Source organism: Limanda limanda, chromosome 14, assembly GCF_963576545.1.
Source record: "Limanda limanda chromosome 14, fLimLim1.1, whole genome shotgun sequence".
In the NCBI taxonomy this organism is placed as follows: Eukaryota; Metazoa; Chordata; class Actinopteri; order Pleuronectiformes; family Pleuronectidae; genus Limanda; species Limanda limanda.
The window spans coordinates 19618752-19690840 of record NC_083649.1 but is presented as its reverse complement, the minus strand read 5'-3'; the positions used below and the strand labels follow the sequence as shown (position 1 = coordinate 19690840).

The window sequence follows — 72089 nt, the reverse complement described above, 5'->3', positions numbered from 1 at the left end:
GTAACAGTGATGGGTTTAGTGGAAAAAGCAGGAATTGTATACATAATGGAGAAGGGGACATTTTGGCACTTTTTAGCTGTCAGTAGTGGTGCACTAATGGAGCAGCAAGCCAGTCCACAGGAACGCATATGAATTCAGAGGTTCATATGGACCTGAACTTCAGCTTTGATCAAAATGAAGATTGAAGGCTATAAAATAACTCAAGCAACATGATAAGTTACATATTTAGGCTCCTGAGATGATAATTGAGATCTTGTGGAATTTTTCCAAGTAGATCCAGCAGGCAATCACATTTACCTGCCTATATCTTATACTAAAAATTTTAAGAATTACAAAAAGGGTTTCTTTGCTACAGAACCTCTATGCACCTCTGCAGTGGTTACCTTCTAAAGCTGCAGCTCTAAAACTTGGCTCTTTTTACAGAAGCTGGTAAGTGTGTCAACTGGAGTGGACATGTTGACAGCATTGGGCACGCTGACAGATTGGCTGTAATCGGCTGTTTGGGTCTGGGTGAGGGTCTAAAGGTCAGCAAACAGCTGTGTCTGAAGACACGACCTGAAGCATGTAACACCTCTACCTCACTTTTACTACCTCACTTTTAAAGGGTTTAAACGAGTTAATGGAACGGACAATATTAAACAAGATCAATCCGTCTCTTCTAGTTCAGTGATTTAGTATAATTATCCACAAATCCACATTCATCTTACTTACTTATGTATTTTTCTTGAAAATAGATTTAAATGGCAGGCGATGGGATCTATATGCATGAGAACAAATGAGTTAATACAAATAAGGGAATAAAGAATAACAAAAAAGAAAAATCTGGCAGACGTTTTTCAGTGAGGGCTTTAGAGTTGTTGATTCAAACTGATTCACATGCAGTGTACTGTAAGTGAAGTGCACTTTGTTCTATTTGGGATCGTCTCGTCTCCAACACGAATAGAAAAGCTCAGTGTGGCTTGTACGTTTTCAAGTGCAATCTTTCACTCATTGTGATGCATCAAGCCATAATGGGCTATTATTATCCTCTGAGGTCAGGAAGCCAAAAATACTCTCGAGTATTTGTCGAAGTTGTTGTGGGTCTGTTTTCATCCTCAAACACCAAAAAACAAACTGCAACAAGTGGCACAAAGGTGAGATTTACTCTTTATTGTAAGTATTTTTAAACGGTATTTTTCAGTTTAAGTGGAACTTCACCCCAAATTCCTAGTTAACCAGTCTCTCCCTGGAATTCAGAAAATGCCTTGAGAATCCAGCGCTGGGAGGCAGGGCTAAGACACGCCCACCTACCCCTCAACACCCCAACACACGACATGCCATGTAGCTTGCTAACGCTAAGATATGGAGGTTAGCTAGCTAAGAGCAATGACCCAAAAAACAGACACACTTCAACAGACTTATCAAATATATATAAATATCATGACTTAGAGATGTCGTAACAGTTGACATGAGCATTGGTTATATGTCCAAGACAGATTTAATTTAAATAATTTGGTAATAAACGTGATTTCAAAAATGGCATTAGCTTATTTCATCAGAAATAACATAGCTTCATATAATTTAGTTAACAGCTCAAAAAACGTTTGAATGTGCAGTATCTCTTTAAATTCAAGAAAATTCTTCAAGAATGAAGACAAACTGGTACATCTGTCTAACTTCTCCACATTCATCTTCTTCAATGTGCTTTGCCTGGGAAATCCCAAGATGATCCAATGTGCTGTATTGCACTGTATGAATTTATTATTTAATAATGTACATACTAACTCCACAAAGTATTGTTCACACACACATTTATTAGAGGAATCCTTTAAACACAATAAATATACTGACTGTTTCACTAGGTTCACATTCAAAACCCTGAAGACAGCACTTTTCCTTCCATTTGCTGCTGACCAGCTTTATAAAAAAATTGTAGATAGCTTTTACAACCCATACATTTCAGTGCCATTTCACTTCAGTGGAACATTTATACTCTTTATCTGTATTCATTTTTGAGAATACAAGCTTTGTAGAAAAGTTAAATGCATTTTAACTTGTTTTCTTTCGGGATTGTATGCTACACATGCAGATATTCATAAAAATGTGTGGTGATAACACAGCGGCTCAGTTTACAACCACAGCTGATTCAAAGCTGAATATCAGGCTAAATAATGTCTGCGATAAATAACAGCTCCACATTACTGTAAAGGGGTAATAAGTAAGGTTTTACTGCCCCACCGCAAAAAATGAATATAATATATCTGCGGTAGGCTGACAGGATTATTGATCAATACCAGTGAATCAACACAACTCACCAGACGCTGAGATTTCATCTGAGGCCCTAAATGATTAATCATAGCTATTGTTTCAGTGATGAATATGGGGAGTTTGATTTGTGTTTTTCCTTTTAGATGCAGATAAATAAACAGAATATCATATAATTCATGCATCTTAAGCATTTTAATTGAGATTGGAAAGTTCCAGTCAGTTTAGAGAAAATGTAAAGCACACTGCAAGGGTGATAAATGTGAATTGTATGTTTTGGCAACTTCTTCAATGTCCAGTGTAATAATTTCCAAGAGAGCAATGTCCTCCATAGAAAGCCATCTGCAGCACAGCTGGAATTCAGGTCATGGATTAGAGAAGATATTCAAACATGCAAGATCTTCAAGTCAGAGGTAAATATGTTGGACAATTTACAAATCATTGATCAAACCATTAGTTTGCTGATCAAGTTTCTGACGATAGTGTTGTTAAAATGTATTGACTTTCAACTGCTACCAGCAACCTTTGAGATGGAATTCATGTAAGCTGCACCAAATTGCACACACTTCTAGAAATCAGTCCCCTAAATATGCCTGATTTTAAAAGTCAAGATCCATGAATTATTCTTGTTTCTTCATTGACACATACCGCACATTCTTCCAAGTTTCTTAGAATTCCTTTCATCGTATTTGTGTCATCTTGTTAATTAACAGAGAGACAAACACACCTAAGATCAATTTGGACATGTCTGTCTGAAACTAAGCCTAAATTTATAGTTTATAAATTTAGATCACATTTTCACTGCATTGTCCATCTTCTTTAGTGACCTTTTCATGTATTAGAAAGAAATATACATACAAAATTAATATCTTCATTATGCTTACGGAAAACGTTATCCTGTTTCCTACACAACATATTTATTGTTGCCATTTATTTATATAGCTTTGCCGAAACATGATTTGTATGAGACATGGTTGCAACACTCATAACATAATATATACAGTGTGATCCAGATGTCTGAGAAAGGGATCCTGGTGTATTTTGTAGATTTCTCTCAAATAAAAAATTGAGTTTCCGCACACTGTCCGCACTGATTGTATTAGAGACATGACATTCTGGTCACAGACCTCTGAATTTGATTTCTTGGAAATATTAATAATTTAGACTGAAGGCCTAAGAAATGTGCCTTTAATGTCTCGTCTGCGTGTCACTATAAAAGCTTGCCGTGTAACATCTAGCTATAAAAAAATGATGGTGTCCATCCACAGCTCATTTAGCAAATCGGATAATATCTTTACCTGCCTGACAAAGTCACAGAGCCTCCCACTAATTTGCGTTATGACTTACTTCTCTCTGCCCGTGTGATGAGCTATGATAGTCACCTAATCTTGTAACTCCTGGCAGCTGTGAGCTATCTGGTCAATTAAAAATTCCCAGTGGAGAATTGGATCCCAAAAGGAATTGCTAAAAAAATGATTATCCAGTTATGATCTGCTTTCAGCGGTGTAATTACACTTGACCACAGTTCGTCCTGCTGTGCGACGAGGGGATTGGTGAAGTCCGTCTCTTTTTAATAAGCCCGGGTGAGCGTGGCTGGAAAACTTAACACAATAGGCTGATGCACACGTCTGAGCTGAAATTATGAACTGACTGATCCTGCGTTAGCCGCGACCTGTGACATTTTCTGCCTAATTATAGCCGAGGTTTGTTGATTCCTGAAAATAGCTCAGACTCCTTTTTTGTCAAGTGCATGTGAACACTTGGTGTCATTGGGTTCGTCTGTGGCCGTTTGATTTCATTCTCGTGTTTAGTTTTTATTCTCATTTTATCAAATGCAATATCACAGACAGAAGAAGCATCACTCTGATCCTTTCAAAGCAAACTCCCTTTTATGCAGAGACATTTAACACAGTGCCATGACACTGGAACATGAAAAAAACAAATCCCTCGAAAGATCTGTTTTTCTCACACCTGCACAACAGAATCTGCTTTTAACACAAAGCACGAAGATTATTGTTGTTACAATATTGTGCAGTTGTCTAAAAAATTGGAGCTTGCTACATACTCAACATCCAGCGCAATGGACAGGACACACGCTGATGGAATATGGTTCAGTTCCTGGGAGAGCTCCCTGCTCTTGTTTCTGATTGGAGCAGGAAAAAAGAAAACAACAAGCTTGAGTGCATGACAGCCTTTTAGTCCAACATGGAGAGAAAGCACCACGTACCGTAATTTCCTGCAAGTCACGAGACGTGTTTAGCTGTGTTTTTTAATGTCTCTGCTTGTCCCTGTTTATCTCCCCTAGTTGTTTGTTTACCGAACACCCCTCGCTCGGCGCCCCTACACTTCCTTGCATCACGTGCCGGCTCCTCTGTATGGACTTCAAAAGCTTTTTCAATGCATCTCAAAATATTTATGAATGTAAATACAGTTATTTTGCTCCGGCAACTGAGTGCAGACAGTGAATGCAGCAGGAACCAACCTATAGACTCATATTTGCAGACTCAAGCATAAAGCAGTGGGAGTGTGAGGCTATTGACTTGCTATTGGGAGGACGGCTAGGGGCACTGAAAGTCTGAATGTTTTTTTGTGTCGAGATGGAATGGGTTATCCCGCAATTGCTGCATCACCTGTTTTGAAACAAAGCAACAAATGATTATTGCATGTTGTGTGTATGTGTGTGTGGGAAGCCATGTGTGGTTTTGTGTATCTGTACATATCTGTATTTGAGAGTGTAAGCTCCATCACGTCCCTTAATCTATTCCCTCTTTTTCAGCTCAACCGTAAGGCACATCGCCTCAGGTCTGTATCATATTGTGAATTAATTATTCTCTGCTGGAAATTGTGTTAGAGCGTGTGTGTATTTTCGTGTGTGTATATTCATGTCTGTGTTTGTGGGTATTTTGTTATTCCAAAGGAAATGACAGAGCAGAGTATTATTTCCCATCCAACACATCCAGACCTTATATTTTTTGAATGCAATAACTCCGTGGTGATTTCAAATGCATCTCCAATGCCAATCACAATTTGAGAGACGGAGAGAGAGAGAGAGAGAGAGAGAGAGAGAGAGAGAGAGAGAGAGGGAAGGAGGAGGACATGGGGTGAAGGAGCAAGGTGGCCACTCCTCACTCTTTGTGGTTCTGTGCTTGTTAAAAAAAAAAGGAAAAAAAAAATCTTAAATGCAGCTATGTGGACTGGAAAGCCTCTGCTCACTGAATTTTAAAATACCTTTGGCACCATTGTTTTTTTTCCCTGTGTGTATACAAGCTGCAAGCAGTCACGCAGCTGTTTCCATGGCAATATCTATCTGTGTGAGGAATTCATTAACCCTTTCTCGTAGGAGTTCCGTGTAGAAATCCCACGTAGAATACAGATAGGAAAAGAGGAAGGGATGCTACGGTGCTATTTTTGACAAGATGCTACTATTTATGAAACAATACACGTTTTCTGAGGCATACTGGGGAATCTGTGTTTGTGTTGTGGTGTTGACATCCATTGTCTGTGCTATCAAGGCAATCCGGGCTGTTGCATCGGTCTCTGACATTTGAATGTAAGGAAAACTGAATTGAGGACACTGAATGCAAATAAGGGCATCACACGAGTCACCCCATTGCCAGGGGAACTACAGAATGACCAAATGGCGCCTCCGCCTCACAGCCTCAAGTCGTGATATGATAAATCAACGGCGCACTCAAATCAAGCATAAATGAAATATAAAACATGCCAAAAGCAAAGAGGAATATATGACACACGTGCAGACAGGATGCACTTACACACTTACATGCACTCAGTCCCGAGAGGGAGGAAGAGGTAATGCTGTTACTAAGTGAAGACTTTGCTGGACGACACACGCACACAGATGTGCTGTTTTGATATTGATAAACCATTGGTAAGATTAACCTCATGCCAGACCTTTACAAATGCCTAATTATTCACATGGATTGTATCAATAAAAAGCCACGGGGAGGCGGGAGGGGCCTGGTTAAATATGCACCACGCCAAATGTCCCATACATGAAACGCACCGAGAGCTGCAGAGGGACACGGTTGAAGTAAGGGCCGGAATTACAGATTCTAATTTGTGTTTGTCCTTCATCAGTAGCGAACCTATTTAGCATTAAGTGTTGCGCTTCATCCATGTTAATTCAGGAGGCGGCAAACCATGTGCCATGTTTGTGAACATTTCTCTGGTAGGGAGGACGAGTGTTTCACGTCAGTTGGTTGTGCGTTTGCCTGCGGAATGTCAAAGCTAGTTTTCTAAGCACCTTGAGGCATGAACAGGCAAACTCTGTGTTAAGTTCCTCGCTGTATATAGACTCTGTATAGGACATTACGGTTACCACCCACTTTAAGAACAGGTCTGGTTCCAGGAGTAAATTTCCAATTTATTTGCTCCATTGAAATTTCGGTAAATCCTTATGAAAGCAGTTGAAAACATGGAACCAGTACGCCAAGTCACGAGATGAATTGTGACCATGAAACAGTTGATTCAGCGCAAAAAAATCGAACAAAATTGAGAAAAAAAAGTCATCATGCTTGGGGGTCTAAAACCAATCAAAGACATTACTATTACACATGGGGATTGTGGGTAGTATAGTACTTCTCCTTGACATTGTGAATAAAACATACTTCTCTTAAGCCATAGTTGATATCATTCAGACTTGTGGCTTTTAGAACATTGCTCCACAATCTCGCAGCTTGTTGTAAGTCTACCTCGGGTTGGTTATTACAGTACAGCAGATAATCAAAATCTCTATTTAGAAAATGTTAAACAAAAATGTGTCTTTTTTTTTTTTTACACACTGACAAGCTCTATTAAAGATAATTGCACAAAAATAAATAAGAATAATTTCACCAGGGGTAAACTGACATATCTCATTGCTCAGGCTGATTATTTGGATCCCCTGTGGATAAGCACCTCGTGTTGACATTATTGATCTTTGTAAATATATATACAACTTCCCCTGAATTCCACCAAGGGCCATGGTTTTTCTTGTTTATGGCCAATCAGCACGTGTTCATTAATTTTCCATTATACCTGAACATTTGATTCGTTGCTGTGAGCGTTCCGACATGAGAACAACCAAGCATGAACTTGCAGCAGTAAATGTTGAAGTCGAATGTCTTTGAATGACAATGTTAAATAATCATGAATGCATGTCCAGTCTGATGTCATAAATCGAAAAGGGATTTCCATCTACCCTCCTGTGGCATATATACTTGATCGCATACAGTATTGTGATCAATAGTGGATATAATTCATGTGCTGTAGTATCGCTCTGGCTTGTTTACATTGTTATTTCCCCTGCAGAAACCTGAGGTGAAGCAAAGTGGCGGCATTCGCCTGCACTCTCCTCATGTCTTGTGTGCCATCTGTGGCTTTGAGTAGAAACAGCGCTCCTCACAAGTATGTGGAACAAGCCTCGACGAGCAACACGTTGCACTTTGATTGGGCTTGCTGCGGTAGCATAGCAACAATTGCCTGGGCGCCTGCGTCGAGGTGGTGCTTCAGATCCGTGTGTTTTCAAAGCCTCCAATCTCATCACTGCGGTGAGTGAGTGGCGTAATGTGCATTGAAGTTGAACCTTCATTTTCTCAAAGCTCGTCGGCTGCACTGTCACACAGTGGGGAAGTGAGCTCTCAGGCGGCGCTGCTTTGACTTGCCGGTGTGATCACATTGTAAGATACCACGCTGAACAGCGGGTTACCATGCCACTAAGTCCCACAGCACATACATGCTCCATACATATATCCTGCTGTCAAACTGGTCAATGCCAGTGGGGGCCAGTAACGAAGTACAAGTAATGTGTAACTGTTCAGGTATGTATTTGTTATCTGTACTTTCTATTCCTGACACTTTTAAAACATGTATTACATTTGACGGAAGTTAACCTTAACCTCATTAATTTGAGCCTTATCAAGAAGAAAGAGACAAGAGAAGAGATTAAACAGTCATGAAATGGCGCAGTGCATGTGTCACAATTCTTGTCCAGTTTTAACCCCTGTTTTAGGTAAATTGTTAATTTTAGGTTAAATTGTGTTTGAACTTTATTAATGTGACATGACTCCTGAGTTTCTAAGGCTTTTACAAGTCAGTCTGAATGAATCCATGAGTCTGATGGCAGATTATGTGCCTCACTGCCTATGTTTTGGGTTTCTTCTGAGATATTTTTTTAATTATTCATCATTATTTCTTCCAGCTATCTTCATCTACCCTCAAGAGAAGACGTTTACCTATTAATTGAATCCTGCATCCGAAGGAGTGGGGCAGTCTTGCCTTAGAAGCAGTATGCCAGAGGCCCTGAATGGTTTACATTGTATTGGTGACGTCACCCACGCCTCCCACCGTCTGAGTCTGTATAAGTAAAAAAGGAAATACAGTCGGAGACAGAGATCAGACATGGATCAGACCAACATTTCCATCACGGCCTCTCCAGGGAGTTCTCCTGATCTGTTTCTCCACAAACTGTGAGGCAGTGGTGAAACCAATGGGATCCAACTGAACTAGTAAAGAAGAGCAACCTCTCCCAGTGGGACTGACCAAACGTGAACTTAACCTGTCACCTTATCTCATCGTTTCAGACCATGCTGCTGTAAATGAACCTGAACGTCTTCATGAGAAGCCTTGATAGTGTTCTGTAATCAGAGGGAGCGCATGAAATCCCACAGCACATTAATGTTAAGTGAACGCTCATTAAATCAACATCCCCCTTTTTAAAACAAAAAAAACACACACTGTAAATGCACTGAAGTTAGAGATTGATAGTGAAGTTCCATGAAAAAAGGATAAAAAAGATTGAAAAATCTCAGTTCAATCTGTTAAACGTGTCATCTGTTACTTCGAGCCGAGGGGTATTTGACAGATATGAACAGCAAGAGAGTGACTGGAAGGCACCAATGCATTAACCATGTGATACTATTTATATCAGAGGAGCAAGGGTGACCCAGTAACTCACATGTGTTATGCAACATATGAATGGAGCATAAGAAAAAAAAAGAGCATGGTACATGTACATCTCTGGGGCTTGGATCTCCTTGTCATAGATGCCAATTAGATTTAATTGCAGTAATCAGGGAATCCTGTGAATGGGAACAGTATTGCGAGTGCATCCAACCATATAGAGGAAACTGGAGACTGAGCGTGCTTAGGATCATCGTAGCATGCCATCAAACAGGTTGCACCTCCATAATACATACGGAGACTTTGTGACTCTCACCAACATTACCTAGGGAGATGAACTGCTTTCAAAGAATACATTCATGGACTGTTCTGTTTTTTTTTCTCCTGCACACACTTACTTTTGCCTCGTCACCAACACCGGGATAGACTGATGAGAAAATAAGAACACGTTAAAACACCAGTGTGTAGGATTTAGTGATATCTAAAGTTGCAGATTGCAACCGACTGAATACCTCCTTCCTTTCCAAGCGTGCAGGAGAACCTACAGCAGCCTTCAGGTTATTGAAGGCTTAGGCTAAAAGACCCTCTCAAGAGCCAGTTTTTAGTTTTTCCCTTGTGGGCACCTGTAGAAACATGGCCGTGCAGCATGGTGGACTAACTGAAACAGGGGAGGCTTCCTATGTAGAAAAGAAGGGCTCATATGAACAAAAACGCTGAATAATTCTTAATTTCATATGATTCATGAAACTGAGTATTCCATTTAATTTATTCCAATAGATCCCAAATGGATCTGCATCTAAATCACTAGATCACAGATGTACCCGAGAGTGTTAATCCGCCGTCTGGAAAATTCTGCGTCCCGAAAATCATTCAGATGTCAGTAAGGTCACACACCTGTAGGCTGTCAAGTCTATTCAGCATCCCAGAACTGCTGAATTAACATTATTTTATTAGGTAATCTTATGTAATATTTTCACTTTCTCTTTTTAGTGGAACAGGTTGAGTAGTACCGAACATGTATTGTAGTGTGCTAATGTTTCATGATACTTTAAGTATACTGTGGGTCTGTTATATTTCACAGTGAAGGCAACTTTTGTCCTAAGTGAAAAGAAGACACCTCAGCTGTTTGTAAATACTGACATTATGCCTTGTAATGCAATGATGTTGTCCCATGTATCCGGAAAAATACACCTTAATGATCCTTAGTACTAAGAAACGACTCTTTTTATTGTCAACTATTTCTTATTTTTATAGTAGGAAAGGATTAAACAAAAACATTTTGACAATTATATCATCAAAAGTTGAAGACCAAGACAGTTCTTTCGTGGCAGAGAAAAATTTCCTCGTGTTCACTTTGAACTGTGGAAGCCAAGTGGACTTTCTTTTCTTTCTTTTTTTTCATTTCTTTTCTCAAACTAGCGTTTCCAAGGTCAGAAATAAACTCTCACACTCAAATTGATGATGAGGTCCTAAAACTTTTTCACGTATTTAAAATCATCAGCCACTCAAATGTAGGGGACGTATAACTGTTCTCTCCTGTGATGCAACAAGTAGAAAGTGTGTGGGCCTGTCTGACTGTTACAAGTCATGTGATGTTAAGTGCTCACCCTTGGGTGCCAGGTCACGTCTAGACCTGGTGTTGCCCTTTGACGGACAGCATGTGACCGCAATTATTGCACACAAAAAACAGCACTGTTAATGGGATCATGAGCCCCGTGTCGCCCCAAGCCACAACACAATAATAGGATTAATCTCCTTTTTGTGTGATATTGACATTAAGGTGAAAAAAAAAAAAAATCTGAGATGTGTTTTTGCTGTTTTGCCATTTCCTAGTTTTGTTAGGTGCTGTGACATTACCTCTATGGGAGGGACACACAGAGTTTTTATTTCTGGGTTTATACGGAGGGCAGAAGAGAATATCCTATAGCAACAAATGTCTGTTGGGCTCAACATAAAGTGAGGCTATAGACTGATTGACTCTGTGGTGTGTCACAGCGCTTGTGGCCCTGACAATGATGGTGATGATGATGATAAGGAGGATGAGGAGGAGGAGAACAATGATGATGAAGCAGAAAGAAGAGAGTGTGATGCCCCCTGACAGGCGCCATTTCTTTTTTTTTTAACACGTATTATTGTAAAGCCATCATAGCAGAAATGGTTGTGTGGTGCCTTGGCTGCATGTCTGCTTTTGTCCCACTGACACCAAGGCGGTGACAGCATCGGGTCTACTCCTTTAAATGAGCCTTTGCGCATAGCCTTCGAATCACCACAACTGCATCAGTGCTGGCTGGGGTTGCTTAGCAACTGGACAGCACAGAGATCCCTGAAGAAAACCTCCTCCTCTGTATAAAACACAGGGCTCGTGTGATTCTTGAATTGTGTGACGTGCGGGTGTTTGCAATATTCCAGTAAGGATGCTTATGGTTTACAAGGAAAGGCATTGAAATATGTGTTTACACTTTATTTTTTGACATTTGAACGGCTAAAATATCGTGCGTAAAATGCGTGCGTAAAAAAGATGTGCCAAAGTGGATGAGAACGCACCGACACACACTCGCAGCATGCTAATGTGTGTGTTCATGGAGAATAGACACACAATTGAGCGCATGGACAGGCTGTCGCTAAGGAATTCACCTTAGGTGTCCCCCCCCCCCCCCCGTCCCCCCCCCATACACAAACCACCACTACCCCGTCTCCCCCAAAACTGAACATCAGCCTATTTTAATTCCCACTAACAATCAGGAAGGGGGGAAAAAACAGGAGGAGGAGGAGGAGGAGGAGAGAAATAGAGAGAGAGATTCCCCCGATCATGTCTCTTTGGACAATGTTCGGAGCAGCGGAGGAGCGGAGAGCATTAAACGCCCTTTAGATGCCGGACCCCTCCAGACGGGCTGAGCATCTCTGATATGAAACCTGTGATACATGCGTCCTGCGTATCAGAGGGGGCCATCCATATTTCTTTGGCATCTCCTTTTTTTTCCTCTCTCTCCACCAGAGGAGTGATATAGCCTGCGCTGACGTCTGCATCAGATATTACCCAGTGCTTTTTCCAATGTGCATTTTCCCCTCAGTGACTTTGCGCTGATCTACATCATCATCAGCAGCAGCGGCGGCAGCGGCAGCGGCAGCAAGCAAGCAAGCAAGCAGCAGCATCGGTGGAGGTGGGGGGGAGAAGAAGAGGAAAACAAAGGCAGAAGGGAATGAAGATTTCATTTTTCTTTTTTTTTTAAACCCACCGCTCCCCTTCTTCCTCTTCTTCTTCTTCTTCTTCTTCTTCTTCTTCTTCTTCTTCTTCTTCTTCTTCTTCTTCTTCTTCTTCTTCTTCTTCTTCTTCTTCTTCTTCTTCTTCTTCTTCTTCTTCTTCTTCTTCTTCTTCTTCTTCTTCTTCTTCTTCTTCTTCTTCTTCGTCTTCAGCCGAACCAGCGTTCCCAGTTTCAACCACGTATCTGTGAACGGCATCGCGTTGTGGAACAGACTGGCGCCGCGGCACCGCTGGAACCATGCCTCTCCTGCAGATTTGGACCGGCAAATTTCACCCGCCGATCTGATCCACCGGGAGGCTGCTGCTCACTCACTCATTCATGCTCGTGTTTTCTGTTTCAAAGAAGAGAGAAGACTTGTCATCACTTTTTAAAACTATTGCGCGAGCTGCTTTTTTTTCCCCCTCTGTGAGCAAGATGTCTGATCTTCTGGTGTTGGTCGAGGGGCTCTGTGACCTGCACGGATTTCCATAGCTGGGAAAAAAACAGCGGGGGACAGTTTACCAGAATATTTCTTTTTTCTTTTTCTAACACAATAAAAACAAACACACCGAGAAGCGTATTTCAATGAAGACACCGCATGCGTATAGAAGTAGGGTAGTTGGACATTTTTTTAAATAGGCAATTATCCTTTTTTTTTTTTGATTGCCAGTTTTTACTTTGGGGGCATTTTTTCTGGGAGGAACCACGGGACTGGTTGGATTATAGAAACTATATCTGAAGGATTAGTGGAGATGTTGGGTCGTCAAGAAGATCAATTATGTGGAATTTTCTCTGCTCTGGCGGCTTTGTCCTTCGTTTGCTTTGTTCAAAGGTAAGAAAAACGTTGCTGGGGAGGAGAACTGGAGAAAAAAACCTGTCACACCAATAGACGTGATTACCGCTCCATGAGAGGCTGAGATCGGGCAAATCGCATTAACGGGGTACCCGGGCCTTCTTATTAGGGGCATCACTGCCGATATCTGCCCCATTAGACCGAGCTGTGGCGCGCGCGAGCGTAAAAACATGCGCGTGCACGCCATCGAGCCCTATTGTGAATCGTAGCCCACTCGCGATATCAAAAATGCATGCATGTGGTGGTCAGTGAGATCCTGCTTTGATGACAGCCCCCAGACAGGCGACATGACGAGATGATTCAATCAATCATTCGATTATCGATTGATTGGGCTGGAGCCAACCCACATATGTGCCATCACGTGTAAACTGCACGGTAACAATCGTATCTATGAAATCATCTCGACTTCCCGTTCTATAGATTAACCAAATCAAATGATCAAAATCAAAAAAATCCTCCCAGCATGCCACCATCATCACCATCATCACCATCATCATCATCATCATCATCATCATCATCATCATCATCATCACCATCATCATCACCATCATCATCATCATCATCAGACAAGCTGGGTATCAACATGTAACCTTTTCACAGTAAGCTCTCTCCCCGGCACAGGCCCCCTGTGATGTTTACAGTGTGATTTACAACACGAGCCTTTGTGATCATCATCCCAGTCACAATCTCCTGATCAATCCCTTTTATTGTTTGCCTGATGAAGCCACTGATAAGCGTACGAATGCCCCAGTGGCCTGCTCATCCCCGCCTGCAGTAACCTACAGCGTCGGTGATGAGACTTAAGTGCTCGCCGAGGACTGGGTCGCACTCTTTTTTTGACATTTCGATCCCATTATCAGACTAAGACCCTTCCCCAATAGCAGATCAAAGAGGAGGACTGGGGGTGTAATCTCGTGGTGTGTTTCAGGTGTCAGTGGTGTTCTCTCGTAATGATGCTCTCAGGTGTCAGGGCCCACAAGTCCTATAGGGCTGGCCAGCTTGATGAACAGCTGCACGGCCTGTGAGCTAATTGAACAGTGCTTCCCTGGCGGAGCCGAGGGCCAGCGCTCCTATCAGGGGAGCAATTCTAACCCACTTCTTCCCCCTTACTCTCATCCCACCACCCTCCCTGTAACTAGGAACCTCAGCTGTGGAGCTGCACCCGGTCAGGTGACGCAGGTCATGGCACCGATGTTATAGGCGTCAGTCAGACTATTGAGGGCTATACGCTCCTCCTGGGGATAGTCTGCCTCCGCGCTCAGACCGGCCAGGGCCTCCGCTGTGACCCTGAGCTTATTTAAATATATGCACGTGTCAGGGGGTCGACATCTATAATAAGCTGGACAGGTGTATTATCATTAAACCTCCTCGATTGATTATCTGGATGTACTGTAGGTGGGGCCACGGGAGAAAAAATTTATGTTTTTTAAACCTTTTTCTTGGCAACGCAAGAGTCAGTGTGCTTTTAAAACGATGTCCAACCCGAACTAAAAATGTTCTATCGTTGTCAGGTGGGGAAAAAAAAAACCTAGAGTGCAAGATTAAAACTGAAGCTGACAAAGGCTGAGAGGGAGATTTGTCAAATTGGTGCAAGCTTTGACAAAACTGCTTGTTTTACATGAGCTGGAAAGCGTGGAGGCACATGTCCTCTTCCCCTTTGTCAAAGCCTCACCATGTTGACGTAAGGGCTTCCTCTGCAATGTGCCATACTAGTGTTCTTTCAAGCATTAATCATTACAGTAGGTGTGCAGCAGAGAAAACAAAATGACTATGTGTTTAAAATGGCTCTTACACTTGTGCTCCCCCCCCCCCAGCTCCTCCACTGGAAGCACCGGAATGTCTCTGGCCAAGGCCACCGTGGACAAATTGCTGAAGGGATATGACATCCGTTTGAGGCCTGATTTCGGAGGTATGTGTTGTCAGCGCATCTGTTATTTTGTGGTGGGTGGGTGGGAGGGGGGACTGTTGTCGAGGGTGTTTACAAGTCAAGGTTTGTTCACAACGATACAGTATTTATGAGTCACTGGAAAAATATTGGGAGTAGGTTTGAAGTTATTGCAACCGGGTCCTTGCCACGCGTCTCTTCACATGTTGGAGATAGCTGCTCCTTGGGAATCAGGAGGAGAAGAGCAGTCAAACATTCAAATCGGAGGTTGCAGTTGTATTGATTTTCAGGAAAAGGGAATGGATTTTTGCCCCATTAACTTTTATTGGAAATTGTGCATCTTTTACATCCGCTCATTAGAATACTGGTATCTTGATAATTGCAAAAAAAAAGAAAAGAAAAGGAAGGCGTGGGGGAGACGTCATTAGTTTATATCATCTGGGTTGATTGTTTTACTGATGCTAGTCACTAGGGACCAATTATGTGCTATATTTACATATGCACTGGTCCGATAAGGCTTTTACAAATTTTCTCTAAAAAAAATAATTTTACCAGCAACTTTAGCTTTTGCACTTTCTCCAGCAAAACGACCCAAAACAACCAGGTACTGGGCATAATTTTAGCCGAACAAAGACATCATGCTGTAATTTTTGTTGCTGTGGATGTTCGTTCTTACCCTCTCCTCTTACATACTTGATCAGATCTGGGCTCAAACATGAGATGTTGCGGTTTCCAATCAGTTACGTTTTTTTAATTAGTTACCAATTCTTATAACTTAGTTTTAGAGTTTGCTCTCAGAACCTCCGCATGCTCACAAGCCCCTCGGCAGGTTTCTGGATGTTCTCCCAGTCAGAGAATAGTACACTTAATAGGACGCCTGAGCTAATATTACTTGTCTTGAATCATGCAAAGCTTCTCAAGAGATGTTATTGAAAATATTAGGTTTCATTTAACCACAATACATATTAAGCAGAATAGAAATATAAAAAATGTTTATGACTTAGGTACTTACAGGGATACTGATGTTAAATCTAACATTGGGAAAAAAATTAAGTTTTATAACTGTATAACATATAGGATCAGTAGAAATAGGATAATTCCGTTTTATGGTTTTGATTTACAGCCTCTGAGGTTTGACCTGTGCAAGGCCACGCAGTGATAACGTCATAACATTCACTGACACCCAGAGTGACGGCTCTAATCCAGTACTGTACACAAGGTTGTACCTATTAATTTCAGCACCAGCTTTATTGTTCCTGCTTTGCACGTGCGTTCAAAATCTTTGCACTCAGAAAAGCTTATGGCCACATATACAGTTGCTGACTGAAAAAGAAGAACAAAGGAGGTTTTTCGCTACAGAGGCACGTTAACAAAGGGTGATGTTAATTTCACAAGAGTAAACAACAGAATAAAATGTCGCCATTTAACTTTGCTCCTGCTGTTGTACTGCATGGCCAAAAATCTACAGTATTTGAAAACATACCGACACGCTGAAAAACCCCATGCTGGCAAATTAACGATCCTCCCATGGTTTTGCCACTAAAATTGCTCAATATGTGGTTTGAGAAACATTTGTTTTGATTTGATTAAATGTAAAGACTAGCAAAGAAAATTCAACTTATTGAGGATACAAACTGGAATGAATGGTTAATAGGGACGATGCAGCATGACTCACTTCCAAAATATCTGAATATGCTTTGCAGCCGGGTTATGTGTTCACAGCCTGGACAACATTAAACAAAATCATGTTGTTATTACTTGTTGCATCAAGAACTTCACCCGTCTTTATTCTCACTGGCACTTCGCATTATCTCTGCTAACCAACACGGTATGTTTAAATATGAATTGTGCTGATTTAGTTCTTAACGTAGAAGTACATACATTTACACTGTGTAGAAATAATCTGATCACTATTAAAACTGACACATTTAAAGTAAACGTTGCTTATAAACCAGTATCTTTGTAAATCGTCTGCAGGCAGCAGCCTGTCAGTCCTCACTCTTCACTATTCTTGATGAGGATGAGAGCAAGCATTGAAAAACATATAGCAGGTGCGCCTCCTCATATAACCTTCCACTGGTTGGATGCTCTGCCAAAAAAAGATGCTCTGATGAAGGCTGATGTGTCAAAACACGTTAGCTTGACGTTTGCCATTGTAAAAAAAATAGGTTGTGGTTGAGGTTACTTCGTCGTTCTGGGTTTTGGAGTGCTGCCATTCCGGAGTCGTTTCAAGATTCAGTGGGAGGAAATGAGAGCTAGCAGAGGAATGTCTTACGAGGTAGCGGTTCGGTGTATAGAGATCGATTGCGTGTGTCTGTTCTGTCTGTCTGATTGTCACAGCGATAACTTGGGTTGTTTAAATCCATTTTAGATTAAACTTGATTAAATTGGTTGGGATCAGGGTCAGGACCTGTGCTATCGATTCTCTTTCAAATCTGTCAAAGTTCAAGGTCACATCATGGGTTCAGAGCTTAAGTCTGATGCTATAAATTAGTTTACAATACAAGATAAACATATATGAAAGAAGATATACATCCATACATTCATTCAGTTCCAGATTGTATTAATAAATAGTTACACATGTTCTTCAGTGACATTGAGCAATCTATAAGGTGTGAGTAATAAAGTGGGAAACTGGGGAATACAGGGAATTAGCATATTTCTAATTCCTTCAAAGACATATGTGCTGGAATGATGGAGCAATGAGGCACATATGAGAATTTACGAGCACATACAGTGTGGGAGTAGCATCGCGCTGAGTGCATCTATAGTTCACTGTGTTTCTGAAATGAGCTGTTTGTTTGCTGAAACAAGCCTAATGCTCAAACAGTGCTTTTGAAGATTTCACATTGAAGACATTTCTATTTACAGACTTGTCAAATGGAGAGATATCAGCTTGTTAGACTGTCTTTTCAAAAAGTATGAAATATACTGTAACTCAAATGCAGAACAAACAAGTCAATGTTGCAACATTATTTTAGCCCCATTAATGTAGCTATATGTAGCCCCAAATTCTGCAACTGCAAAATTGTTTGTGTGTCTTTTTTATGTTTAGAGTTATGCCTTCATTCAGAAAACGGCATCCAAATAACTTTAAATAGAGAATGGACGGTGCTTATAATGTTTTTATTTTTCAGTTTTATTGACTTGTCAAAGCGCCTTACACTCCAACTCACATTCACCCAGTCACACACATACATTCATACAACGCCTCTATATAAATGCTCTTTATACCATGTCAGCACAGCGGTTAGGGGCGATTTGGGTTGAGTATCTCGCCTTACACTTTAGGATGCAGACCGGAGGATTTGGTGATCGAACCAATGACATTCTGGTTAGTGGATGACCCTATCTTATAAAACTTATAATTGCTTTACAGTGTCAGTGTATATATAATAACGCAGTAAAAAACATACATCTTGCTCACAATTTATTAAAGTATGGATTAATTATATATATATAAACTTGGGTAAAGGATGCCTATATAGTGTATATTTGTGAATATGGAGACAAGGACATTTATTTATAACAAGGGTTTTATAACCATTTAACTGCAACAGAGAAAGACACAGAATTGTAGGTATCACAGCAAACAACGGATGGAAAAAAAACATCTTCTACATTCTCTAAATTGACTTATTTGATATCTGGTACTTAATCAAATTTGTATTAATATGTAAAATGCTGTATATGCCACTGTTGTGTAGCAGCCTTTGAATGCACCGGAGTGGGTAGAGCAAGTTTTATAGAGTGAGTGTCCCAGGCAGAGAGTAGCTGTGCTTTACCCTCAGGCCAGAGAGCTGTAGTCCATCATGCCTTGATATTTCCTACATCAGTCAGCTACTTCTGTCGTGACACAACTGCTGACGACCTTCAGCTCTCCAGATTCAACAAAGAGGGTTTTAATTTACCACAATGCTGGACTCTGACTGCGCTCCCATAACCGGCTGGCCAGCACCCCACATTTGTCAGTGGTGTACACCAGTGGGAAAATCCTGTGGTTGAAATGGAATGGTGAGAAAAAAGTGGCCACTAATGTGTGGTGGCCTTACCATCAGTGTTGTGTAAAAAAAAAAAAAAAATACAGAGAAACTTGTGGCTTTGTGAATTTTGTTCTCAATTAATGCAACACTAATGAATGGTGGATCTATTTTTTCCCTTTTCCTAGATTATAACCATGGGTTGAATCCTAGTAACAAGTTGCTCATGGTCATTGAGCTGATTCATACACCACAACCCCCACATGACCTGAATGATGCATTACGTAAATTTAGATTCAGCAAGGTAACCAGAGCATTGCAAAACTGGTAAAGAGAGGATTTAATATAGTAGGCTACTCTGTACCTACAGTCATTTTTGATGTGGGAGTCATTTGATATGAAAGTTTGAAATTTAAACTGATTCTACTTCTGTTTCTAATACTCAATTAAGTACCTCAAATGAAAGATGTGCTGTGATAGGAGGAAAGAAACCTACCGGGACATGCTTCCAATATTTTCAGTTGGCCTGTGCCGAGTGAAAGATAAAATCAGAGCAATCAAAAGAGGCCACCTGTCCAAAGCCTCCTGTCTTTTTTGAGCTTCATTTTAATGCATTATTTCACGGGTAGTACTACCTACTTCACTTTGGGATGTAGTACTACAGCCAATGTGAAGTGTGAGGGGAATTTAAAGTAACGATGGTCTTCAAGTCAACTCAGCTGCCCGTTAATTATGACGCCAACATGGAGATAGGCTATTACTGCAATGCTTTCTACAATGATGTCAATGCAGCTCTTTCAAAAAGGATGGCTGGCACGGAAAACCCATTAGGTCTGCCTCATGAGCTCTGTCAGAAACTGAACATGGTTAGACGGTGGATGGAGAAGAATTGTATCCGGTTTTATGTGTCCTCTGTTGCCACAAAGATGGTCTGAAACATGTAAGAGACCAGAATGGTTGTGTCTTCTTCCACCTAATCCCAGATCGTGGAGTAAATGCATGATAATCATCTGGGTACCTCTCTGATGAAAACCCTTGCCTGTCTGTCGGTCCGTGTCTGGTGGCCTGACGCAGAAAAATAAAACAGTAGAATCCTGCTCTCAAACACAAATCAGAGAAATTCTCCAGAACCACCTTTACATGCTTTGAAAGTGCTCAACTGCCTCTGGACTGAGATAGATTTTGCATCTTCCTTCATTAGGCAGATATTCCTCATCTGTAGGACTTGTAGCTGTTCACACAAAGTGGTTTGATGGCCCCGTGACAACAAGCCATAACATATCCGTATTTCATTACGTGCACATTGCTCCTTTTTACCAATGCACCTGATGTTTTAGAAATGAGCTCAAATAGTGAAAGAGGGCGTAAGAATGTGAAGGTCTTTCCAGGAGACCAGAGGCAGATAGGTCATGCTCATAAGAAATTTTATAAAATCGACACCAATCATTTCAGCCTCCAGCATCTGCTGTTGAGTTAACCATGTCTCATACCTCTTTGACACCAACAATAATGGGGAAAAGTAGCTTATTTTAAAAACAAAGGCGATAGAATCCTTTACCATTGGCAGAAGAGGAGTTTTCCTTTCTATATCCCACTACCAATGATTCATGTTTGACATCAAAAACATGCCGGAAACCAAGACTTCGGGATTGGCATGCATCTTGCATGATAGGTGAAAGCTGTTAAACGCTCGAGACTCGATCTTCCAAAATACAGATGAAGCACAAATCAGCACATTCACCAGGGTGGCTTGTTTCCATCACTGCTAATCGTAACCGGAGCCAATAAAAAGCCATGTGTACTGCTGAGTCATTTGACTTGGGAGTGAATGCCGATTGTATCTATTCCCATTACAGACAAGCGCTGGGTGTTCGTTGGTGTTAGTTGTTTTTTTGACCCTAGGAAAAGGGGCATTATTGTTTATTTATGTCTGGTGTTTGTTGGTGGCTTTTTCTGTCACAACAGATTCTCACAGCACAACTTGTCATGTCCGGATAAATGGTCAGGTCCTCTCAGTTTCACCTTTCAACACTGGGTATCCATTTTGCATCATTTTTCAACATGCAGAGTCAAAGTATTTTTGGAGTGCCACATTTATTAATGATAGCAGAGTTGTGAGGTTGTGGTGCATGGTGGATGTACAAACCACACTGGTGTCCCACCAGAGACCAGGGTTCACATCCGGAGTTGTGTCTGTGGTCAGGCTTAGGCATCAAGAGCACTTGGTTAAGGTTTGGAAAGGATTGTGGTAAGTTTCAGCATAAGTACACTGTGATTTCAAAATCATAATGCTGCCACACCCCATGCCAGCAGACTCTGGGGGCAAATATGGCTGAAATGTCATCATGAATGTGTTTTTTTCTGATATGCACATATATTACTTAAGTAGGGCTTTTGTTTTTACATTAATAAATCAGAAATACCAGAAATAGAACTGTGTATTTTCCATGATCTCACATAAACCTAGTTTGGCAGTATGTTACACAAACAAGTCCTCAACCTGCTTATAAGTTATATATATTTTGGAGCCATATGATGAATTTGCACCAGCTCCTATCAGAGAATATTCAGAGAATTGAATCCCCTGATTCATCTCGAACCAGAAGTCTTACAGATAATGTTCTCTCCTTCAAAAGAACACAAAGGCAACAACCAGGTACAAAAGTATGAGGTATAAGGGGATATTTACAAGGATAACAAAGGCAATATGCAAAATGAAATAAATGAACCATGGAACCATTTCTAAAAATAAGTTTGGGTTAGTACTTTTTATGGTTAGGTGGCGTCTTGGTTACAGGGAGAGGAATACACCATTTTGGCTTGTTTGTTATCAGAATAACTCCCATTTATCCGTAACATGTCCCTACATACATACATACATGATACTCTGCTGTATGATGGAGTAGCTCACATGAAAGTGATGACCCATTAAATGTAGCTGGATCATTTAATTAGGTAGAGTAATGAAGTTTATGACTTGGCTAAATCAGTTTCACAAGATGACCATTTAATTAATAATTATTCTCAATATAATTGCAAATATCCCACTTACAAGCAACAACTTGTGTGATTATTAGGTAATTTTGTTTGAGACGGATGTGCTGCTTTGGCACCCAACAACAAACCTATTCCACTTTAAGTGTTATCTGTAACATAATATTTAAAGTTCTTGGTCGGAAACATTATAATTGTATTCTCTGCTCATTATCTGTTGGCCTGTCCACACGTTTTTGCAGATTTCTAAAACCTCTGTTTCAGTGTATCCGTGTGCAAATGTCAAAATGTGTATTTTGGGAAACGATCACAATTGATGTAAAACAAAAGATTTTTTGGCAGGGAGGGGAAATGATCCGTTCCAAAAAACATAAACAGTAGTGTATAAAAGGCATGTGTACTGGGAAAGACTTTTTCCAGAATCAACAAATGCGGCCCATGATACAGATGCCAGTCACCAGATAGCCTGTTTAACACAACAGTGGTGACATATTTTAGTTTTGCCAATTACTGTAGGTATGACAATTTATGATTGATCAAATATCTGTTTCTACATGTGATCTAGGAAGGGATTATTTACTTTATATTCCCACCAGAGGGTTGGACTGAGCTGAGTAGGGTTGTGCTGTCGGTCTGGAAAAGGGAAGGGAGGTCTGACACCACTGGTGTCACCTTTACTGATCTGTACACGCAAACTGCAGACATGTTGTATAGTGAATCACCATTGTGCCGACTGGCTCAGGATTCTAGCCAAAAAAACTAACCGAGATGTCCAGTTAGTTGGAAGAGATTAAATGACCCAGCTCAGCTCTCACCTCAATCACACGTTTGTCCTTCTGGAGGACATATTTCAAATCAAGCTGTCATCATCACAGGGATAGGTTTTCTGGTCTCAGCTTCCCCCATTAAAAAAGCAAGAAGGGTGACATATTACAAATGCTGTGAACATGCCAGTCTCCCCGCTGAGCCCCCGAGTGCAGGGACCACTAATGTGTTAAAGTCGGCTTTGTGCACACTCTGCACTGCAGATTGTTATGAATACTTACACAATACATGTGCCGGGCTGGGAACTATTTACGCAATTTTATGCAAGTAAATAGCACGTGCTTGGTTCCTAGCACTACAAAATATGTGTAATAAGGGGTGGTAATGGAGAGAGTCGAGTTAAGTCCAGGGGGTATTCTGAGGCAAGCACTTCAAATTAGGACTCTTGGATGAGCTTGTAGAGATAGAGAGAATCTTTTTTTTAAATAACCAACCCAGTGCATTTCATATTCTTAAATCAGACAAGGATTAATAGACAATTGATGCACATGCAATGAAATTTGTACACAATTTGAGAAACAGTTTATTAGTAGTCTGAGTATTAGGGAGATAGATATTTTCCATTTCTGTAATTTTATAAGAATAATGTTGAAATACTGAGTTTTACTCCTTCTAGATCCAAAATCGTGAACCAATCTCGTTTTGAATCTATGAAACTCTTTTGAATATACTTATGATAATGTGGTGCTGATGTGCCAAACTTTTAAGTATCAGGGCTTTCGTGAAACATATTCAAATGTATAACTTAAAAAGACGCTCATTCCTCATTCTAAGGCAGGCGACAGGCTCATCTTTTGATGTTCCCCTTCTGAAATGACACCTCGCCTAAAATTACTTTTTACACATTATGTTACAACTTTACTCTCGTTATCTCAGTAAAAAGTTTCAAAAGCATCAAAAACTGTTTTTTTGATATGTATGTATTCTCACAAGACAAATTGAAAGATTAAGTGAACTGAAGTGATTTACTACTTATTAATATGCAGTCAATGATAATGTTCTATACAGGAGGTTTTGTATATCATAGTGTTTTCACACACTGCAGTAGCTGCATCTGTATTGGTCCGTTTCATGCTATTCAGCTTTTTTGCAGTGGTTGTTGATTATCTCAGCATTTACTTTGTCTTTCTCTCCTTCCTACACTGCACATGGAGCATAATTTAGATTATCAGCAGAAATACAGTTCTGTGATGCCTTCCTCAGCTACTCTCATTCCCTATTTTTTCCTTGTCTGATGTAATAAACAGTGATACGGGCTTAGTGTGTCTTAAATGGTATATTGTCAATTGTGCAGTGGGGAGAAAATTTCTTTTGCTGAGCTCGCTGTATATGTACATAAACAGGACGGCAGAGAAACTGGAGAGCCTGGAAAGGTCTAAGAGAAGGTGCTGCACTGTAAACATATGAAGTGTTGCCTATCGCTGTAGCTGGCCCTGCAGAAGTTACAAACCCGTGTGACTGTTCAGAATTACGTGTGATAATCTCAGTGATTATTTTGGATAACTTCAAATGAGATGCATGTGGATACAGAGGATGTTTCTCTACAAGCTGTAATGATGAACGTTCACCTGCGTAACCTTGTTTAGAGAAAGGACAGAGAAGAACACGTCCTTTCCTGGAACCGTAACGCCACAGCAATGTGACATTGCAGTTGTAACGGTCAACTAAGAATAAAACAAAAAAGATTGACGAGGTGAGCGTTAGAGTCCTGGGGTTGATGGATAGATTATTTTGTTTCACCCCTATTATTTTGGTCACAAAAGTTTAATGTAAATATCCTCTATGTCCCTGAAGTCCGGTCTATTGTTAGTTGTTGTAGATCAAGATCAGTTTGGTTTTAGGCTAAAAAAAGAGGCTCTTGGATAACCCAACTTCCCTCCTCATGTAGCTGTCGTGCTACATTGTACCCAACAGTAAAACTTAACTATGGGTCGTTAATAAGCCGCTTGCACAGGCAGCCGTTGAGCTCATCTCCTTTAGAAATATGTTGGTTTTGATGTCATTACACTGTCAAAATACTGTGTTTGATTGTTTAGCCCCAAAAACAAAGACAAATTAAACATGGCACTATCCCAAGTCAAATTTGAATTATACATTTAATGATTAAGTGAGAAAAAAGTAATTAACCTCCAGAAAATTCTGTTTAGGGGATCTACATTAATGTTGTGCGTTCGAATGAAGAACATAGGTTCCCACTGTGAAATAAAAGAAAATATGATATACCTAGAATGACACTAGATTGCATACCTCCACCAAGGTCCAATAGTCCCAAATTGCACACACTCATGTATATCAGTTCCCTAAAAGTCAAGTTTCAATCAATTATTCTTTGAGAAATCAAGGAAAATGTGCATTCTTGCTTACAAACAAACAAGCGGACATGGACGAGAACATAAATTCCTTTGTAATAAGGCAAGGCAAGTTTATTGTTTGTATTGTACCTTTCAGCAACTTTCGAGAATATACTAAATATTAAAATGTCCATCTATATGCATTGGTAACCACAGCTAATGTGCAGATAGTGGGGCAGTATGTCAAAAGTCATCGACCTCTGTCTTTCAAAGCCCAGTCATGGCCGGGCTTGAGCCGTCGGTGATTCCAACTGAAGGAGCGTTACTGTACATTTAGCTTTTTAACAATGCCAACCACTACAAGAGCCAAATCTGTGCCAGGACCACAAGAACGCGAGTCAGACTCTATCTCAATCACCTGATTTCATGGCTCCCGGTTGCATCACATTCACCAGTCTGATGCAGCTCGGTGCCAGTTCAGCCTGCAGCCATGTCATCAAAGGGTGGTCACCTGTCTCTGTCTGCTGTTTACACCGCCTGCGTTCAACTGATCTCATTTTCCATTGACCCAAACGAGTCCCAGCTGCAGCCTGATCTTGTTTGTAACGGAAAAGCAGTAAATGCAGCCGCGAAAACTGCAGATCAGCTGCGGTGAGACTGGTGAGCAGAATAGATACTTAATTGACCGAATATGAACGAGTGGGGGAGCATGCGAGCGAACGCAGGCGCCGCAGCACTTTATATCCAGTTTCCGATGTATTACACTGTATGTAACGTAAGTGTAATTGATCCTATAATATCGTTTGCGTCCTGTGAGATAACGGAGACTGGATGCTGTACACGCGCCGCTCGTCTGCAGCTGTTCGCGGAGCCCTCTTCCTTCGCGCGGCACTTTTACCCTCTGTGAACATGACTGCTGATTGATGGGCGCAAGAGATCGGCTGCAGCCTGCGTTTGCCAGCCGCAGCTATTCAATGATATATGAAGGCAGTTCTATCACGGCCGGTGGACACTTTTGCAACACGGAGGACAATCTCTTAGTCCGTGTGCTGCCACATGTCAAATGGCGGGCTGCTTTGCATAGGGGCTGATAGTGCAGGCCGTCGTAATTCAGTCTCAAAGTAATGCCCATTCAGCACAAGCAGGAGTGTGTTGTCAGAATCCCGGGATGGATGTTGGGGCATGTACAAGTGATATCTATCCTGATGAAGAGAGAACGCCCAGTGATTTATTACGGAGCAAACACAGGGAAAAATGCCCGAAGTGCGCGCTTCCCCCCCTCCCCTCCCTTCCCTTCACTTAGATTTTCTATTTGAATTAAATGAGGTGTGCATGTAGGCAGACAGAGGAGGGGGCAAGGGTGCTGAGAGATAGCATGCAGCAGAAGGGACATACTTCATCTTCCCATTCAAAGTGTTGTTTTCAGCAACTTTGAAATGAAGGAGAGAAATGCTGAGAGAATTGCAGCAGGATGCATCGCAGTGAACTGAAAAGCATAGGAACCCCAGGTCAGATGCTGGTGAGGCGTCCCGCACACGGCGCTTTTTTCTTTCTCCCCCCCAATTTCGTCTCCTTCTCCTCTTAAACATCCCCAGTGCCTCACTTTTTGAACCTGCGGTGATTGATGGGAGGCGTGTCCTTGACAGGGCCGGGAGTGGCTGGCCAAGGGCAAAATGCAGCGGCTATCCAATTGTTTCACATAGATAAACAAGGAAAGAAATGTCACTTACAGAATCAGGAGATATATGCGGCCACCCCTCGCTGCCGGGAGGTGGGCTTGAAAGCCCATCTCATTACCAAACACCAACAGTCAGCTATATGAAAACACGTTTCCACACAAAGACGATGTGAGCATCATATTGGGCCAAAGGAAAAAACTAAAACAAGTTGGTATAGTGTAGATATTGTAATCAACAGTATGAGACAAACAATAAAACGATAATATCTATTCTAGGCTTACGCTGTAGTTATATATTTAAAATCAGAGCTTTTTTATTAGTATTATTTATTATTTTATTATAGTAACTGATCTTGAATATTATGTCTGTAAAAGCTGTAGCACATCAGATGGCCCTCCATTAACAAGATTGTGCATATTAGGAAAAGATGCTTTCCGTCATTTTAATACTTAAGTCATGTCAAAAATATACAGTAACGTTTAAGTTTTTTTTTTTTACCTTGATAATTTAACCCGGTCTTTGTGGATGTAAAAAAGATCTGGAAGATATCCACAGATATCCATTCGAGTCAGACCAACGGTTGTGTCTATGTTCTTGTCAGCAGTGAAGTTACTCCTTGAGAACAGGTTACCATGACAACTGCACTTTGGCATCTGTATAAGCCGTGATAAGATTATGATACTGCACTCCAAGGGTGATCTGGGTTAGAAAATAACCTGAAAACCATTTTGTGTTTTTATCACTTTCATGCAACTGTTGCATCTTCATTAAAGTACATTAACCTAATAACTAACTAAATCAATAACTAACCAACTTAATAACTTAACTCAGTGCACAGTGTGTCAGTGCAGGAAATCAGTGGTGTTCAAGTCGAAGTGGTTTCATTAGTAAAACTTCAGTCAAACTTTAGTTGTTTGATATATAAGAGACCTTCCATTAATCATATTGTATAGCCTTGTATTCCACATGCGACTGGAGGGAGCAACCAAAAGGTTAGGAGAAAATGCCCCTTCCTCCAGGATCCCATGTTTTTTTCAAACCATCAGTTTTGGAGTTTTCGATCTGAGCTGCAAGACAACGCTGCCAAAATTCATGTGACTCGCAGGCTGGCAAATGTGTGGGCAAATCTCTGAAAAGTGGGTTGCTGTAAACTCAACTCTGAAATATAATCCACAATGTTTCTAAATAACTATTGGCCATTTCAAAACTCAAGTTTTGACATTTTAGAACTTAGTTTTTTCATCGTACGTGCACCAAACAGATGAGAAACACTATGAAAAGACTTCTGAAGGTTTTATAAAGGAAAACTCAAAGAACTTTTCTTTTCAGCCAGCCAAAACAATTTTCAAGTCTTCAAAACTTAGTTTAAATCATGCAAAACCTTTTTATTGCATTAAAACATTTCAGTTTCAGAATATAACCTCATACTTATCGCAGAGTACGGGTCAGGAACCAATGTATTGTGCACTTATTATCTATTCCCGGTATCCACTGTACATTGAATTAACAGATGGTCTAGATGTTAACTTACAAATTGCACAAAGCTTAAACTACTTATCCCAACAAGTAAAGAAGGTGGCTGTCTGTAGTTGTTCTCTTATTGAGTTATGAAGTGGTTCATAATCAGATCATCTCCAAATATTCAGACATTCTATCCGTTTGACAGTATACCTGTAGTGTATATTCATTTAGGAACTGGAAGGTCTACTGGACTTCCTTCATTTGCAGCCTGCAAAGTGCTCATTTATACTGTCTGCTCTCCATTAAAACAAGTCCATGAAACAGATCCGTCCATTTTGTCTCAAAGGTCTCAAACTTCTACAGTTCAAATACAGACGTCCGTATAACTCACAGATGTCTTCCTGTAGGAGCACACGCACCTCTATGTCTCTCCATCTCCATCCTTCTTCTTTTCAGTCTTTGAACCCACACTTTCACATTTCTGTCTGTTTTTTTCTCTCATTGGCTCAAGCATGTGTTTTCTTTTCCTAACTTTACATTTGTACGTTTTGTTTTTGATATGCTATTTTCCCCCTGTTTTTGAGTCTGTCATTTATGACTTTTGTTTGTCTCGCTGCCTTTGCTTAGTTCCGTTTGAGGTGAGATGTTTTTCTGCCTCTTTTGTTTTACCTCATCGCGACGATGTGACTTTCTCTCCTTCTTTGTTGTATCATCCTTTCATGTGCAAATAAATGAACTCTAAACTCTAGATGGCAGTGCAGTAGAAGCAAAGGGTATTAAGCAGTGAGATTAATATGGGAGGGGAAAAAAAAGGTCTAAGAGGTGAAGAAATTATATTTGGGTTTTGCGTACAACTTTCTCAGAACTCTTGTGTACTTCATGTGCAGTGATGACGGCATCACTTGAGCTGATTCATTTGTCTTTTTCCTTTTTGCCGGGGGGCAATTCTTGTTAAATAAACACCCCAAATTCTGTTTTATAATATCTTTCGATTTCCAGTGGGTCTTTATCTGATAGCCAAGATTTATCGGATGACAGGAAATGAGGGGAAAGAGATGGGATATGACATGGAGAGGTCTTCAACCATATGTCGCTGCCTTAAGCTTTAAGGACACTCCACTCTTTCACATTGTACGGCCTGGTTGTCTTTATTCTTAGAACATACTTTAGTTGCTGCATTGGTCCCAACAGCTTGAACAAAAGAGAAGCTAGCGTATTGGTCACAAATTAATATATTAATGTACTAATAAAGAGCTAATTCATGAGATAATTCATGTGTCCTACTGTTCTACTCTCCTGAGACGTATTAGCCATGATCATTGAGGGAGATCTACACATAATTACCATAGGTTAATATAATTATGCAGCCAGCTTCAGAAAGGACATAGGAATACACGGCGTGCCACCGAGGATTAACTGCACATGTAAGGTTATTCAGGAGATTAGCTTGGACACGGCATCGTTAAAAGAGACAAAGACTTCTGCTTTGCCAGAGGAAAAAAGAACAGCATCCACAAACATCTTCACTTTTGTACCTGTGCAGTTGACTTTTTTTCCCCCACAAAAATGTTCACTTCAAGATTCATAAAGCTCACGGTCATAACGGCAATAATTAACACTGCCAATCTGTGACTTGCTGAATAAATTAGGCCAAAAAGTGAATAAATTATAAGTTGGAGCATAAAAGGACTATTAAATGAATCATACACTTCTTTAGCCAATAGTTTCCTAACGGCTGCAGGATAAAATCTAGCACTAGGGTAAACTTTGTCCTCAAGTGGCATTTATTTTCAGGCTGCCTTTTTGTTCGAGCCTGACTGATATATCGTTTTGCTGATAGTATCAACTGATATGAATCGGTATAGGCATTTATGATTTTGTTGATAGGCGACAATAGAAAACCTTTATTTTATTAAATGAAAAAAGCAGAGAGGTATGCATTCATGTTTATATTTCATGTTTGTTGGCTTGATAAAAATGCTATATATGGGATTGTATTTGCATTATCTTTTTATTTACAGTTATTTATTATAAGGTTTATGGTTAAACTGTAAATTATCAATGATATTTCTTTGTCAAAAGCGTTTGATAAAGGCATCTTAGGAATCATGGCAATTTTAAAAATAATATATGTATATATAATGTCTAATTAAACAGTATCTGAATTTTTCAAGTCACTTGTATCGGCATCTCCGTTAATTCCCCAAACTCCATAAGGGTGGGGCTATACTTATAGATTAAAAACAACCTTAAAGAGTCTCTATTTCTTTTCTTTTGAAACAATAGTTCAACACGGAATGCATCCCACACTTCATCTTGTGTGTGCTTTATCAATAGTCTACATGTCTGTCAAATCTAAATCCAGCTCTATGTGTCTCTTGACATAATACAGCATCATTTTTAATTTATTTGCTAGTTATGTCCATTGAGTGTCCGTCTAAATCTTGCCATCCTCAGTAAGAAACTTGTAGGTTGAAGCTACTGTTTGACCTAAAAACACGTTTTTGATTAATTTCCATGCCTAGATATTTCCATAGAGAGAACGGACTGATTATTTTGCATCTTAAACATGACAATTTCATCAACTTTATACATTTTCAACAGTATTTTATTCTAAGAGCATGCAATTGAACTAAAATCTACTAAAACTGATTAAGGTTTTAGATTAAAATAAAGCTTCTAATTCACTCTTCATCCTTTTGGAGCCCCTTTAATAATGTTCCTCTCGGGATTGTGATTAATGAGTCGGAAAGTCCGCTGGTAATATGTGCGGTGTTTCATAATTCACTGACAAAGTCTGTGTATGTAGGTAGGAGGCATTGTTCATGTGCAGCTTTTAGTGTGGAATCTAATTAGGCTTCATATATCAGGTCCGATGTTTGTGACAGGATAGGACGATAAGATGAGGCCACCTTTACTTTATCCCCTGTCTCTCTGACTTCCTGTGATGTACTGCCTCTGCTCTCCTGCTTTACCTCATCATTTTCTTTTGCCCCCTCTTCTGTCCCTTTTTCCTTCTATTTGTGGGAGCTGCTTTAATGATTTCCCTCTATTTACCAGCAAACAGCGATCTTACCATGATGTTTCCTTATCCGTAGTTGCCTAAACAGCAAACTGTATTTTCACGGCTGCTCGGCAGAGTTTGTGCGAGCAATTTTTCAGATAAATTATTATTCTCTGACAATAGCGAACGCTGCAGTGATGCCATGTGACCTTTATTTAATCAGGAGAATCCCAGTGTGGCTGAGATTTCATTTTGAGGGGGCCATGTAATAAAAAAAAAATACAAGGGTATAAATATCATAATATACTTTAGAGAATAGAAGATAATCAGCAAAGTACTGTTTAATGATCAACATACAATAACAACAAAAACATTATCACAATAAAGTCAGTGGCTGTGTGCAATAAATATCTATAACACTGTAAACTAGAATGGCATTCAGAGCACGTATGCCAAGTCCCAACAGTCCTTATAAATGTAAGTCCTAACCAAGTCGTATGGCAAAGCCAACATAACAACACAGCTCTGTCATAACGCCAATAAAAATTACGAAAGAAAGTCTTTTTATCATGCTGCATGAATTAGAACCATGCAGGGATATCAAGAATATGTCAATAATCTTGCAATTTTATAAAATCCTGGATCTGCCCTTTTGTCCAGATCTACCCCAAAATGGAATAGTCTCTCTCCCGGCCCGAGTCCCATCCTTCCACCAAGTTATGAGGGAATCTGCGATGTAGTGTTTTTCGCAATCCTGCCGATATTAAGCTAACAAACAAAAAAACAAAGGCACAGGGTGAAAATATAACCTCCTTGGCAGAGGTAATTAATATTTGAATGAGATGGTCAAGTTTGAATTAAATGTACCTCACAGGTATGAACAAAAAGAGAATTGAGTGTTCAAGGTGGAGACAGACAGGACTAACATATCATTGTTTGCAATTACATTCAATAAGTAATTGAAATAAATAACTCAAAAGAAAAATATATTTAACATACACTTTGACTTTTTGGTTTGGTCCATGTCTCATCCACTAACATGGAAAAGTGTTAATAACATGATCTGCAGTCAGCCACCAGGTGGTGAGGGAGACAGATAAGCTTTACTTTTTTGGAGCAATTATCTCGTCCGTCTTTATACACAGCCTCACACCTATTCTATGGTTAGCTAACATGGTTATTTCAGCTAATGCTAGCTAGTCATTAGTTCAAATACACATTCTCCTGCATTAATTAACACATTAATGCATTAATTAACACATTAATGCAGGACAATGCCGCGCTGCATGCAGCACACAATACGCAAGGCTAAAGGCCAATTTATGCCTCTCCGTTTTTTCTATTACGGACAGATAAGACCGCCCTATCCGTCGTGAAACGTCCTCTCCGAGGGCTTCGGACAGCTTTTCGTACACGTCTGATTTTTCTAACTATCCGTCTTCATGTTGGAGACCCGACGGACCGCTCTTGGCTGTGATTGGTCCGCGAACGACATCATTTCCGTATGACGTCATTTCCGTATTTCCGGACCTCAAACTTCCTGTTTACATGTAGCAACAAACACGAACACAACTATGATTCTACGATTAGTTAGATTAGATGTGACGTGTGTGTTAAGCCAGCGGAGTTGTCCGGCTGACGGTGGCTCGTTAGAGCACTGAGGGCATGTGTGCACGGTCACATACGGTTATAACGAGCTTTCAAAACGGGGCTAGCGGGCTAGGCTAGCCACCACGCTAACTGCGGTGGTAACAGTGCAAGAACCCGCCGTCACGACTTTAATTCCACTTCTATCATGACACTGTTTCTATAATACCGTCAGGTTAGAAGCAAACACTGGATAGTAGTAGTTAGTGTCGGGAGTCCCTGCTGACTGTGTGTGGAAGCTGGGGGGAGCTAGGCCCGTGTAGCTTCTAGCTACATGTAGCCTCAAGCAGATTCAAGCTGTGGAATCAGCAACACAGTTCGGAAACAAGACCGGGGAACCGCTGCGCTAAGAAACGATTACATCAGCATCTTGACACGCTGGGTGTCACTTTATTTAGTTCTGTTAGTTGCCATGGTTCAGTGTGTGGGACGCAAGCTAACATGTAAACAGAGACACGTGGACTTCTTCTTCCCAAATGGGGTAGGCTTCTCTGAGCTCGTCTTCCGTTGCGCCACCTATGGGTTTGGCGGTGAATTTTTTCCGGACGTAGACTGACGGAGAAGTAAAAATCAAAAAGACTGATTGATTAATTAACTTGCCTGTTTTTTGTTGTCTCCAATAGACACACTTTAATTCTATGATTAAATAAAAAGCATACAAGGTCTTTTGTGCATGGTGTCTTCTTGACACACAGGGAATGCTAAAATTAGTGGATCTACAACCTTAGTGAATATATTGTTGTTCATCATGAGCAGAATGTGTCTTTTTCTATAGCTGCATTTAGTTTGAAATACTTTAGTTTGGCTATTAACATCAGTACCACATAAAAAGCAAGACTTTTATTTCCAAAAGTTAAAGATGAGCACTGCAGAGCCATAATGTATCAGCCTAAAGAAGTGTTATTTGTTGAAGGCAACTTATTAAACTTTTTTTTAAACACTTCTTGTATGTTATGTATGAGCATGGTGGCTCAGTGTTTGGCAAGAAAGTCTTGGGCTCCAATCTGTTCAAAAGTGGAATCTTCCTTTTTGGAGCTTGCATGTTTATGTCTTTGTGAGTTTCCCCTGAGTGCTCCAGTTTCCTCCTACAGTCCAAAGACGTTAGGCCATAGGTAATCATGGAAACTCTAAATTGCCTGTCTGTACGTGAGTTATCCCTGTGATAGACGAGCGGCCTGTCCACTGCACCCAATGCATGCTGGGATATAGGCTCCAGCTGCCCACAACCTTGAGCAGGAGCATGTTACCTATAGAAAATGTATTACATTATAAATTGCCAGTTGTCCCAGGTCACAGCAAACCACATTCATCACTGTGTGTCCGAGGTACTGGCCCGAAACTGCCATTAAACCTATTGTTTGTTATTTTAAAGGTGAAGTTGATATCAAAGTGTGTTTTGCGAATTTCTGAATGGTGCAGTTCCTACTCTGGTTTTGTGAGAACGTGGGGATGTTTCAGGTCTTGAGGGTGCAGCATGAATAAATTCGGCCAACACACAGTAGTTCCCCGTAGTGACCTAAATAGATTCATTCATAAAAGCAACTTCCACGTTCACTACCTTGTGGCATAATAAAGCATCCAAACTGTAGACCCGCCTCCCTCTCAGGGTTCTCCAATGAGTTCCTTTAATGTAGTTCAGAAGCTTTACATACTTTTAGACAGATATCATTGATGAGACAGTGATAATCACGAGTTCTACTTTATTCCACCAGCCTATAGATGAAATATATTCATTATTACAGTGAATGCCTTGTTTTATGTAGGCTACTGCATTAGCCCGCCCTATGTTGGGGTAGGCTGTGTTCATGTACCTAATGAATGTTAATAACATCCTGACAACAAACATGGCCTATTTTGTTTTGTAAGGATTTCATCAGTACATATGGAGCAGCAAGTGTAATTTGCATGCTTGTTTTAATGTTATTGCTATTTATGTTTGTTTTTGACCGCACCAAACCCCCTGTAAACTTGAGAATCAATTCATCCGAGACAAAGGTAGCTGCGTTGTTACGAGTGGTCACAGAACTCAGACGTGATAACCTGAACAGCAGAACAATGCCGGTGTTGAATTCGTTAGACCTGCCATGAACACTGTTTGTTGAATTTGAAGGTGTCGTTCCAGCTCCTCCTGCACTCGTTCGCAGTGGATGTCGATCATACGTTTCGGTCTCATTAGCTTTGGCTTTGTGAGGATTTTCCACCCTTGATTCTGCTGCTCTCTGCCAAGATGGAAATAATTAATGATACTTTTGTGTTAAACACGGAGGAAAGAATTTCAGCCCGACCCAACATATTGTTCTTTTTTTTTTTTACAAGTTTTTTTTGAGAAAGGGGCTTCGTGAGCGCGGTGGCCATTGAAAGCAAAACCAAACACAGACTCGACTGGATAAATCATCATGCTTCTCTTGCAGTACTGTAGGGAAAATGCTGCACAGTTGCTATGGAACCATCTGTTGCTAGGCAATGGGTTGATTATCTGAGTTTTTATATAAGAGGCAGAGTGGTATTTTCTTTGCTGTCCTGAAAATTTGTTTTTCAGGGGCTTTGCGACTGACAGGATCTGTGGATTAGTATGACAACGCTATCCTGGATTCTAATGAAATGTTTCCAGTTTGATGTGTGTACTCTCTGGACTCTAAGGTGTGGCATGATGAATATTTAAACTCCACATTTACATGAGATACAAACATCATGAAAGATTTCACCGCTGCGTGGAAAAGCACGGTGCCTCTCTTTTCCGTTCACACTCCTATACAAACCATATGTTTGACTGTGGAGCCTCCTTAAGGGGCCTCTTTAATCAGATTTCATGTGACGACGCTGTGCACCGAGACGTCGACTCATCAGCTGGAAACTCATTTTCCTTGGCAACAGTACAGAATCAACCCAGATCTGCCAGAAGAGTTAACTCGGCTCCTAATCTCAGCACCTGTTTGCTGGTAATTTATTCTGCCTCATTTATTAAAATATCCAATTTATAAGCAGCGGAGAATGGAGATTGAGGGGGGTAGGGGGGATGGTATCCTTATGTTGCCCTCCTGTGGTCGCGTTCAGATATCAGACTAATCAATCCTTTTTGTTTTGTTCTGTAGTCTTTTTTATTTCTTTTGCAATGCACATGTATTTTGTTTACAGACATGTCGTGGGGTTAACGGATGTGTTGAAAAGGTCTTCCTCTCTCTAGGTGCTGTCTCCATGTCCCTCTGAGCCTCAGTCACATGCACACCTAGGCTTTACGTCAATGTAATATATTTAACATTCATCGTCTGATGGAGGATTTACGCAAACCTGAGTTTCTTTGTTTCTATTCTTTTGAACAGTCCCTGGCACACAGATACCCATCCTGTTGAATCAAATGCAGCTCAAAGTGCTTTACGTATGATGTTTACCAATAAAATGTATGAGAAAAAAAGGGTTAAACCAAGATAACACTAAAAAAAAAGACATGCTTGAGTTTATTAGAGCAAGATTGTAAATTTAAGGTTTAAAACGTTTTTCAACGAGTCAACAGGATACTTTTTTTAATTTGTGGTGTCTATAAGTACAGACAGATTCATCACTGTATTTTTGGCAGTTTGATTGGTTTTGTTCGCTGACCTCAGTGAGCAGAAGAACCCGATAGAAAATCTAGAAGATAAGATGCTGTCAGTCCTTTTTTGGCTTTAAAACCAAGTATTTAAAATCTACCTGGAAACCAGATAATTGATGCCAAGGCCAGTAAAGAAAGAAAGATTCTTGTTCAGTTTTGAACAAGTTGCAGCTATCGATGTTTGTTTTTTTGGTAGGCCTTAGCGCATTACATTACATTTTGCTTCAACCTGATGCAGAAATAAAGAAAAAAGTGACGGACTATGGAGATCAACCAAGTGTAACAATCTTATCGTACCAGAGGCTTAAAATGGTCGTATTTTGGGGGGGAAATTCCAAGAAAACAACACGTAGACAATATGTCAACTGTTGATAAGTAAATAATACTTTCATCAAATACAAAGCAAATGTTTAGATGAATGGAAGGACATCACAGGATAAGTAAAAATAAACGCATAAACTCAGACATAGGATCGATATTTTTACAATGCTGATTGTTGAAACTCCTACCACTGTCAATAAAAGATTAAATCATTTTTAATTATTATTCATTTCGGTATTAGCCTATTGATTGTAGATCATACAAAGACAAAAAGATTTTACAAATAGTATAATTATCAAACATCTGGCAGCGCTCGTGCTTGCGAGTGATGTTGTCTTTAAAGTCAATAGTCAATAGTAGTCAATAGTAGCTTTATTGTCAATTATTTTACATGTTCAGACATACAAAGAAATCGATTAAACGTTTCCCACTCTCCCACGGTGAAAGGGAGTGAATACGGTTTATAGTCAAACATCGAATGGTTCCTCGGCGCATTTTTCTAAATGTCTGCAGCAGTCACACAGGCCTTGTGATTTGGTGATGTTGAATATCTAATGTCCAGACTTGTAACAGGTCAGCCCAAATTAAGGTCGGGTCACACATACAGGAATGTTTTAGTGTTGAACCTTCCCCTCCTGTTCACTTCCAATCAGTGCGAGCAAGGAGGCGAATAAAACATTAGCTTCCCCGTGGCGAGGCAAATCGCAGCATGTCTTCTCGACTTGGGTGAACTTTGACTTTTCAAATACGTTTGACCGTGCCCTTAGAAAACCCCTATTACGAGTGAGGAGCTCCAGGGCTGCCAGAGGCCTCACCCTCAGTGACACATCTGCGCTGCCCTCCGTGGAAGTCAGGATGCGGCTTTAAATCCTACGACCATTTCTCTGTACCGGACGTATATTGTTTTGAAATGAAATGCCATTACCAAAGAAAACATTAAATAGAGCAGCCTCGCCCGCCCTCTAAATCAGTTTAGCTTGTTTGCCCCGAGGCGAGATAAGACTGTCAGACTGGAAGCCGAACGTGGCGACACATTGTTGGAGCTGAGAGGACGGCATATACACAGATAATAAGTAAAGGAGGGGGACAGCTCGGCTGAATAGAGAAAAAAAGAAACTGTCAACAAGGAGTGAGAAAATGATAAGCGCGGCGAGATGCATGACCGGCTGGTTTTTCAACACAGCAGCGATGGTGATTGCTAATAATTCCTTGAGCCGCGATCTGGGCCAACAGTTCACACACAGCTGAGGTGTTGTGAGAATGATGTAATCACGAGGAGCTTTCCCAGGGATCATCAGACGGGCAGCACCACTGAGGCACCATATCATGTAAATGTTCCAGCATTTAGTCTCACTGTGCAGGTATGTAAATATTAATAAGGGGGTATTTCCCATTAAAATGAGAGGAACTAGGCCCATATCAACCAAGACGCCTCGGTATTCATTCTGACACCCCAGCTGCCCTCGCTTTAACCCCAGAGTGCTGTAGATGATCATTCTTACCACATTCACCATCTCCCTAGTTATTTATCGTCAATTACCTGGTGGAGCAGAAATTGAAAAAGAGGGAGATCGAATGTAAAATAGAAACGTTTCAGCTTCTAACCTGATGCATAATCTCTTTGATTAAACGCCCTACCTTGCCAGATAGAAACTAAATCCCTGGATCCACCCTTTTATCGGGTATTTATTCCAAACTGTAATGGGGTCTTCCTTGAGTCTTGCTTCACCCCTCCACAAAAATATACGTGCAACCCCCTGAAGGCGGTTGTTCTGTGTGGAGTTGGCATGGTCTGTGATTGCGTGGGTTTTCTCCAGGTAGTCTGACTTCCTCCTGAAGTCCGAGGACATGCCGCTTAGGTTCATTTGAAACTCTGAAAAGGTTTTTCTCTACGAGTCAGACCTGGATGGATGGATGATCTAGCCCCTGTTTTCTGAGGGCCCTGCAATTCAATCAAGATCAATGCATGTTGTTTCTTTATCTAGTCTCATTTAATGCACCTTATACAGTTTACACACAACAGCAAACCAGAGCTAGTGAAAACATTGATATGTTAATAATATTTGCCTTAGGACTTCAGGATGTCTTTCACTCACTCTTTTGTTTCACAAAATTCAACCGTAAATAAACTAGAAAACTACAGTTTATTATACGACTGTATTCAGGCACTTTGCTCTTCAGTATCAGTATTGTTTTAAAAAATAATCAAAAAACATATTCAGTGGATAAAAATAAAGCATTTTCATGGCAATGGTTTTTTTTATCAACAGCGAAAGAATTATTTCAAGATGTTTTATTTAAAGTTGTTTTTAGATAAGTGTCATTCTTCTCACAGATTTTGAAAGTGCGAGTGCAGGTCAGGATTTATTTTGAGAACGCTGTGGTGACAAGGTGAGTGCTCCTGTATCACTAAAGCAGGGTCAACATATGCAGGGAGAGAGAGCGAGAGGGAGACATTCAGTGCGTTCTGTTTTCATCTTGTGAACGAATGTACTTTGACATCTCCAGGGAAAACTTTTACTGGTTGCCTTCACAAAGTGCAATAGGAAATGGCCCTACATTTTCCTGTGTTTTCGTCTTTTTTTTTTTTGAAAGAGAGGGGAGATGGGTCGGGGAAAATGACAAAGCTTCGGGGCGTACAGTGGTAGTGTGAGCAGTGGGGGTGGGGGTGGGGGAAATAGGATTACAGGATACAAGAGAGAGGAGAGATGGGCCTTTTCAGTCAAGTGGTTTGCTGCATGGTTAATATTTTACCACCAGAATTTGAAGGGGAAACATCATAATTAACCAACATCTCCGGCAAGGGACCCATTGCAAAAGGGGATGTTTGAGCCATTTACAGTAGATGACTCAGGTTCTAGGGAAACAGTAGTAATAGATTTAATTTTAGCTTTAAAGTTTCTCTTCATTATCTGATGTTATCGTCATTGTCCATTCCAACATGTCTCTTTTTTCTCTGTGATGTCTTAGATGAGTACAGTCGTGGCGGCCTGCCTTCAGGCTGCAGAGGTATTTCCTGACGCTAATGCCTCAGCATCGTGGGGATGGCACAGGATAGTACACAGTTCCGTTGGGAGCAAAGCTCACAAATGTCGGCTCATTTATCTGGCTTCTATTTCCGACAAATGTCTCTCTGTATGTGGCAAGTGACAAGTGCTCTGTAGTGGACAGTGGGGAGGCGGGACAGTGAGTCTTCAGTCTGCAGATGTAGTCCTCGGATAAACAGCAGTGGTCCCCAACCGGGTCCCACCGTGGGTCAAAATCACCACCACATCATTTTAATAATTTGATTATTCGATTCCACCATTCAGGGGTGTCGGGTACTGATCTCTGTCACTGCAGAAACATTCATAGAGTCACTCCATTTTGGTCATAGCACAATATTTAATATTTCTGCTCCCATGCTTTATATCAAGCCAAATGAAGGAGACCATTGAAGTATTGGACATGCAATCTTTGAAAACATATCACCAGTTAAGTAAATCATTCAAACGTTGACATAAACCACACACAGTCAGTTCATTTTAGGAAAAACGTTGACAAAGAAAATCTTCACTGCAGTTAAACCCTTTCCAAACAGGCAGAAAGCTAACTTGCACTGTGTCCATTTGTTCACCTCTGCATTAACTGCTCATCACACAGCTGCCACAGGGTTTACCACGCATTCTAAAAATGTTTGAGCCCAGGTGGTGTTCAACACATGCGTGTGTGCCAATACCATTTCATTTTCAAGCTGCATCACAATAGCTACCAGATGGGTTCATGCATTAAAGGGACTCTTACCTTTGTTGCATTTGAGAATTACAGCACATTCGAATCATCCCGCCTTCCTCCAATGCCCCACCCCCTCGTTCCCATCCGCGGTGTTTTTTCTTTTGTTTTTCCCCCTGGGAGCGGCTGTTTCAGTACGCCGTGGACCACTTTGGTCTTCCATCGTCAGTCGCTACGGTCGATACGGTCGCTACTCGCTACTGTCTGCCGTGGAATCAAAACAAACCCTATAGTTGAGGACGCGCCTTGATGACGCGGGCCCGAATGCGCCACAATAAGCAGACGGGCTTCCTGTCTGTTTCCATGCAGCAAACAGACAGGTCTGTCGGCCAATAAGGTCCTTCGGTCCGAAGAATTTTATTGGTTGAAGTTTTCACTAAATATTACGAGAGTGAAATAATTGTTTGCTTTAACTCCTGGTGGGTCTGTCTTGCATTTTAGAGTGTCATTACCTTATTAATACCAATTTAACCTTATCCACAAAAAGTGTAAAAATGCAACAAAGGTAAGAGTCCCTTTAATATGTTTGATGCAAGTGTGGTGAGGGTTTTTTAAAATGTGCATTCATCGGCACAGTGCTTAAGGTGAGAGACTCTTCATCACGTTGTGCGATGGGATTTATGGAGAATAGTCCTGGTGCAGACACAGACTGAGGAGTGCACAGGGCGCGATGCAGGATCCAACCCTGGCAGCGCCCCCTGCAGGAGGCCGCGCCGAGCCGGTTGGTGTATGCAAACGTTTGTCGAAAAATATGTTCCAGCCTTATTCTACGATAACCTTGGCTTCGCCGTTGCTCCGGGTCAGTGTGCTTAACGACTGCAGATTGTGTGTGGGGAGCTGCTCACATCCTATTATGCTTTCATTCAGCTCTATTCGTTTCAGAGGGTGGGAATACACTCCGTACGATGACAGGTTTGTGAAAAATGTTTGAAATCATGCTCATTACTCATTACTCACTGAAAATGAAATGAATTAGTGGATTAGTGGATCCGTGCCGTTATTACAGTGATAAACATTATAGTTAGTGAGGGTAAAGTGCAGCTCATCTTTATTTCAGGGTGTGGATGGTATTTGGACATACTAGGGTTATATTAGGAATTTGTATAAGTCATCAGTAACCATGGGCTCTGCACTGTGCACGTCTGCAACCTATGAACATCGCTATGACTGTCTGAAAGCTGCAGATCTGCTCTGGTTAAAGAAGACGTTGATTTCATTTTTTTTTTTTCATTTATTCCGTCTGTTGTGTGATGCTGTGCGGTGCGTGCTTCAGCTGAGTGTGGGAATGAATCACCCAGTCCTGTGTGAGTCACTCTGGTCCATAACTGTCTGTACCTCATCCTGCTGTTTTCGCATCAAACGTGCAAACGATCTCACATCACATTGTTACAAAAATTAAGAAACACTGACTCCAGTGTGACACAGTGCTAATTATACCTTGCAAATATATGCTTCATGAGCACTCTGTGATATACTTCACAGATGCCGGCAGTCACCCTGTACACATAGTGTTGTGTATAGGGAGTGAGGCCTTGTACAAGTGACATAAACTGATGTTCAAATGCAAAATAGGACGCACAACCAACTGGAGCACCTTTATCGTTCCCAGCTTCTTCTGTTTTATTCTTAATTTGTGAAAGTCAGCGAAAAGGACGCAGGGAAACGGAGCAACCGAGAGAGAAGACGGGAAAAAAATGAAAAATTCAAATGCACATAAACTGCAACGCAATCACGGCTCCATAGGTTCTGTCCCTCTTGAATTTGATGACATGCAGTAAAGTACATACTGTAGTGGAGCTGTTTTCCGTGTTGTTTATGACCCTTATGCTAATGGAATTTTCACTATACTACCACGGAACACTGTGTGGATGTACTGATTCAGCACCGCCACATGAGCCAATCACTGAGCTGTTTCTGCTGCTTCTGCGTCAGCAATTCATATTTCCTGCTCTGATAGTTCTGACTAGAGAGGAAGGGGAAATGGGGAAGCTGTTAGGGACCAAAACTGTGTAGAATGAGAAGAATTTGCAATAATAAAAGACTGTGAATCATTGTCGACACGAGGTGAGTGGCTGGGGTGTAGAGCACTCGAGTCCCAGCAGTTCTGCATCGAGCTTCTTCAGCGTTACCGCCTGCGTTGGCCAGAAAGAGAAACTGTAGTTGCAGTGCTATGCAAATATTCCAGAGTTTGTTTGGATAAAACCGAATCTGAAAAGCGCTGACACCAACCAAATTAATAAACTCTGGGTGAGCTCAAGGCTGAGGGAATACCCTAGTAAATGGTCATTTATCATGGCAATTATTTTAACTATATTGTAATCACAGATGTTAAGTATGCATTTTTCTTCCGCTTATTTCATCACCGCCGCCACGGAGGTTATGTTGTCATCTGTGTTTATTTGTTAGTTAGCAGGATTACGCAAAAACTACTGAATCGACTTCCATGGAATTTTGTAGAAGGGTTGGACATGACCCAAGGAAGAACTTATTCAAATTTTGACTGAAATTATTTTACTTTCTTCAAAATTCAAGTATTTTTAAGGGACTGATATTGATTAAGTTGTGCAATTTGTTACAGGACAAAATAAAAATCTTTATCTGGCGAATTTGTGTTTTCATAAAGGGACTGTTCGGCCATTGCGGAATGTACTTTACTGAATTATATCAGATTTTCTTTTACTTCTCAGAAGCAAACTACTTTCCTCACTTGAACACACAACATGAATGGAGACCACTAAATCCGGATTTTCTGGGGCTAAATTCCTGTTTTGTTTTTTGTTTTTTTTAAACCGAGACAGTTTTGTGCGTGTTTTTCTCGCTCTCTGTTTGACATCATATGGTCTGAAGCCGGCTTCCGCTGCTGTGAGTGCTCAGGCCCAGTGAATGGATAATCCTTGTAAACCTAAAGTTGTCTGAATATTGAAGTGCGCTAAGTGTTTAGTGTACATGTAAGCGAGTCGATGTGCGCCGCTGTTTACATGTCTGCGGCGTGAACCGTAATCATGTAAATGAGGCACGGTTTGCTCGTCTCGTTTCTTAACATGAACCGCTAGCCCAGAAGTTATTGTGGATGAGTGCGTTTTCTCAGTGTTCTTTCATAAATTTCTCAGAGTAACTGATCTCTGCTTCCTGCTTCACGTCCAGTGTCTGAGAAGCAGAAACAGATTTAAATCTGCTGTGTCACTGGCATATTGTGCACCATCTTTAAACTGGAGATATTGCAGCGCTGATAGAAACGTGCGGAATAAATAGGTTTGAGTCTTGCACCATATATCACTATCAAATAGTTTCAAGTGTAAACCGGATTTCAGAACTTAAAATACTGTATTTACTGTGTTTAAGAATTTAGTTTGAATTGAAATAAGTTAGCTGTGTAGCCACTGGTCATTAAGTGATGGAATCAATAGATAATTTATCTAAATATCTTTATATTTATGTTCTCGGCTCTAAACTAAAGCGTGTGAGTAAACAAAGAGGAAAAATGAAATATCTGAACTTTTAACCTTCTTAATATATTGACCACGCCTCTTTTACTTCAAATTGGAAAATATCTGGGAGTTATTTCCAATTATTTGGTAGTTTTTTTTCTTAAATTTCCTCTACATTTACACCCAATTTTGTAAGTTCAGTTATGACAAATGGGGGCAAATTTTTTTCTTGAGTTTCCTCTTTGACTCCAAATGTGGGAGAATCCACTAGAAAGAAGGATTTTTTTTATTGCCTGTAGAGGAATTTGCCTTTCTGTTCATTCTGGCCAGTGCATCATGTTTGATGTCACAAACGCTAGCAGCATGAAAACAGAATCTCTCTCACCTCACGGTTTTGCCAAATAACACCTTCACCCAGGTGTCGTGTTTCCATCACTGTCGATCGGAGCTACAGCCAATTGAAACCGAATCATTTCACCAGAGAGTGAACGCAGATTGTTGCCATTTCCATCTCAGACAAAAACACAGATGTTAGCAGGTGTTTTTGAAACAATAGAAATGGGTTTAAGACTATGTGTAACCCAAAGGAAAGAATCCAGGTGAAGGATCTGGGACGTGCAGCTCCCTGAGTGGCTCATTGACTCCTGCAGGGACTGTTGTAGTGGTGGTCTGGAATCCACCCACTGACACTCAGTCGCAGTTGTTCTCTTGTAGAGATCAGCCATTAAAAGAAACACCTGCATACATGTTATCTTCAGTTGCTCTTATCCCACAGGGCACGTGTGTTATCTTCAGATTACGCTCATATCCAGTTTGCAGTTATTCTTGTCTGACCCTCGCTGTTCTTTTCAACCAAGGCACAAAGTGTAATCACAACTGAGAGAACTCACCCGACAGTCAGTGCAATAAAATGATCCTTTTTTCTTCACACAGTCCCAGTCATTAAACTATCACCACTCTTCTGATAAACGACACATTAGCCGTGCGGCGTGATGCTTGCATCAGCTTTTAAGCAGTTAACATAACTTTACTCATTCTAATTTCGGGCTATATCTTCTCCATTGTGCTTCCCTATATTCCCTCCGGTTTTGTTTTTCTCCTCCCTCTGCTTTTTTTTCTCTCCGCAGATGTTCAGCGTTGTCTTTTAGACATTGAAATGAGCTGATTTATTAAACCTGTCATTACATTTTGACCAGTTGCAGGGGATATCCACATAATTTTCCATTATCAGTACTCCGTCTCTATTACTTTGCTTGGTGCACACCTAAGAGCTTTCTAACTACAACACACCTAATCCTATTTTTACTCATGTGTTGACACGTGTGTTTTGTTGTGCTCCTTCAGGTCCTCCAGTCATCGTAGGAATGAGCATCAACATAGCAAGCATCGACTCCATCTCAGAAGTAAACATGGTAAGTTTTGGTCTCATTTTTTTTTTTTTTTTATCGTGCTGATAGGCTTCATCTTTTTAGTCTCAAATGTGTCCACACACTGCAGGCTTCTCTCTACCGACTCAACTACTGACCATCGTGCTGCATTCGTCACACACCTCCATTCAGCTTGCCTGACGAATATATGATCCTTATCCACAAACCCTGCAAGTTGTGTTTCTCAAAGCTTTTTTTTTAGACTTGAACTCTGGAAAATGCCCGCACAATGCACAGTGCGTTCACAACAACGCAATCTCCCGAGTGTTCAGGGCGAGGGATGGTGCAGCATGCAGGACATAACGTAGCCTAGACACACAGTCGGCTCATATCACCAAAAGCTCTTGAATCTTGGTGTCTTCTGCGTGTATGGGTTCCTCTTCTCAGGCACCTCCTGAGATATTTTTATAATTTTTATTCTTTTCAGTTTTCTGTCACGTGTTAAAAACATCATTAGCACGTCCGGCTGTATTCTCACATGAATTTTTACGAGGGGGTTGTCATGAGAAACTCTGCAGCAACCGACCTGGACATCTGTGTTCTGACTTACAACCCCTCAAGAAAATGACGGGAGAACCTCCTGCGTTCAATGCATGTTTGAAAGCAGCTCAGACTGGTTTGATCTTTGTCGGTGGGCAAAGTTTATCACATGGTTTTACCCAATATAACCCTTGGCTGACAAAATAAACATAAAAGTGTATTTGTTAGTTTTTTCTCTTTTTGTCCAGAACTATTGTAAATTCAGTGACAGTAACCCTTCACTGTTTTGCAAGAAATGCAGCACATGCTCTTCTGGTGTGGCACAGATTTGGTAGCAGTGAGAAATGCAGGCTGAGGAGTGAGGAAGGCAATATGGCAGCAGGGAAAGCGACGACGTCACTCTGTCTATTAGCACTCTCTTTATTTCACTCAGCGTCTTAGTCTCCCAGAGTGCAGCTCACTCCTCCCACATTTCTCCCTACATTTATACACTAAAGATGCAGAATGGGAATCTAGCAGAATGTAATTAGTGCATTAGGTTCTCAATGACAATGCACGCTACTGATGTTTGCTTTAAATATGAAGAGAGATCAGATATTAGAAATCACACGTAAAGATTCAACAAAAACAGGTAAAATGTCAACTGTCAAATTATTCTCTGGTGGAGAATTGCCTTTCCCCTACTGTATTTGAAATAGTTCATAGTTAATGATAAAACCACGATGACAGAGTTGATTGATTTGTTTATCGATATTATGGCTGAGTGCTAATTAAGAGCTTGGTGTTCATTCATTTGTTGACAGGTGACATTTTTCATTTCAACACACTGTATGATTAATAATGAATCAGGACATAAGGGACACACAATGTCTTAAAATGTTGAGACTGCTCAAACATGTGAAGTGGGGCTGAACACATCATTTTAACTGTTAAAATAAAAATGACTTTCCAATTCAATAAAAATGTAATCAAAGTATCAAGGTCAGTTATTGATAAAAAAAAGAAAAAAAAGAAGAGAAACACTGACGACATTTAGCACGACTGCCAATAAATTTTGTTTTATTACATTGAAGGTGTGAGGCAACGTGCCTGAAATGGGTCGACACAATAATTAAATCTCTTTGCATCATTTTCAACTGCAGAGGTTTTGCATGAAGTCAGTGACACTGATAAGTGCTTCTCATGACTCGCACTGTGAACAGTCCAGTGCTCTGACTACAGGGGCAGTGATGTATAAGCCTGCGGACATTATACCTTCACTTGAGTGCTTTTCCTGTTAGATACAGTATTGTGCAGGAGCACTAGTACAGCTGTATTTGTTGGTTTGCTGCCCATGTCCTATTCCACAAATGCTGAGTAGTTTAGTTTCCCTTATTGCATGGAAAGACTGGTTGTGGATGCATTTATTTGTTGCTGACATTGTCTTATCAAAGTTGCCTTTTCCACTTCTTTTCACTTCTTCATGGTAAAGCACTGAATCAAGTATTTTTTTATTTCGTCGTATTTTTGTATGTTGCACCTTGTTCTTGTTTTCCAAATACTTTATGGTTCTATCATTTAACTGTGTTGTTATGTTTTATTGTTGTTATGCTTGATAGCAATTGTAAACCATTTATTTTTTCCTTTGATCTGCTCATAAGTTCATCTCAGTTTATTAAAACCATGTTTACTGTTTTTGAAGAGGTCAATCTCTGTGTCTAGCTCCGTCAGCCACTGGCAGGAAACAATAGGATCAACACAAAATAGAAAAGCACTTCTTTTCTAAATTGTTTTTTCTTTTCTGTGACTTCATACAAGTTTTCCCATCTCCCCAGGACTACACCATCACAATGTATTTCCAGCAGAGTTGGCGAGATAAGCGTTTGGCCTATAGTGGGCTGAACCTAAACCTGACTCTGGACAACCGTGTAGCAGACCACCTGTGGCTCCCTGACACCTACTTCCTTAATGACAAGAAGTCCTTTCTTCATGGTGTGACAGTAAAAAACCGTATGATCCGACTGCACCCAGATGGCACTGTCTTGTACGGGTTGAGGTAAGATCAGCGGAGACTCTGCAATCTATCTATCATGTGCATTGATGACATACTCTCTGTGTGGTTGATCCAGTGGTTTACATCAGCATCTCTCATTTTAACATACTAACTAAACCCACAGAAAACCAGTTTGATTAAATTTTTCCCCATTTCAACCTAACACCATGAACATGAGGTCATTTTCAGATACGCACCATTAAAGTCGGCAATGTTCAGAAAATGTTTGAGTGTTCATTCAAGTGCACAGTTGAACTTTTTTCTAAATTGGGTGAGTGAGTTAAAGGTAGGACTGGTCATTTGTTTCAGAAACATTATTTATCCATTTTATTAAAATCCCCTTCACATCCTGATAGCCATCAATAAATCAAGTATTCTGAAAGGTTGGAAAAAAGTGTGTGTGTGTGGCTATTGCAGGACTGTAATAAACACAACAGCAAATCTGTCTGTTACTAACCAACCTACCTGCCAGTGCTGCATATGACCATTGCCATTGATGCATTGCTACACAAGAGACGTCAGTCAGACGTTAGCAAGAGAGCTACGATTACCAACCCCAGCTTTAAATTGATTCTACAGTCGTTTTCAGACATGACCTACGGATGAAGGTTTCGGAAAGTGTGCTCCAGACTTTACCCCCAGTTTGCTTTTCACACATGCACAATGCAGCGGGAGGTTCTCTGCACAAACGTGTTCACAACAGCAACAAATCCTCTGCATTATTCAGGTGAGAAGTGATGCAGCTGGGTAGAGCAGTTACAGGCAGGAAGTAACATTTTAATTTCACTGCGGCGATAAAGTGATTTTCTTTAGAACATAGACACCTTTGTCTGCTCTTATCTCCGGCGTCTTCTAGTAGCACTGCTTGCTCACCGGTAGATATTTGTTTTCTTTTCTGTTATTCAAATGTTTTAGTACGTTACGTGTTAGAAGCAACCCCCCCAACTCCTGCTGTGTGCTCACATTGGATTCTGCGCACACATGCACCTCCTAACCCGGAGAAAGTGAAAAGAATCTATGTAATTCAGTGCATGTCTGAAAGCTGCTTATGTGACTTTTTAAGTAAGAACTCATACATTCTTCCTCTAACAACTCAAATGATGAGTTGAGATGCAATAAAAGGCAACGCAGCTCAGCTCAGACCTCTCAGCTTCTGCTGCTGCAGCTTTATTTAGTCTGGTATATGACCAGTAACTGTCAGCTAATGCAAACTCTGGGTTCACTGACTTTATGACTCTTCTCCACTTGTTCTACTGTCACAGCACATTATAGTATTAAGCATGATCCCATTATTGTTAGTTGCGGACGCTATAGTGCCTGTTCAGTAAAATGTATTGTCTTCGCCATATTCCGTATGTCTCCTGTTTGCTCTTGAAGTCCAGAGACACACTCTAAAGTTGTTTTTGTGAGTGAGAATGCTTGTTCTGAGCTACTGGTCTGGCAAGTGTGTTTTTCTGTCTCTAATCTAGAACAGTTTTCGAGAAACAATGGGTTTGTTGTGTCTATTTAAATTTTAAGTTTGGAATCATTTAATAATGCAAGGAATGTTTAACGCCACCAATAGAAAATAGAGATATACAAGTAAAGTATGTCATCTATGCTTCTCACCCTGTGATCATAAAGTATTTAGAAATCTAGAGCAAGTAAAGCTAGCAAATACTTAAATATGATTTTTGACCAGGAGTAACTGTGCCATTCCCACATGAAGGGTATTTTTTTCCAGCAGGAGACAGCTGAAGACCTGATATGATAAGTTTTAACTAAACAACTTTTGAGTAATTGGCCTCCGTCATTTGGCAGTAAGTAAAACAACAACTAAAACAAATAACCAGTAATCACATGTGACACCAAAAACACAAGATCAATGCTTCATCTATTTGCCATTTTGTTCTGTGGCATGATGAATCATGACATTGTTATTTTTGGCAAGAATAAATAGTCTTGAAACTTAGATTTTTGAAGTTATTACACTACAAACTTCTAAGTTTGACTCGAGTGAGGAATATTTAATCCAACATTCACTGACCCAGAAAGGCTATAAAAAGGATTGAGATGTCCGCCACCTAAATGTCCCAGAAGACTGTGACAAACTAGACAATTCAATCAACAGTAAATGTGCACGGAGGGACTGAAAGTAAGAACGCCTCCGGAGGTTTGTTCAAACTCAGAAAGCATCGCTGCTTTTTTCTATCACAATTCATTAAAATAAAGTAGTTTGATGGCAGCAAAGGAGAAGGGAATGTGTTTTGTTCTGTGAATAAAAGAAAATGAGTGTTTAGATCATATGAGGTAATGAATTATTAATGCAATGATCAGTATTCAGAAACTCAAAATTACTGAATTGGTGCTGACACAAAAGAAGATATGATGGCATTACTTTTTTTTTCTTTCCCTTTATGACTCCTCAGAAGACTATTACCAACACCGTTAAAATGCAGTCTCACTGCTGTCGAAGCTGTTAATGTATGAGGACTAATTCTTAATCCTTAATATTTGTTCTTTTTAAACCTCTTGTCATGAATGGGTGTGGCAAACTAATTTTAGCTGTTGACCAGATAACTAAGAGCAATCCTTGAGCAGCATGGTGCAAGGCTGAGAAAGGTCACGACTCGGATTAATATAAATGACACCTATTCTGCTTTTATTCAGGTTCATTAATTTATTTGGGTTATTACCTCTAAAGGTTTACATCCTCTAATCTGAGAAAAAATGTCCATTGCTGCAGCTCCTCTTCTCAGCCTCTGTCTAAAACACTTGGTTGTAGCTCCTGTATCTTTAAGGTCGCCCTCTGATTGGCCAGCAGACTTACTCTGTCTTGATTGGTCAACTACTTCCATGTATAAAATGTCGGCCTCTGTTCCTGCTTAGTTAGGGGGCGTGCCAGACTAGCCAAGTGTCATCTGACCAGGGTGGATGCAGGGTTGAGGCCAGAGGGGCACTGCCCCCAGCTTAAATCTGAAGAGCCCCTTTCCTCTCAGTAGCAATAACAATTTAAAAAACATATTCAATGATGTGTGGCTTTGCTCATAGAGATAACAATAAACAAGTAATGACCTAAATGCACAGCAGGACTTTGCAAATTGGCAACTCTGTGTAAACTGTGGCCGTCTTATGGCCCCTGATTAAGAAAAATCCTAGATACGCCCCTGCGTATGGCATCACAACTTTAGAAATTTGGGTTTTTAAACTTCGCAGACCTTTTATATACACAAAAAAACTATAGCACACCAGAGGAAAGGGAAAAGCTGAAAAGCCGTATTATACTTCATATTAACTACAATCAGTTGAACATTTTATTTCAAGAATAAACCATGTAAGTGAAACTCTGCCTTTCACAATGTACCTGTTTTTATGTTTGTACTGGCCAAAAAAAACAACATTTGTGTGGCTCCTTCAAATGAAGCAGGAGGAAAAAGGATCCATTTCATGCCAAAGTGGTACCACTATGACAATACATCACCTGATCTGAATAAACATTTGCAGCTGCTCCACTTGGCACACCTCAGCACACGCAGCTCTCCCTGGAGCTCCAGAAGCACCAAGCAGGCACGAGTGCCATAGGACCGCATGGAAATTGCATTACACCTGTGTTTTCACCTCTGTGCTTGCATGAAACTGAAAAGCCATAGATGTGACGCATTGCACGTTGGCATCAGCCGTTCCTCCATCATCTCCCCTTCAAACACACACAGAGGTTTATCATCACCCTCTGCAGTGACAGCATATGGCAGATGGCGTCAATCCGTAACTACAAGGCAGTGAAAATTCCACATGCATTGGTGATTCCAGGACCTTTACAAGCCTCCTGTAAGCATGTAATTGCATCGCCTTGGTGGAATGTTTGACTTTACCCAAGGGATGTGTGGACCTTTTCCTCCAGAACAATGGATGGAACTTTAACAATAGATGTTGTATTCTCAGTTCATTTTCATGGTGCTCCCCTCGTGTTTGACTGCTCGAGGTTTTTGTTGTCTTAAATGCGTTTCCTTGTAAAGAGGGCCTGTTCGAATCTATCCCCTGTGCTGCACTTGAGCACAGTAGAATGCAAACTGTGGACAATCACATTTCACACCCTGCTGCACCTCATGATGTGCTCTCACCTATTCACTCACTGTGTAATGTGCTGATGCTGGTGTTTGTCTTTTTTTATGTAGCCTTTATTTACCTTGCTGCTTACATCGATTTTGATCTGAGCCGTGCTGATTGGTGTTGATCAACCAATTCTATTTTTGTGTTCATTTTAAGTACAAGCTCGCATTGTCTCCTGCTTTACAACGGTGTCTTCATGTTCTTACCCACTGATCTCGTGTTGGGTGCTGAAAGGTGTCTTCTCTGTACCTGCACTCTTTGTTCTGTTGCTTAAGATGTCAGATTGCATCCACTTTTTAGAATTATCTTATTTTTGGACCAGGGTTATTTAAAGCAGGGAAGGAAACCTTTTGCCCATCAAGGGCCATTTCAATTTTTAATAACATCTGTCACAGGCCATACATATTTATTGAACATGTCACACTTACCTGTCAAATGTGTCAGCTGGAACTGCTCCTTTTTGGTGAGCCGTCTGATGTCAGATGTCAGATGGTAATTATGACGATGACTCATTGTTGATTTAAGCCAAAACAATTTTCTCAAACAAATCCCTTGCATGATTTGTAAAGACATAATTTCGTCTAATGTAAAAACTCAACAGTGATCCCTTGCCCAGAAATGGCTAATTGTTTGGTGACCTGGTGTAGAGCAGGTCTATTGGATGGTTTTGCTCTGCCCACAGAGGTGATGGGTTTTGCCAGAGACCCATTCATTGTTAAGGGGACTTTCCCGCCTGAGCAAAGGAAGTGCTCCCTTCCATCGATGAGGGGAAATTCAAACTAGTTGACATGTAATCATCTGTTAACTTGGCACAGGAGCTTTGCACTAGCGTCCTGTGAAGTTTTTGGCTGATGTCAATTTACACCAGTTCACTAACGTTAAGAAAGCAGCAACCACGGTGCTCAGTATGTTTGGATCAACATTCACATGTGAATCAAGCTTTTCACACATGAATTCAATAAAAAGCAGCTCTCGTTGCTCCCTGACTGACAGCACTCTTCACCAATGCCTTCGTATTTCATTGACATCCTACCATACAAAGCCACTGCTCTTGTTCAGAACAAAAAATTTTGTTTCTCCCACTAAGAAACTCAGCAGGGTAGCATACAAATCAATATAGTTGTTTTTTGTCTTTGATTTTCAGTATATACACTTTATGGAAAAAAGTATTGGGACACACCTCCTTATCATCAAATTCAGGTGTTACATTCCATCCCCTTACCATTGTTGGACTAGGCCCCTTAGTTCCAGTGAAGGGAAATCTTAATGCCTCAGCTTACCGAAAGATTCTGGACGATTCTATGCTTCCAACTTTGTGGGAACCGTTTGGGTAAGGCTCTTTTCTGTTCCAGAATGAATGTGCCCCAGTGCACAAAGCAAGATCAATAAAAATTGGGTGAGTTCGTTGTGGAAGAACTTTAATGGCCCTCAAAGAGCCCTGATCCCAACCCCATCAAACACCTTTGGGATAAACTAGGACAGAGACTGCTTGTCAGGCCCTCTCATCCAGCATCAGTGTCTGACCTCACAAATGCTCTCCTGGATTAATTGGCAAAAAATTCCCACTAACACTTCAAAATCTTGTAGAAAGCCTTCCAAGAAGAGTGGAAGTTGCAAAGGAAGGACCAACTCCATGTTAATATCTATGGATTTATGTGGTGTAATGTGTAGGGGTCCAAATACCTGTGTGTATTGTGAACTCTACAAATATAATATCAAACAACAAAATAAAATAAATATCAATGGAATTAGGCAGATCAAAAGATGGAGGTGTGGTACTGCCTTGCGTTTGAACCTTATGTCCAAAATCAAATTTGGAAAACCAACCACCATCATAAACGTAATCTTGTTTTTGAAAACCTTGCTTATCTTGTAATTCTCTGAATATGTGAGATATAGCGTAGCTAGATTTCCACCTCGTGCTTCTTTGTGTGGAGTGAGAGAAGGGAGGAGGCTGGTTCTGAAGAATGCTGAGTGGTGCAGGAGAGAGTTTGGGTGTTGCAAACAAAGAAAGTCATTCCAAACATCAATAAAAGTCTGTGTCAGTAGAAAGTGTAGAGCCTGGTGTGCATGATAGAGCAGGTTTTTTCCCAACTTGCCAGCGACATGAGAGGCTGAATCACTGTTCACGAGCTGACTATCCAATTCTGTCGTGCACAGGGTCCTGAGAGTATTGAGGTTTTTTTTGAGCTAAGCATTCACCAGATGGTGTTTTCTCTCTTCCCGTTCCTGCAAATCTGCTCTCTTATATTCCTCTATTTATTAAACCACAGTGTTTATTTTGTGATAGTACAATGATCTCTGTTTGGTAAGCACGCTTCCTCACAGAGTCGACTGTGTAGGTGTCAAAACTATTGCTCACATATCTGAAAATCTCCCTGTCTGTAGTGCTGGGCCCTTTGGGATCCGCCTCCAGGTTGCTTTTAGTTGTGTGTTATTCTGGCATGATGCACAGTCAGTGGAGCCAAGCGTGGCCTGTAAAAATGAATGGATTTCCCTTTCATTGTAAATGTAAAAGTTTTTTCGCTCCTCTTTGTTTTGCATGTTATGTACATCGCAATAAACGTAACATTTCTCACAAAGGTTTCTCGACATTTAAATTTCCCTATGCAGAACTTAGCGATAAAGACAAATCCAGTGAGTGCCCCCCCCCCCCAAAAAACAAATATATACAAAACAACTCGTATTGCATATCATGTTGAAATTCACATAATGTAGACAGTGCTGAGTGTTGCACTGCGGTGCCTGCTCAGGTCTGAAGCTGCTTCTGACCATCTCTGGTGGGACTGGAAGTTGCTGACCTACATCTGCTGACATTTCCAAATCCCAGACCCTCACCTTGAGCCGTTTCCTACTTGTGCCGACTCAATGATGATTCTCTCCTGACTTGTTAAGTGTCAAACATAAAGTCAGCTTCATTTGTAGTGAGGTTTTTCTTTCTCCGCCAGGGTAAAGAAGGGTAAAGAATACATTTCTGTCCATTACTCCGAGCTGTTGCCTCAGACAGGATTTGACTCCATCACCGTGCTATTGTACCAGGGGTATAACTGTAACTCCTGACAGGATATACACCATCATCTTGTGCACAGGAAGCTTAAGGTTTAAAGCGGCTCATTGAGTGGTTCTTCATGTTATAGTTTTTTTAGTTCCTTCAGTTTTTAAGATAAGAAGTAAATTTGTTAAACTCTGAATCACTTTGTGGGCCAGAGTTTTCTTCTTGAATATAAAACTAGGTTAGAATGAGTTAGAAGATACATTGTTGTCTATAAACCCTGTTCTCAATCAGCTTCTTAATATGAATGATATATCCATTAGCACACATTTGTTAGACACAGTTTTGATTATAAGATATTTCAGTTTTTGCTTTACTTGTTTGAATCTTATAAATACATATGTGGCAATCAGGATTGAGCTAAATTTGAATCAGACTCTAATGACAGTTGGAGACTGAATAGTGCGAGGTGTTAAACTACTTAATGAATACATTATCTAATATGATGCAATTAGATAAAGTAGTTTATGGCCTCTGAATCATTGTTTAAAACTGTATATATATACCGTCTATGTTAAGTCAGTGAACAAACTTGAAATACAACAGCTGACGATTCCAGTTTGTGAAAATATTTTTATATCACCTAAATTGTTAAGTTCGAAAACATGTTCCTTGTTTATTTATATTACAGTGGACATACAGCTCAGAGAAGAAACACTATGGAAAAAATATCTTTCCAATCAACTTTTTTGTTTTGAAAATCCTGATTGCCATGTAACCTTTCCTATGAATTTGTTTTGGCACAGTGCTGTGTGACAGTGTGTATGGGTGCTAGCCGTGCTGTACTGACTGCATGCAGGGAGTTGCGGGACACTAGAGCAGAGCAGGATGCAGTTAGAGCAGCTTAATGCTTGTGCAGCAGATTGCAGCTCGGTGTCATTGTGAATAATAAATAAATACCTGTCACACATTTTGTTTATGTATTATTTTTCTTTACCCTTCTGGTGCCTTCTGCTATCACGAGCCCAGAGACCCCCCATTCACACGCTTGTGTGTTAATCTGGTCCAATCAGCTTGAGTAGAGCATATTTTGTTTTCCAATTACCCAGCGACAGCACTCTGTTCAGTCCACCATGACCAATTTACAAACTCTGTGTTCATGCGGTACATTTCCGAGGCTTATTATACTAATTCTAGGTAGTGTAGATGGCTGTGTTATTGTGTCTTTGACCAAAACATGATTAATAATCTATCCAAACTGTGAAATACACTTGAAAGGGTAAAACTTGCTCCAACGTGCACACACCGTGCACATCAAACTTTCCGGGTGTACATTCTGACAACATGGACGATGAGCTGGAAATTAATGTATCCGTTTCATTCACACAGGAAGGCAGTGAGTGAATGAGAGCTGGTGTGATGAACACATAGCAGCTGGTATGAACCACAGAAATGTAATTACTAAAATGTGCTGCACTGGTAAATATGCAAGTTAAATGCCAAAGACCCGTACATGTATAATTTGTAGCTAAAGCCGTTTGCCGGGCGACTGGATTTATCGGCAATAATAAACTGCTACGCATACAAGCTACCTGGCAGAAATGCACATCTCAGAACTGGCAATAAATAAACCCACATTGACAAAATCGCACACGGTGGCTGAGCATTTAGCGATCTGCATAAAAAGAAATGACGTCTCCAGAGTAAGGAATGATAATAAAACATGTTTAAGAGTCTCTGGGAAAAGAAATATTAAAAGTCGACCTAAAAAGCAGAATCTTTAAAATAAGGGAGCAGTGGTTTATGTCTCTCTGCCGTCTGCCACATGAGCACGAGGGAGAGTCTCCAGCTACTGTGACCCTTGGGAAGTTAAAAAGTGCGAGAGGTTAAAGAGGATGGATGTGCACCGAGTTACATGCGGTATTGACAAAATGTCTTCAATGTGATATAAGCTTAAAAACTCCCAGTGACTCATTGAACTGTGGCAACATTTTAATGTTTCCAGTGAACGACCGCAGGATAAAAACCTTCTCAAGTGTTGCATGAGTAATAGACACGATTGTTGACCATATTGTGTCATATCTTCTGTTGCATATCATGTCCCTCTCTCTTAAGCTTCTCATTTGTTTCAGTAAAGAACAATTACATATTTGTCTTCTTGTGATATCATCTAAGTCTCTGTTCTGTTTTCTGTTCTCAGAATAACCACTACTGCTGCCTGCATGATGGACCTGAGGAGGTACCCTCTGGATGAACAGAACTGCACCCTGGAGATTGAAAGCTGTGAGTAATTCAGAAGAACCTGCGTTGCATATTTATTTAATTGACCTATTGAAAAGACACATTACACTGAACTTCAAGCAAACTTCAAATTAAAAAAATGCACAATTGGCAGAAAGCGGATTACTGTTACAGTGTCTGATCAATACCTTAAAATCACCATTAAACATGACAATTAATGTTTTCCTAAGTGAGACATTTTTCAGATATTTTGCGTCTGAAATTGATGACAAGAAATCATATAGTGCTTGTTGATGTGCATTGACTGCCACACCCTCAGTGACAGAGCCACCACTGGATCTTTGAATAGTGAAGACAAACTGATACCAATAATACTAGTAACCTCACTTGACCTTCAATATGGCTCTTAACTCCTAGATCACAGTGGTGATGCATTGTCTGAATATGTTAAATGTAAGCTTAGGTTACACCCACCACATCCACAATCATAATTTTAATGAATCATTCATAACTAGAATGATTAATATATCAAATATCTTGTTATTTATGAAAACATTTATAATTACATCAGAAATAAAAAAGGAAATAGTCAGTATGACTGAATCTACAGTTTAATAAGATAAAATCAAGCAGTTTGATCTAAAATGCAGAGGCTTCAGAGGCCAAGTTATCCTGAATGAATAAACACTACAGCTAAACAGATATTTTCACCTCCACACAACCTTTCTTTTACAAAATAACTCCATCCAGAACAGAAAAATTACTACAAACGCTCAAACCAGTTCCCCTGGCCAGTAGGTGGCGATAAAGCCTATATCAACGATCCGTCGAATACCAGAGAAGAACACTGTGGCCGATTCAGGGGCTGCATCCTTAGGATGACGAGCCAAACTGAAATGAGACGATCTGGTCTACAGAGGCTTTCCGTGATTGGCAGCTTGAACCGCCCTCATTGCTGTTGCCTAGCAACAGAGCTGAAGTTGGACACCTTGGTACCCCTTGGTTTTTTAACATGCCTGTTCAGTTAAGTTGAAGCATGATACTCAAGCATCAGATGTCTCATCACCTTTGAAAAACTGTTTGTCACTGAAGTGCAATGAATCCTGGGATAGTTTGGTCTGGGAGGGATCCAACTGTCGGAGCTTTCATTTCTCAGGGATGAAAGGAGGAATTTGTATTTGTTGGCCGTATTTGAAGGAACCTTTAAAATTGGACAGGTAGGATTATTACAAGTTATCAGCTAATTTGTAATAACACCTAGCAGTGCTAACCAAACATAGGGACATCGCTATTTAACTGCCATTGTTGTTGTTTCTGGGGCAAGCTCATTACAAAAAGCTACAATGTCTGATTGCATGGGTCAAGCTTCAGAAACAGTGGCTTCTACATTTCCCACAGTGCATTATTTTCTGAGACCCTGAGACACCTGGTAAATGCCACATGTTTTTCACACCACACCTTCAGTTTGTAGCACAAGCTTTCGGTCGTAAATGTGTAATCCATTATCCCAAGTTGACATATCCCTGATGACATCATTAGGGTTTTTCTCTCATATTAAAAAAATCTCCCCCCAGAGCCACTGGAGTCGTCTCCGAGCTCATTATGGGTTGTAAACAAATGTGGCAAAAACGCAGACTTTACATTTTATATAATTTAATTTAATTGACAGTTGTTTCACAAATCTATTTTTTTCCCCAAATGCTTTAATTTAGATAAATCATTATCCAGGAGGAAAAAGGTAGTGGTGTAATTAAAAATTGTATTTGCTTGATCATTTTCATTGACCGCCTCATCAATCAACCCACTTGCTCAATACACCAGATATTTGTGGTTGTTGCTGTTCAGGATAAAACTGTAGCGTGTTTAACCTCGGGGATGTAAGCAAGCAGTAAAATATGGATGCACATTGAATTAGAAAGTTGCACGAATATCTGCTGTTTATGTTCGGGGGGGGGGGGGGGGGGGCGCTCTGCGTCGGTGGGAGCTCTGTGCACATTAGCCATCAGTGTGATAGATTAGGCAGGCAGTTGTTTCAATGTCGAGGACAATGTCACATTTCCCTACCCTATAACCTCCCGGAGAGATTTAATGGTAATGAATCCTGGTCCCTTAGTGAGTTTAATGCCATCCAGGTCTGGAGATGCGCTCGCAGAATGTGAAATGTAGTAACACTCCCCGGACTGAGGGATTGCTCTGCGGTGAATGCACACTGGCCTGTTGGCATAAATCTGCTGCCGTGGTCACTTTCAATTGCACTGCCAGCTGAGAATGTGTGGGAGCACCTCACAAACTGACACATGTTAATGAATATTCATGCTGTAAGTAATGCATGTAGTGATATACTGTGGCTCCGTAGGAGGCTGGACAGTGGAGCATGTGATTGCAGGAAGAGAGAGCAGACAGATTGAAGTCCTTGGCAGGATTGCACTCCTCCTGGAAACAACAGACTCATTCCTCCGAACATTTCTCCCTCAATATTTACTCTTCACACTATCTAATGCAACTTTCATTTGACAAATTTGGAATTGAATCTAATGAAGTACAGAGATTAAATCAAAGCTATGACAAATTATAGTATATGAATGTGTAGCTTTACGTGTTGGTTGCATTAAAATTCATGATAGCAGTGGCATTGCATATTTTGAGCTGTGATATAATTTAGAAAAATAAGCTGTAGTCGGTTCAACACGACGACCTATCTAGAAAACACAGTTCTGGTTCTTTAACCCAAAGGGCATGCAGATTTTCAAAAGGGCACTTTTATGCCCTGTCTAGACTAATGCGTTTATTATTTTTTTAAATGAACTTTTTCCTCTGCATTTGAGCCCCTAGTCCACACCATGTGTGCATGTCAAACTTAGAGTTGCTTCAGGTTATGAGCATGGGCCAAAATAAACTAAAATGGCGGCTATAAAAACATTTTTTTTTCTATTTGCACCCTAAGGAAGAAAACTATTGCGAACAAAATATATATATTTTAACATTTTCTTTTCTTTTTACAGGGAAAATCAATAGAAAAACATGTTCTGTGTAGTCACAGATTGTTGCAATGCGAGAAGCCTCTACAAATCAACGTATAAATATGCTGGGTTGAATGAGTGTAATGCCAAATGGCGTTAGAGAGAAACATGTATTTGATGTGTCAGAGCGACCTCCAATCATTATCCAAACTCTAGCAACAGACTTAAAATAGAAACTTTAATGGTTTTCTTCTCCACTCTGACGCTCCACGTGTTATTCTGCTCTCTCCTCTGAATGTGCCCTGGACTCTGACACAGATGGATACACCACAGATGACATCGTGTTCTTCTGGCAAGGAGGAGACACCGCCGTGACGGGTGTGGACAAGTTAGAGTTACCTCAGTTCTCCATTGTGGAACTCCGTCTGGTGTCCAGGGAGGTGTGGTTCACTACAGGTAAGACTGTCATGCAACATTTCTGAACTGCAGTAATTAGGCTGAAGGTTTTCAAAATGAGTCTACCACTGTGCATAAACACCTATGCATCTGTGTCCCTGCTGTGGCTGTGGGCCCCAGTAAGCACGTCATCGCCACTGTGGGGAATGTGATTATATTTGGGTCATGTGGAAAGACAGTTTACTTCTCAGTGCAGCAGATTGTAGGTGGCCATTTCCATATATTTGTAAGTGCAACTTAAGTACCAGACGCTGACGCACACGCTTGCCTTCTTTTAATTTGTGCTAGTATAACTCCACCTCACATACCAGACAAACTGACTTCAACTTAACATGCTAACACCACATGCGTATATGATTTATGGTGATACAATTATATGTTATTTCACCTACAATGGACAAAACATTTATAATATATTAAGTATAAATTAATTTACAACACATTAGTAGATAAATGAAAAAAATGATTACAATGTCCAATGAAAAAGGCTATTTTTGTATTTCTACACATTTATATATTAATTTCTAAATGTTTTCATTCATTGGTTTGTTTCTATATTTATTTGTTTATTTATTTTCACATTTCTACATTTAAATATTTTCTGCTTTACTCCATCTATTACCGGAGAGAAGTGTGATCATCGGCTCTACTACATCTTTCCTGAGTTACCCGGTGCATGGGAGCTACTTCTCCCGTTTTCATGTTAAGCTAAGCTAACTCTGTCGGTTGCTTCCTAATCAGCGCATCAAAAGGAGATTGGTCTCGATCATCTCATCCATGTTTCAGAAAGAACATGTTTTTTCAACACTTTGACTTTAGGTCACCTCAAAATAAATGGAAGATATCTAAAGCCTTAAAAACAAGGCAAAAGTCAAATTTATGTGTGATCCTCGTGTCTGTGACCATGTGTGGCAGCCATTATTCTGCAAAGTACTTGGGTGATCCAAGGCTTTTGTCTGGGACTTGATGAAGTATGTATGCTAAGGTATTGATTCATTAAAAGATTTACAGGAACCTGGAGATGATGAGGTCATTCATCATTGTGTGTTCCCCATAGCAAATAGCCTTTTAGATTAAAACCATCACACTTATCTCAACCCTTTTTTCCTTAGGTGACAAATTGTAGGTAAAACTGTGGATAGAATACACAAAATAGAATTTAACTATTATTTAGAGCAATTTGTATAGTTTCCAACCTCATGAATATCTTAGTGTAGCTGTAGGGGAGCGGCCCAGCCTTGGTGTTTATATTGCTTTTTGCATCAGCATTGCATTGTTGTGATTGTTTTAATTAAAGTGCAAACAAAAGACTAATTAATGCTTTGGCACAAGAAGCTGATGTATTCCTGTGCAGTAGAATACCTCCACCTCCACCACATACCGCGTGGTTTCCTCCCTGTTGTAGTGTAACAGCATGCGTTGCAATTATGCCCCTCTAAACATGCGCTTTTGGTCTAATGTGTCGAGGACAGAGAAAGTGCAAAAAGGGAAGCAGAGCAGCTCTCTGTGACAATTCTCGGAGGGATGCTGGAGCTGCCTGCTGAGATAGGGGGTTGCAGAAAAAGCTGCCGTGTTTGCGACTTTCTGCCATGTTTAATTGGAATCGAACTTGTCCCTGGAAAGGAATCCATCGCTTTGGGGAAATTAAGAGCTCCATCTGAACAAATGGAGAAATGACTACCCCTGCGCGTTGTCAAAGTGCAGACTTTGGAACTCTTATGTTGTGCCAACGTTTCCCCTTTTCTCCCTGATGTTTTCACTCCTGCCCCGCTATTGGGAGACATTTGCCTTCAGGACTTTGTGGCTGAGAACCTTCCTGGCAATAGTTTTGGCAACAAAACTACTTGGTTAACCACCTGTAAAGGATTTCGGAAGGCCAACTTATCCAGTGTGCTGCTCTTTTCTAAGCTATCACTCCATCGTTTCTCCTTCCAGGTGCATATCCAAGGCTTTCGCTAAGTTTCAGGATTAAGAGGAACATTGGATATTTCATCCTGCAGACGTACATGCCCTCCATCCTGATCACCATTCTCTCCTGGGTCTCCTTCTGGATCAATTATGATGCCTCTGCAGCTCGGGTGGCCCTTGGTAAGACACATCCACCACTGTGACTTCATACTGACCAAATTTACTTTTTAACTTCTTCATATATTTTTGTTTATTTGATAATACAGTGGACTTGGACAGTAAATCATCAAACATCAATATAAATAACACAGAAAATTATTATAGAAAAGAACTCCTTTAAATATCACGCAGATTTAACAAACACTACACAATCGACCACTACCAAACATTTCCTCCATAATGAAAGAGAAACTTTCCTTTGAATCTTTGTGGTTATTTCTTCAGAATACATTTATAATACACAAACAACTTTTCTCCGGATACTTAGTTCGGATGGAAACATTTATTTTTTTGATTTCTGAAACTTATGCCAAAGTATAACTTAATAAGATTTTCCACCATCCTCATTTTAACACAGGTGTGTTAAATCAGTATGATCTTCTGATATTGCCCCTCTGGAATGACACATAGCCTGAGACTTTTCCCTCAGAATATTATTCTCGAAATCTAATATTAATTTTCTTTTACGTGCCCCTAATGCTCGGTTGTAGCATTGTGACTCTTACTTAAATAGATGAACCGAGTTCTTCCTCTATCACTGAACTACATTAATGTTCATCAGATGTGTCAATGTAAAAGTATGAATACGTTGTAATTTCTAAACCCTTTGTTTGTGTGTGTGTGCTGCTGTGCTCAGGTGTGACAACGGTGCTTACCATGACAACAATTAACACCCACCTTAGGGAGACTCTCCCAAAGATTCCGTATGTGAAAGCCATCGACGTCTACCTCATGGGCTGTTTTGTGTTTGTGTTCCTGGCCCTGCTTGAATATGCCTTTGTAAATTACGTGTTCTTTGGCCGGGGCCCTGCGCAACAGAAGAAAATCAATGAGCGGCTGAACAAAGCCAACAACGAGCGCACAAGATACGAAGAGAAGCGCCTGAGGGAACAGGTTTGCAACCCCGTCTACTGCCTCTCTTTCCCTACTACTTGTGTGTGTCAGTCAGGGTTCAAGTAGAAAACAACAGTGTTGTGCACATACGATTTCTAGAAGTAGTCATTTTGATCAAAGACATATACACAGTTATATCCCTGCAGTAATCTTCCAGGAGCATACTGATGCCACCACAGCCCAATATGCATTCACCAGCCATTACCCATTGCTTCTCCCTCAAGCACTAAAGGCTTTTAACAGAGCATACCCCTTTTCATTGAGATAGCGATTCATCGAACTCAACAGTGGTGTAAACATTCCCATTTCTTATTTAGGTTGTTGTCTATGTTTATGCTGTAGGCTTCATTCACTCTCTCTCTCCTTCCTTGTGGTTTAACACGTGTCGAAACAAAAATGAGACGAGACCTGAAAATGCAGGACGTGAATTTGGGTGATTTAACAATTTGTCCGGGGCAGATGCTGAAGCAGTCGGACTGAATGAAGCCCCCACTCAGTTGTTTTTGTGTGTGAAGTGCTAAATGCTTTTATCAAACTTGCTCCTGTTAACTTTATGTCCTATGCATTGAGTAAATTCTTAGAAAATGTGCTTACTTGCCGGTGTTGCATAGCCGTTTTAATGTTCTCTTCATTTTTCTTTCACATTGCAAGGACTCCATTTCCGTGCCGTTTCAAACCAACACCTTCAGGTCATTTACACAGCGAAGAAATCTGTATCTCGAGGAACAAAGAAAAGTTGGGGTACATCTATTTAGAAATCATATCAGCTGTAGGCCAGGGTCTCACAATATAGCCAGATGAAATATAATTTGATTTAATGTAATTAATTGTGCCACTTATTTGAAAACTCACTTATCTGTTTAAGTAAGTTCACTTTGTTTGTTGCATGCAAGAAATGACATTCCACATCATCCCTGCATTTTGCTTTAGCTGGACAGCTTGTAGGGGTATGGGTGGGGGGTTAGTTTAAATATTTTAGTTGAGGGGTATCTGGGGGCTGCTGCTCGACATGTCCGCCCCACTGACTCTCCGTGTCCCCCCCCCCTCCACTCTCCTTGCAGGTGGACGCGTACGGAAACATCCTCCTCAACACGCTGGAGATGAACAACGAAGTGATGCCTTCTGACGTGGGGAGCAGCGTCAGTGACTCTCGGAATTCGGTCATGTCCTTCGACAGCTCCGGGGTCCAATTCAGGAAGCCCATGGCGCCCAGAGATGGCTTTAGCCACCACTCGCTGGACCGGAGCGCCATGCGGAGCCGGGCCAACTGTCGGCTACGACGACGCTCCTCCAAGCTCAAGTTGAAAATCCCAAACCTGTCAGATGTGAGCACCATTGACAAGTGGTCCCGGGTCATTTTCCCCATCACCTTTGGATTTTTCAACCTAATCTACTGGTTGTACTATGTGAATTGATGTGCATCCCACTAGGAATCATGGGCCATATTTTGAGAGCACATTAAATTGGCTTTGATACAGTTCCAAAATATGTATACACATATACAAATTGAACATATGTATATGCATATTTATATATATTATATTTATATATACACGTGTGAAATCTGAAGGACCTTTCTGCTGTACAAAATATTAATAGGATGACTTGAATGTTTAAGAATAATTGTGACTGAAGAATTTCAAGGCTTTGAGTTTCTTTTTCCTCCTGAAACAAACAAACAAACAGACGAACAAACAAACAAACAAACACGAGATCCCCCCCCCAGGGGTTTTTGGAACTAAAGACTGCATGATATTTTTGCTAAAAAAGAAAACAGGAAAAAAGAGAAAGTGAACGCTCTAGAGAGAGAAAAGATGTCTCAGAGTCCCATCGACTTTTTATTGAAAACTTATCGTCATCGAGAATCCTCTTCTGCAGCTCATGAAATCAGTGGTGGCTCGTCCGCGCAGGCATCAGCTGAGTGAGGTCCTTGACGCCGCACTCCAGCCGCCCTGCCCCACCTCGCCACTCTCACTCAACTCACACCCCACCCACCCCCCTCACACACACACACACACACACACACACACACACACAAAACCCCTCCCATCACCCATGGATAACATGCACGGAAATCTCCGGTTCTACTATGTACAGCAACCTTGTTTGGATTGTGTGTTGTTCCTTGGGTTTTTTGAAGTGGTATCGTTCTCTTTATCAGACATCAGCTCTGGCCTAATGGTCTCCGTTGGAGAGCCCAGAGTCAACGCAAACTTGTATTCCTTTCTCTTCTCATGTTATTTTTAGAAACATGTCCTCGGGGGTTGGGGGGGCTGCGGGTCCTTTTTTTCATTAGGGTTAAAAACAAATGCTGATTATTGTAGATATGATTTTGTCTTGAAAAATACTGTGATTTCAGAGAGTATCGGAACATGTTCTAGAGCTAGGGCATTATGAGATAAAAGAGTCTAAGGTATGCATTACTCATTTTGATTGTTTGAAGAAAAAAAAAAACATATTCTGTACATTTTATCATTCAGTATTCTCATGAAAGTATACTTGTACTGTTTCTTTCCTCCTATTGATTGATTCACATGCTCTTTAGATGCCAAGTTCATCGATGTCATATTCTGCTTTGTGTTTGCTCTACAAGGGACATGGGGGAATTGCTTTTGTGATTCGTTTTGAGATTATTCCGCAGTGACGATGTGAGAACGTGTATATTCAAAAAAGTGTCAAAATATCTGCCCACAGTTTGGCCAGTATAGAGTATTTATTTGTTCGTCGAGCATTTCCTCAGTGTTGGCGTCACAGTTTCAGAAGGCAATTGTTGTTTGATCGAGGTTAGTGACGGGCAGAGGATGTGTGTGGGGGGGGAAGGATTCAACGTATCGCACTCAAATTCAGTCAGTGCCACCCCGCAAACACTCTGAAGCCCGAGGATCACAAACACCAGCCTGATCAGGAATGATGCAGTGATCCTTGGGGGGGAAAAAGTGATAAATAGCCATGAATTCAAATGTCGACCTGGAGGCCTATAATCCATAGGTATTATTGTTTTGTTTCGATCTCAAACACACACACACACACATTTTTAATGCTCAGGTTCATTTGCAAAGGGAAATGAGTCCACTTTGATTTTGTATTCATTCATTATTAAATCAGATTGGATATAGCCACCAACTAAAGTTACAAACACATGACTGCTGCGGCAGAGGGACAACGTAAGGACGATAGGAAAGAGCTAAATAAATAAACATAAGTAAGATCCTCCCCTTCCCATTTAGCTCCATCTGAAGTGCAGATCAGCATCTTCCTGGGTGTCATCTCCACTTCAGGTGCAAACTGGCTCTGCTGGGACCCGAGCAGGAACCTACACAACCAAATCAAGTGTTGATTCCTCCAGCGGCAAAGTGATTGACTCATTAGAAGACGAGCGCAATGCGGCGGCCAGGAAATATGCAAAAGAAAGAAGACGAGGCAAAAATTGGCGTATGTACTGTATACAAACACGTAGAGACAAGAGGAAGATGGAAGAGGCCTCGGGTAACGACTTGAAGATGGCGAAGCAGGAGTATCAATTTATCATGAGAAATATCCCCCCCCCCCCCCTTCTGGGTGCAGTATGCATAAGACGTCTTCGAGAAGGAATAATGATCAGAAACCAATTTGTCTGCGTAAGTCGTGGTGAAGTTTGTACAGTGACGTGGCCCAAGCTGTGATCCGAGTTTAGTATTTCTTTTTGTTTTTCGATTTTATGCATCATGGTCATATTCCATAGAAGCAAATAAAAAAAAAAAAAGGAAAAAGAAGAAAAAACACATCACGGCGTAATCCATACAATTAGCAGGGGAGATGTTGAAAGTAGAAGAATGACATACTGAGCTGAATATCATGTTTATGTCTGCAGCTGAACAATCCACTGTTTGTCTCTCAGTCGACTGTGAGTCCAAACCTATGACCAAAACGTAGTGATTTGTCCGAAATGTGAAGAATTTGTTGTTATTCGTGAGAAAAGTAACAGCAAGTCATGACGAGCCACAATGAGCTCGGTCAGAAGCAGATCTTGTGAGAAAATGGCTCCTGGGTTTTTCGTAGAAAATACATATTCACAATTATGCCGTAGGTGAGTTGTTCTATAGTTGCCAAATGGAAGTGAGTCAAGGCTGAAATGCAATGAACCTAAAAACCATAGCATCAGTTGTTTCAACATGCAGTCATTTGCACCTTGTTTAAAAAAGAGATCTCCTTTGATTTAAAGTGGATCATTTATAACGAAAATGATCGAGAGATATTCTCTATTTTTTACTATTCCACGTGTCCTTTTATGTCAAAATCTGTTGCCTTCAGTACCCACCATCCAACCTGACCACCCACACTTCAGTCAAGGTTTGTTATGCTATAGGTGGCTAATGTAGCCTCAAGCAAGGGATGAGGAGCGGGCTCCAGGGGCCCAGTAAACTCACTTTGTTTGACTGAGTCCACCCCCCCAGGGATTGTTTTTTTTTTTCTCATTGTCAGACTTGTAGACTTCAGCCAACGCTGACTCAAGTGACATCACTCGAGGGAGTTCTAACCAATCTCCTGTGGACAGACTTTGATGTGTGAAATGTGTGCGGAGTTCCCCTTTAACTCATATCATTATACATCACTGGAATAAGTATGCTGCAATTCAAAAAACTAATTTTAATGTGAGAAGCTCCAGTGACATTACAACGAGACACGATCGGCTGTTTGTTCTTGTGATCAGATAAAGGAACAGCTTCCATTACTCCATTTCTGATTAAAGGTGTATTATGTTAGATTGTAGCACCTGAGTCAGGGGCATTCAGGCTGTTTTGGTGGTGATTCATTCACATTCATGTTTCAGGTAGCATTGTCCTTTAAAATTTTGTAAAGAAATTTAAAAAAAGAGAGGTGTCGAGAGTTAGTGGATGATGAATCCAAGTTTTTGCGAAATAACACACTTTAGAAAGTTATTATTTTTTTGTTTTTTTGATAATTTCAAGCAGGTTTGCGTACCACAGCTCGTCCAACTGTTAAAAGGAAATATGATGGATCTGTCAGACAGTGAGGATATGATACGATCAGCTACAGTGCTGGAAAAGCACAAAAATATGGGACTTAAGGCAAAATAGGTGTTGAAATAGAAAGAAGTCTAATCCATCTACTCTGTGCTTTCAGTGAAATGCACTTGCAGTACTCATTTTATTACGTAAACTAATGCAAGGTTCAAGTTCTCACTGAGGTTGGTATATTCCCAGTAATTATTACAAAATGCCTTTTTTTTAATTTTATTTATATATTTATTGATCTATTTCTTTTGAAATAGCTGATGCATATCTTAAATGAGCTCCAGACACACACACAGAGGAGAATCATTAGCAGCTCTTGCATGCTCGCAGTAAATGATTCCACCACTCATTTCTTTCAGAACATGTATTTATCTGCTTTCTGAACATGAAATCAGCACATTCATCCCAAAAAGCTGTGAGGATGTTCCGTTCTACACTTTTACTTTCGGATCTTTGCTTATATACGAGAGAGAAGAATACATTTCCTTTATTGACACACGTGTTTTGAGGAGAAGAGGAAGAGGAGGGGAAAAAAAGTGTTGAACTGATTTCAATGTGAATTTTCTTGCCTCTAGTGTATATGTGTAATTACATGTGAATTGTACTGTAAATATGATATCTTTCACTTAAATAGTTCTTAATGCATGAACAAAAACATGGCAGTTCGTAATACCAGCTAGCCTCACTGCTAATGGCATGGACAGCTTCTCTAGCATTGGCATACTTCTGCAAACGAAACCTAAAAAATGAGACACAAGAAATACACGGTGTGGGCAGAGTAATGGAGAAGTCAACGCAAAGTCCTCCCAGGGTGAAGGAGTCCCTGGTGGCTCGTATTAGGTTAACAGGCTATTGCTGCTGATTCGCTGGAAGTACAGTACCGCCTTGGTTCACTCTCAGCGAACGGAATGGTGCCATCTTGGATCAAATCCCCTTGTTGAGCGTTTTCCGTTTTTTCACGTCTGAACCAACCATAGGATATCAGCGCGGCACACCCGCACCGTTTACCTCAGCTATCAATGAATCACACAGTTGTCCGTTAATCTACAAAACAAATCAAAGGGCATGTTTGACTAGCTGGCTTACAGAGGCTAGAGGAGCAGGGTTGCCTTAAGAAGGCGAGGGGGATGTTTTTTCCTGTTCCTCATTAAGACAGTCACGCATGTGTGCCCTTGCCCACATTACCAAGTGCAGCTTCTGACAACAGAAACTTGTGCAGCCCAGGTCCCAGAAGTAAATATGCATACCTCCCTGTGTGTGAGTGTATTGCGAGAAAATATTTTCCTGGGTAACTGCAAAGAACTGTGCAACTAAATTAAACCCAGTATTGTAGCGTGTTTCAGTGGCCTAACTTTCTTTTTGTTGAACACACCATGTTGGATGCTGTTCCTCATTTTGTCATAATTAGCGGCTGGGATCTGAACTGCACAAATGTATGAACCACATCTTAGTCTCCAGTCTTAACGTGGGGGTATAACATCCAGGATAACACCATTCCCCAAAAAATATAAGATGGGCTGTGAACACAAAACTGTTCTGTTAGGCATCTTAAGAGTGGACCACAGCCATGCAAGCAAGTTCATCCACCAAACTACCAGTACACAGCTGACGGACTCCTCACCTGTTGGAAGGACTTTGCCTGGTGCATTCATTATTCTGTGTACCTTGTAGGTTTTGTTTTGCATGACCTGAGTTTTGAAAGGTTTATTTTCCTATATTTTTACTCCACGCCATCTGATTCATCTCCACGGCCAGGAAAAAGAAAGATCCAGTGTTTACATGCTCAAATTGCACTTGTTTTACAGCCAGCTCTATAAAACCTTGTGAAACAAAACTGTTTGTTGGAGGAAAAAAACTGGAGGAAAAATGTAACCGCGGAACGTACATCGGTGTGATTCGAACGCGAATCACGAGTATGTACGTCTGCAAATGTATTAACCGTACATCACGCAGTTTGGGATAGATGCACCGAGTGCATGCTGTAGCTTTTATCAGGTTCAGCATACGCATCAACATCAGTTGCCCTTCAACTACAAAGGATGTAAAGGATGCTGACCAGTAGCATCTGAACGTAAGCCATGCGATTGCACACTGAGTGGGTGTTCCCTGTATTTTCTCTTTCATAAGTTGCCTCTGGTTATGGTCCGTTGTTGATTGCTGTGCGATGATACCTGCAAGAAGCTGTGCTGACTCCCAGTCACACGTCAGTATTCCTTCCTCTTTGAAAGAGTTGAGCAGGGAGATGACCTCGTGTTTGACCAGCAGGTGAAAGAGAGACATCCCAACGCTTTTTAAAGACGAACAAAATTGAATTGAACGAAAAAGAAAGAAACCCACAAAACCAACAACCCATTTATTGTTCAGTTGAAATAAGTAAATGATTTTCTTAATTTCTGTGTTCATTTCAGATTTTACTGTATTTGTTGCATTTGTTATGCATTGTTATTCTTACTGTTGTTGTTGTTTTATCATACGAAGGAAATGTAACTCATCTGATATACTGGCACTGGAAGAAAAATGCATTTGGTTTTTTGTATTGTAATTGTTTTGTTCACATTGGGCGCTTATTTGATTCAGTTGTTTAATAAGGTGTTTGATTTCATACGGGGTATCAGTACTCATGGAATCAACATTTCGTGTAGTATGAAGTTGTATTTTTTTTGTCAGTGCAAATTAATGTTATAGTGTCAATCAGCTTTTTTAGGTGTTTGAACAAAATGTGTTTTTTACAAATACAAGGTGTTCAAGTATGTGGTATAAAAAGGGTTATCATTCAAACAACAGACTTTTTACAAATAAAGGCTTATACAGTAAAGAAAGCTAATGTCTTTTCATTTGCCCTTTGTGGACTAATATGTGACATTGTTTCCTTTGACTTCGTATTGATTTGTTTTCAGATATTAGTCCCCAAAAGGTAAATAGCATACGTTGTTGCATAATGAGAGGATAAAATCAGGTATTTCACCATTGCTACTCCAGGTTGTTGTCGGAGCTCCCACCTCTTAGTTGGTGTTTTGCTTTTGATAAGGACTGTCGGATATGAACACAGTCCAGCTGAAAAACTACAATTCAAGAAAACTTGAGTGTCTTCTTTTAATTTGAGTACAAAACATTGCGCATTTATGAGAATATACCTCCTTTCATACCCTATTTCCTGAATAAAGACGCAAAGTGACTCCTGCTGACAAGTGTAATATTTGCCCCTTTTTCAGTTCAGGAAGTATTAAACAGTTTTTTTTAAATGTTGGCAAATATAAAATGA

At 40.6% G+C, this 72089-nt stretch overlaps 1 protein-coding gene across 1 annotated transcript; it reads left to right on the top strand.

Annotated features, from left to right (window-relative positions):
• The first annotated feature begins 15063 nt into the window (after positions 1-15063).
• gabrb4 (gamma-aminobutyric acid type A receptor subunit beta4) lies at positions 15064-65227 on the top strand. The gene is made up of 8 exons (XM_061085581.1): positions 15064-15148; positions 45459-45526; positions 47836-48056; positions 57335-57417; positions 60654-60791; positions 62727-62879; positions 63556-63812; positions 64874-65227. The coding sequence occupies exons 1-8, from the start codon at positions 15076-15078 to the stop codon at positions 65225-65227; spliced, it is 1347 nt and encodes a 448-aa protein (XP_060941564.1). The 5' UTR covers positions 15064-15075.
• Positions 65228-72089: the final 6862 nt, after the last annotated feature.

Bases quoted from the DNA above. Each gene is read 5' to 3' on its own strand.
- gabrb4 (XM_061085581.1), top strand. From the start codon at position 15,076: ATGTCTCTGGCCAAGGCCACCGTGGACAAATTGCTGAAGGGATATGAC. The intron at 45,527-47,835 runs GTAAGTTTTGGT...CCATCTCCCCAG, and splicing joins CCATCTCAGAAGTAAACATG to GACTACACCATCACAATGTA. The intron at 63,813-64,873 runs GTTTGCAACCCC...CTCTCCTTGCAG, and splicing joins AGAAGCGCCTGAGGGAACAG to GTGGACGCGTACGGAAACAT.